At 36.8% G+C, this 72,089-nt stretch overlaps 2 protein-coding genes across 2 annotated transcripts; one reads left to right on the top strand and one right to left on the bottom strand.

The window, feature by feature from the left end:
• Window positions 1-35,499: 35,499 nt before the first annotated feature.
• On the top strand, window positions 35,500-62,003 carry SLC6A14 (solute carrier family 6 member 14). The gene is made up of 14 exons (XM_065915667.1): window positions 35,500-35,737; window positions 36,678-36,843; window positions 39,815-39,946; window positions 41,351-41,515; window positions 42,336-42,474; window positions 43,896-44,028; window positions 46,963-47,103; window positions 52,365-52,593; window positions 54,341-54,466; window positions 56,058-56,176; window positions 56,705-56,804; window positions 57,065-57,174; window positions 59,388-59,555; window positions 60,670-62,003. Exons 1-14 carry the CDS (start codon window positions 35,690-35,692, stop codon window positions 60,814-60,816), a joined length of 1,923 nt encoding a protein of 640 aa, XP_065771739.1. The 5' UTR covers window positions 35,500-35,689; the 3' UTR covers window positions 60,817-62,003.
• Window positions 62,004-63,312: 1,309 nt separating this feature from the next.
• Window positions 63,313-64,444, bottom strand: CT83 (cancer/testis antigen 83). Its single transcript, XM_065916883.1, is given in 3 exon segments — window positions 63,313-63,479; window positions 63,482-63,605; window positions 64,370-64,444. Coding segments are annotated over 3 exon segments (366 nt in total).
• Window positions 64,445-72,089: the final 7,645 nt, after the last annotated feature.

Raw genomic sequence — 72,089 nt, 5'->3', positions numbered from 1 at the left:
TAAAATACGTCTTTATCACAAACTAGTTGATTTTAAGTAACTTAGTATATTTGTTTTCTGTTCCTGCAGTAACAAATTTCCACTACTTTAATGGCTTAATGGGTTTTCCTTGTGGCTCAACTGTTAAAGAATCCTCCTGCAATGTAGGAGACGTGGGTTCGATCCCTGGGTTGGGGTGATCCCCTGGAGAAACGAATGGCTACCCACTCCTGTATTCTGGCCTGGAGAATTCTAGTCCATGGGGTTGCAAACAGTTGGATACGACTGAGCAACTTTCACTTACTTTCACTTTCACTTTAGTGGTATAATAAAATACAAAGATATTGTTATACAGTTCTGGGACACAGAAGTATGATATCAGCGTCCCTGAGCTAAGATTAAGATGTGAGTGGGGCTTTGTTCCTTTCTGTAGGCTGCGGTGTAGGATCTGTGCCATTTCCCTTCCAGCTGCCCATATTTCTTAGTTTATGCCCCCTTCCTCCATCTGCAAAACCAACAATGGCAAGTTGAGTCCTTCTCACATATCACTTTGACCTTTTATTCTGCTTCTCTCTTCCACTTTTAAGGACCCTCTTGATTACATTGGAGCCACCCAGATATCTCCCTATTTTAAGGCAAAATTAGTTTCCTTAACAACCTGATTCCATCTGTACTCCTTAATACCTCCTTGCCATGTAACATAATACATTCACAGATAGCAGAGCTTAGGATATGAACATCTTCAGAAGGGAGACATTATTTTGCCTACCACACTCAGTTAATCCTTGAGTTTCAGTTTCTTCATCTAAAAAAGAGAATACTACCTACATCATAGGATTGTAGTGAAGATTAAATTAAATGAGTTCATATGTCTAGATTGCCTAGCATAGTTCCTAGAAAAAAACTGACAGTATCAACTCAATGGGTAAAGAATCCGCCTGCAATGCAGGAGATACAGGAGATGCGGGTTACACCCCTGGGTCAGGAATATCCATCCCCTGGAGAAGGAAATGGCAACCCACTCCAGTATTCTTGTGTGGAAAATCCCATGGACAGAAGAGCCTGTGGGCTACAATCCATGGGGCTGCTGAGAGTCAGATATGACTGAGAGACTAAGCATGCCCATGCATGACCATTCATTAAACAAACATTGATCTCCTACTATGTGCTAGGCACAGGTGCTTATGCTGGTGATACAGTAATAAACAAAACAGACCAAGCATCTATTTTATATTTACATTCTCTATTGGAGGAGATACATAATAAACAATTAAACAAGCATCTGAATAAAATTTCATAAAATGTTAAATGTGGTGAAGAAAAAGCAGAGTATGGATAATATGAGTGATGGATATTACTTTCTATCAGTTGACTATAGATAGCCTCTTGGGTAAGGTAATATTTGAGGAAAGTTATAAAAAAGGTGAGGGAATGAACCACAGAGATATCTGAGGGATGAAAATTGTAGGCATAAGAAACAACAAAGACCCAGAAGTTGAGCAGGCCATCCCAGTGGGCTGGGTTGAAATGATAAAAGAGAAGAAAGGTAGGAGACAAGGTCAAAGAGACAGTGGAAACTACTAGGATTTTTCTACTGTTTTCTGCTTTACAATTCTTTAGGGCTTGAGGGCAATGGACATGAACTTGGGCATACTTTGGGAGATGGTCAGGGATAGGGAGGTCTAGCATGCTGCAGTACATGGAGTCACAAAGAGTTGGACACAACTGGGTGACTGAACAACAACAGGGTTTGAGGGCCTGGACCTTTGTCTTATTCAGTGTTGTATGCCTCTCAGTTTAGCACAATGGTCAATGCATAGTAACTGCTCAAGGCAACTTTGTTACATCAACTGATCTTTGTACTACTTAATACCACTTGGTGCCCATGTATGTGCATGCTCAGTTGTGTCTGATTCTTTGTGACCCCATGAACTGTAGCCAACCAGGCTCCTCTATCCTTGGGATTTCCAGGCAAGAATACTGGAGTCGGTTGCCATTTCTTTCTCCAGGGGATCTTCCCAACCCAGAGATCAAACCTGAAACTCCTGCATTGGGCAGGTGGATTCTTTACCATTGCATCATCTGGAAAGCCCCTCTACCTTGTACCAAGTACACTCTACCTTGATGTTATAACCAATCCTGCTTCTTTGATTAATGTTTGTAAGATATCTTTTTCTATCCTTCTCATTTAAACCCACATATGACGTTGCCCTTGAAGTGAGTTTCTCATAAACAGCATAAAATTTGGTTCTTTTTTTAAATCCACTTTACCAATCTTTGTCTTCTAATTGGTGTCATTAGTCTTTACATTGTATGCAATTATTGATTTGATAAGATTTCAATATGCCATTTTATTTTCTGTTATCTGTTTTTTCTCTTTGTTTTCATTTCTCTGTTTTTTTCCCATCTTCCTATGGGTTGCATCAACACTTTTAGAATTCCATTTTGTTGTATCTATTGTTTTATCTTTGTATAAGTATATCTTTTTAATAGTATTTTCTCAAGGTATCCCTGGTGGCTCAGATAGTAAAGAATCTGCCTGCAGTGTGGGAGACCTGGATTTGAGCCCTGGGTTGAGAAGAAACCCTGGAGAAGAAAATGGCAACCCACTCCAGTATTCCTGCCTAGAGAATCTCATGGACAGAAGAGCCTGGCGGGCTCCAGTCCATGGGACTGCAAAAAGTTGGACACGACTGAGCGACTAAGCACAGCAAGGTATTATATGTTGTTGTTGTTGTTGTTCAGTCCTAAGTTATGTCTAAGTTATGTCTGACTCTTTGTGACCCCATGGACTGCAGAATGCCAGGCTCCTCTGTTCTCTACTATCTCCCGGAGTTTGTTCAAACTCATGTTCATTGAGTTGGTGATGCTACCCAACCATCTCCTCCTCTGCCACCCCCTTCACCTTTTGCCTTCAATCTTTCCCAACATCAGGGTCTTTTCCAATGAGTCAGTTCCAGTCTTGGAAAGAGTTGACAATATTCATTATTTCCATTTCTTCTGATCTCATCCTCTTATAAACCAACTCTAATCAAATTTTTGTTGCCACCATGAACTGAAATTATTCTCATTAGAAATCAATGACCTCCACAGTTAAAAAGCAATAGTCATTTTTTATCTGTCATCTCACTTGGCTATCAGCAGCATTGATCAGTTGATCACTACCTTTCCTTGGAATACTCTTTACATTGGCTTCCAGAACACCACCCTTTTCTGGTATTATTTCCCTGTAAAAGTTGCTTCTACTTCATTTTTCTTATTGGTTCTTTCCCATCTATCCTGTCTTTCAACATTGAAGTGATACTCTACTTTTCAGTGGCTCCATCCTCATAACTTTTATCTCCTCTGTTCTCACTTTCTTGGTGGTCTAATCCCTTATCATAACTTTAAACTTCATTTATCTGTTGCTAGCTTCTAAGTTTATCTCAGTCCCAGATCTTTCCACAAAACTCCAACCCCAAATATATCCAATGGCCTACTCAAGACCTCCATTTAGATATACAATAGGCATCTCAGAGTCAACATATCAAAAACCAAATTCATGATCTTCCATTCCTACCTCTGCTAGTCTTGTTCCTCCCACAATTTTTCTCATCTCAATTAATAGCAGCTCCATTTTTCTAGTCATGAAGCTTTGACCTATTTCTTTCACTAAACATTTCACAACCAATCTGTTAGAAATCATATCAATTCTTCCCTTAAAATGCATCCAGAATCTAACTACTTCTCACTGCTTCTACTGCTGCCTCCCTGCTCCACTGTCTCTTGGCTGAGTTATTATAATAATCTTTTAATTAATATAGTACAATATAGCTTGTTCTCCACACAACTTCCTGAGTGATCTTTTTAAAACATTAAATCAGACCATGTCACTTCTCACAACCCTCTAGTAGCTTCCTATCTCATTTAGAGTGAAAGTCAAAGTCCTTACAATGGTCTACAATGCCTTATATGTCTTCCAACTTCACTACTTCTTTAATTGTATCTCTCCTACTCCCTTCCCTTGTTCACTTTGCCCAGCCACACTGGACTCTGTGCCAGAGATCCCCAACCTCCAGGATCTATCTCTGATGATCTGAGGTGGAGCTGATATAACAATAATAGAATGTACTTGAGTCATCCTGAAACCATTCCCCCACACCCCCAGGTTCATGGAAAAACTATCTTCCACAAAACTGGGCCCTGGTGCCAAAAACTTTGGGGACCACTGCTCTATGCTTTTCTTTGGATTCCCCAGGAATAACTTTGCTTTAGAATCTTTGCAACTACTATTCTCTTTACTTAGAACACCGAGATACCTACCAGGTTCATTCTGTCTTGTAATTTTATTTCCTCTTGGCTTTCCCTCTGACTCTCCCCTGCTGTATGTATCTTTCCAGCACTCATCACATTCTAATAACTGATATAGCTTATTCATTTTGTTTTATGCCAGTCGTCCCCCACCTAGAATATAAGTTCCGTGAGGGCAAGGATTGTTGTCTGTGTTATTAACTGTGCTGTGTCTTCAATGCCTAGAACATTGCCTTATATATAAAATATTGAATATAAATATTTGTTCAATGAATGAAGGTATTAATTCCCTGGCATTTGAATATACTCAGGAATGTATCTGTAGTTTTAGTTCAGGCTGACCCTGTATTGAAGGAGTTTTTGCCTTTTGGTTTTTTGAACTCAAGAAAGTGACTTTATGGGTTAAGAAACTGTTACAGTGCTTTGGAAGAAAGCACATGAGGAAGATTTGAAGCAATTACAAGGTGTTGAGGGTGTCAGGAGTGATTTGTGGAGGGTATCTATGAATTGATTAGAGGACTGGTCTCCACAGTATCCAAATCAGAAAGTCCATGATTGTGTGACAAGGGCTTTTGTTGAGACATGTCACTAAAAAAAAAAAAAAAAAGTTTCCAAGTGGAGAAGAAGTGTGTAGAAGATCCTTAATAGAACTTGATGAATGTGTGTGTTTGTATGCATGTGTGTAATTGTTGCCTTAGCTCTCGTGGCAAAATAGCTATATTAAGTTCCTTATTTCCAGAAAAAGCAAATTATTCTTTGGCCTTGATTAACTTTGGGTTCATACTCAGGTCTCTCCCTATCTCTCCATGAGACTAAAGCGTGTGGGAGGTAGATACTCCAAAGTTCCTAGAGAAGCAGGAGCACTTTGGAGAATATTATGGCTATTTTTCATTAAAAAAAAAAAAAACATTTTGCCGGTTACTGTCTAAAAATTGTTCTTGATGGAAGTAGCAACACAGATGCATTGTACTGCAATGAGTTTTGATGAGCCATTTAAATTGTTACATTATATTCAAACCCTCTTAAAATGGAAGCCTGTTGTTAAAATGTGCAGAACTGGTGCTGTCTGTTGTTTACAGATTTTTTTATTAATATCTATATAAAGTTAATATTAATGTTTATTTTCTGCCACTAGCAAATAGGAATAGCTAGTGATTTATACAAAAGGATTCTTGAGAGGCCAACTCTCTGTGTGGGTCACAGTGTGCCTGTTTTTATCTTCCTAAGGGATGCAACCTAAAACCTCACTACAATTTGAGGTATTTTATGGAAAAGAGGTAGAGAGGTTTGTGTATCAGTTGGGATTCCAGCAAGAAATGTAACATATATTCAGTCTGAATTCTGAATAAAATGTAATGAAAGGTCTATATCAGAGGTGTAGACAGGGTTAAGGGAACCAAGAAGAGATGGTGAGGTACCCAGTGACAGTAACAACAGTGGGAAACTCTCACCCCTCAGGCCAGGGAGGGCTGGGATCTGCAGAGGGGGGTTGAGGAGCACCAGGCACAAGCTGGAGTCACAAGGGAACACAGTTACTGCTGGTACAATCACGTGGGGCAGAGAAAGGAGTTTAAGGAATTTGCAAAGGTGGTGCAAAAGGAGAATAACAAATACCTCTGTAAGTGGTTTTTTAATACCCCAGGGAGCCTTGCAAAGGGCAGCATGCATGAGTTAACATTGTAGTCAAGCTTGACTAGTGATGTGAAAGAAACTCTGTTCTTCCCTACAGTTCTTAACCCAGGAATCTTGAAGTCCAAGTTACTTATAGGATGATCTCCTTGATTAAGTTTGTCGCCAAAAGCCAGACCATACAAGTCAAGTCTGGCTAAGTGTTTCTTTACTGAAATATAAAAACCTTCAGATTCATAGGGATTTCATAACAGCAGTTTTCTCATCAAAAGAAAGCCGCAAAGAATGGTAGAAATAGCACTAAATTCAGATTGGAAAGTCAGTCCCACCTCTGACTGGTTGAATAACCTTAAATCCATTTTCTTTCCCTGTGGCTAGGCTTCCTCATCAGTAAAATAAGAGAGAGGGCTGAACCAGTGATTTTAAAGGTCTATTTTTAGCTCTAAGGTCATGGCATCCGGTCCCATCACTTCATGGCAACAATGAAGTGGAAACAAGGGAAATAGTGACAGACTTTATTTTGGGGAGCTCCAAAATCACTGCAGATGGTCACTGCAGCCATGAAATCAAAAGATGCTTGCTCCTGGGAAGAAAAGTTATGACCAACCTAGACAGCATATTAAAAAGTAGAGACATTACTTTGCCAACAAAGGTACCTCTAGTCAAAGCTATGGTTTTTCCAGTAGTCATGTAGGGGTGTGAGAGTTGGACTACAAAGAAAGCTGAGTGCTGAAGAATTGATGGTTTGAACTGTGGTGTCAGAGAAGACTCTTGAGAGTCTCTTGGACAGCAAGGAGATCCAATCAGTCCATCCTAAAGGAGATCAATCCTGAGTATTCATTGGAAGGACTGATACTGAAACTCCAATACTTTGGCCACCTGATGCGAAGAATTGACTCATTTGAAAAGACTCTCATGCTGGGAAAGATTGAAGGCGGGAGGAGAAGGGATGACAGAGGATGAGATGGTTGGACAGCATCACCGACTCAATGGACATGAGTTTGAGTAAACTGGCAGTGGGTGATGAACAGGAAGCCTGGCGTGCTATGGTCCATGGGGTCGCGAAGAGTCAGGCATGACTGAGCCACTGAACTGAAATAAATTTGAGCTCTAACATTTTCACCTTGTGCGACTCTTTGTGACCCTATGGACCATAACCCACCCGGCTCCTCTGTCCATGGGATTCTCTAGGCAAGAATACTGGAGTGGGTTGCTGTGCCCTCCTCCAGGGGATCTTCCTGATCCACGGATCGAACCTGCATCTCTCACGTCTCCTGCATTTTCAGGCGGGTTCCTTACCACTAGCGAATGGCGCCTAGGGAGTACCAACATTTTTGGCTTAATGAAGAGTAATTTCCAGCATCAATGGTACTTCAGCAGTTTTCTTACAGCCTGGACTGTTCTTTCAGCTGTCAGCAGTCAAGTTTCTCAGTTGTGTCCGACTCTTTGCAACTCCATGGACTGTAACCTGCCAGGCTCCTCTGTCCATGGGATTTTCCAGGCAAGAATACTGGAGTGGGTTGCCATTTCCTTCTCCAGGGGATCTTCCTGACCCAGGGATCGAACTTGGGTCTCCCACATTGCAGGCAGACTCTTTACCATCTGAGCCACCAGGGAATCATTCTTTACTCTGTAACAAAAATAACTTAGACAGGAAAAAGGACATTTATAGCCTCTCCTTTTCTGTCCCTGAAATGTCAGTTCAACATTTTGAAAAGTCAGCATTTATTAAGAAGTTTTAAAGTTGTACAGATATTCAAATGCTGATACTATATAAAAAGATATAAACAAAAGTTCAACTTTATCATGATTTTTTAAAGCTAGTTACTTATTTTACAGGAGTATTGATTTGGATTATTTAGTAAATGTTGGAAATGTCCCATCATGTAGGACCAGATATCATGAATTATTTCTTGAAAATTGATTCTACTTGTACTTTTATAAATTTATTCTTCTATAAACTGTTTTATATAATAATCCTTATTGAAAAGTGCACTGAGAAATGAACATTGACTTTATATTTTTTACATTATTGTTAGTTAAAGTAATACTTTATTCAGAGTTTCATAGGTTTCTTTTTATCTCTTGTATTGAAATATAGTTGATTTACAATACTGTGTTAATTTCAGGTATATAGCAAATTGATTCAGCTCTATATGCATGTGTGCTCAGTTGCCTTAGTCTTGTCTGACCCAGTTCTTTGTGGCCCTATGGGCTGTAGCCTGCCAGGCTCCTCTGCCCATGGGGCTCTCCAGGCAAGAATACTGGAGTGGGCTGCCATGCTGTCCTCCAAGGGATCTTCCTGACTTTACCACTAACACCACCTGGGAAGCTCTCAGCTATATATATATATGTGTGTGTGTGTGTGTGTGTGTGTGTGTGTGTGTGTGTGATTCTTTTCCATTATAGGTTGTGACAAGGTAGTGAATATATTTCCCTGTAATATAAATTCCTTGTTGCTTATCTATTTTTTGTATAGTAGTTTGTATCTGTTAATCCAATATTGCTAATTTATCCCTCCCCCAAGCACTGACTTTAAATAGTTGAAGGACTGTCACATAAATAAGATTTCCACTAACTCTTGTAGTAGCTCCAGAGGATAAAACTAGAACCAAGAGTGGAAACACAATCTGGTCATTGCCTTACAGACTTAAGGATCAGGTATCTCTGGCATAAGTATCAGTAAGTTTAAGTAATTAACCAGTGCATCATACCCCAAGTGCTTTCTGCAAATTTTATGTCACCACCCTCAGATCAAAAGATGTAAACTGGGAGTGTGACTCAACTATTTCATAACTAAGAAGTACCTAATCTGATCCTAATTAGTCATCTCTGAACTAGGACTTCACCCTGGTTTGCATGACAAATTAAAAAGTCATATAGAGAAGACATTTACATGGGCATTTTGATGATGATATAAAATAAATTATACCATTAATAGTATAGTTTTTTCACCAAGCAGTTTTCAAGCATAAGAAGTGTTCTATTTATTTACATGTATTAAAGTTTAAGGGGAGATCCTGTTGGAAAAGAGATTTTTTTTCCCTGAGCCTTTTCAAAGAAAAATTAGCAAATCCTTTCTAGAGTATTTCTTTTCTTTTTTAAAACATTCTCTTAACTAAAGAGAAACTAAAAGAACTGATATTTACCGAATGCCAACTCTGTAAAATAATGCTATAGTATGAGCTTCTTATAAATAAGTAAATATCTTAACAATCCTCTACTATTAATATATTTCTCTTTTATTGGTGAAGAAACTCCTGGTTACAGCAAGCACTAATTTGCCTAAGATTACATAGCTGGTAATTGGTATGTGAATCCAGTGTCTCTAAGGTCATTAGCCTTGGTCTTGTCATTACTTACTTGAGTTTCTCTGAGACCATATTCAATTGTGTCATAAAGTATATTCCCATGTGTTTAGATTTTTCACTTCCCAGGTCTTCTGTCCTTTGAATAGATATCAATCTTTAGCCAGGGCCAAGAAAGCTCAAGATTATACTTTAGGGAGCTTCTGCTATCCAGGAAACCTATAGAAAGCAAGCAGGAAATCTGGGTTCTAACTCTTGATGATTGATACTTATAAAGCTACCGCTGAGTTCAAATAACACCAAGAAGGCACTGCTACTTAGTACTTTGGAAAACTTTGAGTAACATATATATGATCAAGGGTGTTCAGCACAGTGCTGTTTATGATGGCAAAATTTTGTAAACAACTTTCATTATGGTACATCAATATGGGAACAAATTCAGTCATTAAAATTGATAAAAATAGACCCATATTTATTGACATGGTCATATACTCACAACATATAAAATTCTTTATAATGAAAAATCCTAATATTACTAAATAAAATGCAGTGTTATATTTAAAAAGATAGAATATCCCAAATTGTTGTGTTCAGTTGCTAAGTCATGTCCAACTCTTTGAGACCCCATGGACTGTGGCCCACCAGGCTCCTCTGTCCATGGGATTTCCCAGGCAAGAAGACTGCCATTTCCTTCTCCAGGGGATATTTTAGACCCAGGGATTACATCCACTGCAGGTGGATCCTTTACCCCTAAGCCACCAGGGTAGCCCATATCATAAATAAGTTAATTTTATTTCAAAAATGCAAAAGTGGTTTAACACTTTTAAATCAATGGATGTAATTAGCAGCAACAGAATTAAGGCAAAATTAATATTTTATCTCACTCAACATTTGATAAAATCCATTCAAGACTAAAAAAATAATAAAACTTATGGGAAACTAGAAAGAGAGGAGAAATTGTTTAATCTGATAAGGAGGATATATCAAAAGCCTACAGGAAACATGTTTAACAATCAGATACTGAAAGGCTCTTGCCCTAGTACACACTAAGATTGTGGATGAGACACAGATGCACATTTAACATTGTACCAAAAGTCTTAGCCAATGCAACAAAATAGGGAAAAAATGGTGTAAGGACTGGAAAGAAAGAAATAAAACTGTCATTATTCACAAATGAGATTGTGTATGTAGAGAATCCAAAAGACTCTGTAAGCAAGCTATTGCAATTAATAAGTGAATTATTAATGTCATACCACAGGATCAAATATACAACTGTATTTATATGTCAGAAATAATCATAGAAAATTAACATTTAAAATACCATAAAATAGCACATATCTAGGAAAAATCAAACAAAATCTATGTCAGATCAATGCATAGTAAACTACAAAGAGTCACCAAGAGATATTAAAAAGACCTAAATAGATGGAGGTATATGCCACGCACATAGTTTGTAAGACACTATTGTAACGATTTTTCCAAACTGATCTATAAATTCTGTAACAGTCTCAATAAAAACTGCAGCAGGTGTTTTTGTGGGAATTGAAATGCTTATTCTAAAGTTTTTATGAAAATGGAAATGACCAAGAATAATCAAGACAAAGATAGAGGACATGGACTGCCTGATAACAAGATATTATAAAGTTACAAGAGTTAAGATAGTATGATATTGGCACAAAATTAGATAGAAGAATGGAGCAGAATAGAGAGCTTAGAAACCGATTTGCATATATATATAGTTACTTGATGTATGACAAAAGTGGTACTGCAGTGTAACAGGGAAAGATGACCTCAAAAAATGGTGCTAGATGCATAGCTTATTTCGTTACACACAGAAAAAAAAAGGAACTCTCACCTCCATATATCACCATATACAAATCAATTCCAGATGGACTGCAGATCTAAATGAGAAAGATAAAGCGGTAAACTTTCTAGCAAAAATAGGACAATATCTTTCTGACTTTGGGCAAAGATTTCTTAAACAGGACAAAAAAACTACAAAAGATACAGTAAAATTGGACACTAAATTAAGAATGGTGTTAATCAAAATCATCATTAAAAGAATGAAAAAACAAGCTACAGATTGAGAGATGTAATCAGAATATCTAAAGAATTGGTGTAACCAGAATATCTAAAGAATTCTACACATTAATAATGACAGATAACACAATAGACAAAAGGGTAAAATACTTGATCAGACACCTCACAAAAAAAGGATAACCAGTGAATTTATGAAAAGCTACTCAGCATCATCAGTTATCAAAGAATTGCAAGTTGAAAACAGGGTGAGACACAAATATGCATCTGTTTGCATGGCTAAAATGGAAAAGAGAGATAATAAGTTTTGGTGAGGATGCGAAATGACTAGGATGCCATGAACTGCTGATGGGAGTGTAAACTTACAAAACAACTTTGGAAAATGGCTAATATAGCCTATGACTCAGCAATTGCATTTTTAATTATGTTAAGAGAAACATGAATGTAAATACACCAAATATATGTACAAGAATACTCGGAAGCAGCATTATTCATAAGAACCAAGAATTGGAAGCATTCCAAATGTTCACCAGTATGGAATGAATAAATAACGTTGTATACTCACACAATGGACTTCTGTACAGTAATAAGGGTGATTATTGCCACATGCAACCATTTGGATGAATCTTCTAATAAAGCCTGAAGAAAGCTAGATACGAAAACAAGTGCATAGTCTATAATTCCACTTATAAAAATTTCAGAAACTTAAAAGTAGTGAATCATGAAAGAAGACAGGATAGTGTTTTACTTTTGGCATGTGTGGTGTGGCACTGGGAAGCCAGTAATATTTTATTTTTTTATTTGGGTGATGATTACATGGGGCATGTTCACTTTGTGAAAAATCAGGCAACTGTATACTTACAGTTTGTGTATTTGTCTATAAATATGTTTTTCCTAAGGATCAGAGTTGGACACAACTGAAGCAACTTAGCATATATACATGCATGTTGTTCTTCAAAATATATAATATATATGTATATATTAATAATATATAAGGAAAAACACTTGTTAAAGGAAAACATCAAATGATCCTTTGTTTTTTTAAAATACATTATCTCCATAGAAAAAGTTTTAAATTATTTATTACCAAAATGTTACATTTTGATGAATGGGATTATTGATGGTTTTGATTTTCTGCTTACTTTTCTTTATTGGGTGTGGGAGTGATGTAGAAAGAAACACAGGGACATTGTGAAGGTATAGTCCAAACCTTGAGTTTCTATACTGTCTATACTATGTCTTGAAGTTGAGCAGATTTGAATCAGGCTGACAAGAGGCAAATGCTAGAGAAATAACTCAGGTTCTCTTTAGTTACAATCATGACATCAACAGAAGAAACCTCTTGTCTCAAGGTCTGTGCAAGAGGCAGTTGTCAAAGGCTCAGTATAGATCTCCTCTCTGCCAGTAAACACTTCTCTTTCTTGAAGCACTCACGTAGTTGGTTAATATTGATGCTAAAACTTAAAGGAGATTTAGGGAGGGTGACAAGAACAGAACATTTTTCACATTATTTTCATGACTCTTAAGGGATCTTAGACTTGATATCTAAAGGAGGTACTGAAAAATATAGGAGATATTTATAAGACAACTTTTGACTAGTAAATCTCTATGCATATTGAAATCAATTTTCTTTTCAAATGCATAGTTGCCTACTTTGTAGTTGGACTTGAGATATTAAATTTGTTATGATTTAAGGAGGGTACATGAACTTGAACTTCAATGTTTTCAGTAACTGCTGCATTTTTCTTAGTCATCTAGAAGAGGTCAAAGTTTTAGCCTCATAGTTAAATGTTTTGTCACAAGCCAAGTCAATCACAGATGAACCAAACAGGTCTAACATGATTTTACTAGGCAAAATCCAGCCAGCCTCTGCTACACTGTCTCTTACTTCACAAGTTTTTAATAATCCTTGTGGTGGTTCCAGAGTGGCTGGGTCTCTCTAGTTCTGGGTGCATGGGTGCATAAGTACAGGTCCTTTGGGCAGCTTTGGTAGTTCCACCATTATTCTAGCCTATTCTTTAATTATCAGGTTTGGATTAAAAATTTAAGAAGTCATTTTCCTGTTAAAAATAGAAAGCTAAAATTCCATTTAAGCAGGAAGGTTATTAGAGAAATTATTCAGGAAATTTTCTATATGTTAGCTCCAAAAATATAGTACTTTTTTTAAATTTCCAAAGTAAAAAAAATCAAGGTAGAAAAAGAACTTGTCAAACAACTTTCTTTCTTTTTGTTGAGGGAAGGGCCTTGGAATGTGGGATCTTATTTCCCTGACCAAGGATCAAACCCTTGCTGCCTGTAGTGGAAGCACAGAGTCTTAGCCACTGGACCCCCAAGGAATTTCCCTAAACTTTCCAAGAATCTTTTTATGTTGCTTACATAAAAGGAGTTACCTTTTGGGGAGCTTTCTTGTTTTTCCCTAATAGCAGTTTATTTGCATTCTATTATTGAATCATAACTGTCTGGTTAAAAAAGTACTATATTATTATCCCCATTTTACAAATGAAGAAACTGAGACATAGGATGCTTAAGAAACTTGTCCAAAGTCATTCAACTTGGAAGTGGCAGAGCTAGGATTTTCACAAAGATTCATACTATTATAGCGATCACATTCTTAACCATTCCAGTATAGTTCCCAAATATATGTGCTATTTAATAGTGCAAATATATCTTTCTTGATTCTTCTTTAAAACAAGAAAAAGGGAAGTATGGGAAGTAGGGAAGGGAAGAGGTTAATATTTTACGTCATTATGGATATACCCTACCCTCTTGACCATCTTTGCCCAACTCAAGCATTTTCCTCTCTGTAGCCATTCCTTTCTTCTTTACTTAATCTCAAGCTTTGAGTGGAAATCAGAAATAACACCTTGTTACAAAGAAGTTGGGGACACTGTAGTGAGAGCAGTGGTTTCCAACTGGCAAGATTTTGTCTACTATCTTCCACCCTCAGGCACACTAATCAGTGTCTGGAGACATTTTTGATGATCACAACTTGGTGTTGCTTCTGGCACCTACTTAATAAAGGCCAGTGCAAAGAGTCAGACACGACTGAAGTGACTTAGCACGCACGCATGCCGCTGAACCTCCTATGAACACAGAAATCCCTCCAAACAAAAGAGAACCATCTGACCCAAAATATCAGTAGTGTTGAGTCTGAGAAACACTGACTGGGAGGATAATCATCAATTGCCTTACAAGGCTTGTTGGATGAGTTTATCTAGAACAATACCAGTGCTGTAACTAGGTGCTATCTTGTAAATTCCAACAGTTTTAATGTACTCAAGATGGCTCCTGTGGACAAAAAGAATTGTCTCAGAGATTGTTTCCCAAATGTTTATAGGATTCTCATACAAGTGGTTAATAACTTATTGAAAGGAACAAGAAATAGACACTTGAAAAGCAAACCACTCCTTTTAAGGGAAGAGGAGGGAGCAAGATGCTCCGAAAGAAGTTGATTCATACATTAGATTAGTCCTGACCTCATATTTAGTAACTTATACCTTGATGTAAATATAGTCAAATTCTGCCCCCAGATATTTGTGTGGCATTTTGTAGATGTCAGCAAGAGTTTCAGTGAAGGTCATTTCAGTTCAGTTGAACAGTCATGTCCAACTCTTTGTGACCCCAGGTACTGCAGCTTGCCAGGCCCCCAACTCCATCACCAACTCCCAGAGCATGCTCATACTCACGTCCACTGAGTCAGTAATGCAATCCAACCATCTCATCCTCTGTTGTCCCCTTCTCCTCCTGCCTTGAATCTTTCCCAGCATCAGGGTCTTTTCCAATGACTCAGTTCTTCGCATCAGGTGGCCAAAGTATTGGACTTTCAGCTTCAGCATCAGTCCTTCTAATGAATATTCAGGGCTGATTTCTTTTAAGATTGGCTGGTTTGATCTCCTTGTAGTCCAAGGGACTTTCAAAAGTTTTGTCCAACACCACAGTTCAAAAGCATCAATTCTTTGGTGCTCAGCTTTCTTTATGGTCCAACTCTCATATCCATACATGACTACTGGAAAAACCATAGCTTTGACTAGATGGACCTTTGTCAACAAAGTAATGTCTCTGCTTCTTAATATGCTGTCTAGGTTGGCCATAACTTTTCTTCCAAGGAACAAACATTTTTTTTAATTTCATGGCTGTAATCACCATCTGCAGTGATTTTGGAGCCCAAGAAAATAAAGTCTGTCACTGTTTCCATTGTTTCCCCATCTAATTCCCATGAAGTGATGAGACCAGATGCCATGATCTTAGTTTTCTGAATGTTGAGTTTTAAGCCAAGTTTTGCACTCTCCTCTTGCACTTTAATCAAGGCGCTCTTTAGTTCTTCTTTGCTTTCTGCTATAAGGGTGGTGTCATCTGCATATCTAAGGTTATTGGTATTTGTCCCAGCAATCTTGATTCCAGCTTGTGCTTCATCCAGCTTGGCATTTCACATGATGTACTCTGCATATAAGTTAAATAAGCAGGGTGACAATATACAGCCTTGACATACTCCTTTCCCAATTTGGAATCAGTCTGTTGTTGCATGTCTGGTTCTAACTGTTGCTTCCTGACCTGGATGCAGATTTCTCAGGAGGCATGTCGGGTGGTCTGGTATTCCCATCTCTTTCAGAATTTTCCACAGTTTGTTGTGATCCACACAGTCAAAAGCTTTGGCATAGTCAATAAAGCAGAAATAGATGTTTTTCTGGAACTCTCTTGCTTTTTATATGATCCAACAGATGTTGGCAACTTGATTTCTGGTTCCTCTGTCTTTTCTAAATCCAGCTTGAACATCTGGAAGTTCACAGTTTATGTACTGTTGAAGCCTCACTTGGAGAATTTTGAACATTCCTTTGCTAGCGTGTGAGATGAGTGCCATTGTGCAGTAGTTTGAGCATTCTTTGGCATTGTCTTTCTTTGGGATGGGAATGAAAATTGACCTTTTCCAGTCCTGTGGCCACTGCTGAGTTTTCCAAATTTGCTGGCATATTGTGTCAGCCGTTTAACAGCATCATCTTTTGAAATAGCTAACCTGGAATTCAGTCACCTCCACTAGTTTTGTTTGTAGTGATGCTCCCTAAGGCCCACTTGACTTTGGACTTCAGGATGTCTGGCTCTAGGTGAGTGATCACACCATCATGGTTATCTGGGTCATGAAGATATTTTTTGTATAGTTCTTCTGTGTATTATTGCCACCTCTTCTTAATATCTTCTGTTAGGTCCATACTGTTTCTATCCTTTATGGTGCCCATCTTTGCATGAAATGTTCCCTTGGTATCCCTAATTTTCTTGAAGAGATCTCTAGTCTTTCCCATTCTAATGATTTCCTCTATTTCTTTGCACTGATCACTGAGGAAGGCTTTCTTATCTCTCCTTGCTATTCTTTGGAACTCTGCATTCAGATGGGTATATCTTTCCTTTTCTCCTTTGTCTTTTGATTCTCTTCTTTTCTCAACTATTTGTAAGGCCTCCTCAGACAACCATTTTGCCTTTTTGCTTTTCTTTTTCTTGGGGATGGTCTTGATCACTGCCTCCTGTACAGTGTCACGAATCTCCATTCATAGTTCTTCAGGCACTCTGTCTATCAGATCTAGTCCCTTAAATCTATTTCTCACTTCCACTATAGTCATACGTGATTTGATTTAGGTCATACCTGCATGGTCTAGTGATTTTCCATACTTTCTTCAATTTAAGTCTGAATTTGGCAATTAGAAGTTCATGATCTGAGCCACAGTCAGCTCCCAGTCTTGTTTTTGCTGACTGTATAGAGGTTCTCCATCTTCAGCTGCAGAGAATATAATCAGTCTGATTTCAGATTGGCCATCTGGTGATGTCCATACGAAGAGTCTCTGGTGTTGTTGGAAGAGGGTGTTTGCTATGACCAGTGCATTCTCTTGGCAAAACTGTTAGCTTTTGCCCTGCTTCATTTTGTACTCCAAGGCCAAACTTACCTGTTACTCCAGGTATCTGACTTCCTACTTCTGCATTCCAGTCCCCTATGATGAAAAGCGCATCTTTTTTTGGTGTTAGTTCCAGAAGGCCTTGTAGATCTTTATAGAACCATTCAACTTCAGCTTCTTCAGCATTACTGGTCAGGGCATAGACTTGGATTACTGTGATGTTGAATGGTTTTCATTGGAAATGGACAGAGATCATTCTTTAATTTTTGAGATTGCACCCATGTATTGCATTTTGGACTTTTTTTTTTTTTTTTTTTTTTTTTTTTTTTTTACTATGAGGGCTTCATTTCTTCTAAGGGATTCTTGCCCACAGTAGTAGATATAACAGTCATCTGAGTTAAATTCACCCATTCCAGTCCATTTTACTTCACTGATTACTAAAATGTTAATGTCCACTCTTGCCATCTCCTGTTTGACCTCTTCCAGTTTACCTTGATTCATAGACCTAACATTCCAGGTTCCTATGCAGTGTTGCTCTTGACAGCATCAGATTTTACTTCCATCACCAGTCACATCCACAACTGGGTGTCATTTTCACTTTGGCTCCATCTCTTCATTCTTTCTGGAGTTATTTCTCCACTCTTCTCCAGTAATATATTGGGCACCTATTGACCTGAGGAGTTCATCTTTCAGTGTCATACCATTTTGCCTTTTCATACTCTTCTTGGGGTTCTCAAGGCAAGAATACTGAAGTGGTTTTCCTTTTCCTTCTCCAGCAAACCACGTTTTGTTAGAACTCTCCAGCATGATCTGTCCATCTTGGGTGGCCCTACACGGCATGGCTTATAGTTTCATTGCGTTAGACAAGGCTGTGGTCCATGTGATCAGGTTGGTTAGTTTTCTGCGATTGTTGTTTTCATTCTGTCTATCTCTGATGAACACAATGAAGGTATCTGAGGATAAATAGTCTCTCCCAATATTGTTAAATAAGAAAGTGCACATCTACACATAAGCTAATAGACAACATTAAAATTGGAGCCACTGGCTTTAAGTCATTTTTACAGCAGCTTCAATGTCACATACTTGATATAGATGTGTTTTTAAATTGAGTGACTGTATTTAGACTTCTAGTGGGCTCTGCAGTCACTTATTGATTCATTTTCAGAATATTCCTGGGGTAGTACTAGTTTATGGTAGAAGGTTTTTAGATGGAAATAGAATCAAACATAGTAAAAGACATGTAAAAGTAGCAAAAAGATAAAAATTATTGATCTTCAGAGATGATATTTCTGTTTCAGTTTGCCTTTCAGAATGTCAAGTGGGGAAGTGGAAAGCACTCTAGCCATACTATCAAGTATACCAGGGCCTCATATGTGGTTCTACCATTTTCTAGTGGTTGGAGTAAAGTTACTTACACTCTCTAAGCCTATGTTTCCTCATCAGAACTTCACCTAAGAGTTTTGTGAAAATTAACTGAGATTATTCATGTAAGGTAAGAAGTACACACTTCTGGCACATGTTAATGTTCATAAAATGTTAGGCTTCTCTCATATAATTTTCACAGAAATTGACTGAAATTAATTAAAAGTACCCAAAACATTAGGGAATTACATTTTACATTTATTTGGTGGCTTGTTCAGTCATCTGAAATCAGTCAGTGAAATATTCACATAGACATTTGTCCTATAATTTTTATTACATTTTGGTGAGATTTACGATGTAAGTGAAATTCACAGAGAAATGTGACTAAGAGGTATAAGATAGCAAACCCACTAATTTGACTTCATGGTCATTTTAAACAGTGATTTTTCATAAAGGTCAATGGAGAGTCTTTCTGTTTATAGGTAGGAAATTGTAGTAAATCTGAGATGCAAATAATTAGATTAGATAAGACCTTTGCATATCTGGGACTGGGTCAGGATTCTCAAACTGTACTGAAAATATTTCCAAGAATTGCCAAGGTTTCTGAAGTTAATGTGAATTGGTACAATTTTGGATGGTAACTTAAAAATATGTCTTAAATCTTTAAACAGTCATTCCTTCTGATTTCAAATCACACTTCTATCCTGAGGAAATAATCCTTAATGGTTTATAGACAAAGATTAATATCTAAACATTATTTATAGCAATGAAAACTTGAAAAATTATAAATTACCAATAGGTCAAATAAATTGTCATACCCATTGTAAAGAGATGCTATGAAGTCATTTTTTCGAATGTTGACCTAAGAAGATGCTCAAAATCTTCTTTGGGGGCAAAAAAAAAGGTATGCAAAACTTTTTTTAGCAACATGAAACTGATTTTATTTTGTTTATATATACATATAAACACATTTACATAGATATAAAATATATGTCTGAACAACAGTGATTGCATCTGGATGGAGGTATTATGAATGATTTTTGTTTTTACTTTATACTTTTCTTGTTTTGTGATTTTTTTAAAAAATATTTATTTATTTATTTAACTATAAACTTTTTGATTTGTATTGGGGTATACCTGATTAACAATGTTGTGGTAGTTTCAAGTGAACAGCAAAGGGACTCAGCCATACACACATGTATCCATTCTCCCCCAAATCCCACTCCCATCCAGGCTGGCATGTAACATTGACTAGAGTTCCATGTGCTGTACAATAGGCATTTGTTATCCATTTTAAATATAGAAATGTGTACATGACTTTCCCCAAAATATTGCTTTTATGCTCAACGTATATTTTCTGAAATGTACACTTATATTTTATCCCAGTGATTTTTCACTTATTATAATATATGCTATGCCATTTTGGAGTACTTAAAGAAGGCACTGTTTTACCTCAGCCTTGGGGGTGGGACTGCTGGTCTGTGAGGAAAGAAGAAGGCCAAGTAAGCAAGTTGTTCCACTTCGGAGAAAAATCTAGAGCAACAGCGTCTTTAAGTGCCTAATTAACAAGCAAGTTGTGTTGAGCTAATTTAAATAATAAACCTGTGTACCTGCAATTTACCTAGTCTGCGAATAGTTTATAACTTGAAACTGCCATGGTCTGTCAGTAGTGTTTTCACTCCAACTGGCTGATTGAGCACATGTGAGTAGTGGACATGGGGCAGAGGAAAGAGATGACAGAAGGAAAGAGGAAAGTTGATGGGCCATAGGGCACAGAGTTTAAAAAAAAAAAAGAACCACCCTCCCCTCATATCTGCTACCCAGGCATTGCCTTGGATGATGTCATCAGAAAGTTAGCTAGCAGGGAATGTCTGTTTGAGGTTATTAGTCATATTTTTTAATACTCCCAATTACTGCAAAGTTGGGAGGAAGTAGAGTAAACACTGTCAAGGCTGCTAGAGTCCATTTCCTTCATTTTCTGTTTAAATTTTATACCAACTTTAAGGGCAAGAAGCAGAAGAATAGACATTTATACTAGAATTCAAAGAGAGTCCCAGGGTTAGAACTATATATATTACTTTTTCCTCCTTGGGACACCAGAAAGCAGAGAACCATCAAAAACTCCATTTTTGTTGTTGTTCTGTTGTCATTTTCATGGACAGTCATACTGGGGCAAGAATGTTAAGATAAGAGGTAATTTGCAGGCTTACTCCAAGAATGGGCTTAGGGTACCTCGGCATAGTTCATAAATACCTATGATATGTTCCTCAATTACATTAAATTTATTGTCACTTCTATTTCTCTGTCCCCTTTCTTTTCTTTTTCTTTTTTTTTTTGCCTCTGCAGAAAGGATGAGAAGATAGATTTTAAGAAACAAATTCAGAAAGTATAGCTTTTCTTTGATTATAAAAAATACATATGGTAATTGGAAATATAAACTATTATCTCATCACCTGGAGAGCCCCCATCCCTAATATTTTAGCATAATTTCTTCCAGACTTTCCAGTCTATTTGGGTACATGCTTATTTTTGTATGTAATTATTCTACAACAGAAATTTTCTTGGTTGAATAATATAAAATTAACTGAAACATTCACAAAATGTTTATTCAGTGTGTTAGTTTTTCTTGATTATGCTAAATTTTTGTTCATATCTTTGTTTTCTTAGACTACATTCCTAGTAGTAAGAAGTACCAGGTCAAAGGGTATGAACATTTTTCAAATTTTTGATACATGTTGCCAAACTCAATTTACAGTCTTATTAAATGTGCAAATAAATGTAAATCTAGATTTTCAAACCACAAGAAATTATACAAATATTACCATAAATTTGATTCTAACGTCAGCCAAATAAAGAAAAGTGAATGCTACTTTGACCATTCCTCAGCCTCATTTCACAGACTGGGACTGCTGTTTTTGCCCTTATCTACTTTGAGATTTCCTTAGATAGGATAAGGATGTAGGATGAAGCCTGGATACAAAATACAATTTGAAATACTTCTAGAGGCACTTTGTGAAATGCTCAAGTGATTCTATTCTTGATGATAACTCCAAAGGCTCCCTCTTACCTACAAGGTGGAATCCAGATGCAAGCGTCTCTATTCTTAGGCTCAGCAAGCAACAAATATTTATTGAGCCTGCTATTCTCCAAGCCTTCTTCAAGGCACCAGGGATCCAGTGGTGAACAAGACAAGGTCCCTTCTTCTTGAACCTTGCGGTATGGTAATCCCACTGCTTTGAGCCAAACATTTCGTCTACTCCCCCTCCCCCACACAAAATTGTTTGCTTTAGTCAGACCTGTATCATGCTGCTTTATGCTCATTGCTGCCTGATTAGTTATCTTGTCCCATAAACCCTAAGCCTTTCAGTCAAGACTTATCCTACACCTCCTGTGACACTCCCCCCTGGCTAACCCAATTATCCAAGCACTTAGATCCATACTCATTTAGCACATGATTGTTCATTGTCTTCTTGAACTCTAACATCTTCCTGAGAAAGACTTACCACAGCTCCCAAAGCACCTAGTGATGTGTATATACAAAATGACCCTTTCTTTACCAGAACATTGCTTTAATACATTATGATGAAACTGTGAATAAGGCTTCTCACTCTTGGAACAACCTGCCCAAGGAGATGTCATTACTTAAGTCCCAAAGATTTTCATGTCAGTTTAGTTGCAAAGATAAAGCACAGTGGCTGAAGTGAGGCTTAGAGTGGGGCTCCAGCAAAGAGCACAGGCCTGGGAAGCAGGGAACCAGAGTTCATTACTGGCTCTGCCACTCACACAGGGGGCCTTTGAAAACACAGCATTTTGGGTGTTTTCGATTCTTTTGTAAAATGGGTCAATGATACATTTGCTACCCATTTCATAGTGTTATTGGGAAGATGATAAGTGAAGTTATATGTAAAAAGTTATACACGTGGGGGGGCTTCCCTTGTGGCTCAGCTGGTAAAGAATCTGCCTGCAATGTGGGAAACCTGGGTTTGATCCTTGGGTTGGGAAGATCCCCTTGAGAAGGGAATGGCTACCCACTCCAATATTCTGGCTTGGAGAATTCCATGAACTCTATAGTCCATGCGGTTGCAAAAAGTCGGACATGACTGAACGACTTTCACTTCACTTCATACATATGGAGTGTTTATTTTCCTCTTTTTAAATTTTATTTTTGAGATATAATTGACATATAACATTATGCTAGTTTCAAGTATGCAACACAAACACTGAATATTTGTATATATTGCAAAATTATTATCACAATAAGTGCTCTTTCTTCTTAAAGGGGAAGCGGATGGGTACTCCAATGCCAAGTGAAGGTGGAAAGGACTCCAAGATAACTGCTTGCCAGAAACTGCAAGACTTGATAAAAGGAGGGTGCTGGCATGTCATTTTTTGTTTTCACCTCTGCTTATCTAGTAGACCATCTGGTCTATCCCTTATGACTCTGAGCAACAGGAGAAAATAATAGAAGAGAGATGGCAGGGCAAAGAGATTTGTCAGTGGAACAGCCTGAACTTCCAGTGTGGCATAGAAATTATGTATGGGTCTCCCATTGGTCAAATGGATGCCACCAAAGATAGCCAGTGTTGAGTGTTCTTGCTAGGATGCTACCCAAGAAGACAGCCTGTTGATGAAGGTATTCCCAACAGCCAGAGGCTCTGGAGTGTACTACCAAGGCCAGCTTGGCAGGGTTTGCAACTGGATGTCACAGACTAGGGCAAAGATCAGTCACACGTCCACATGGTTCTGGACGACTTCACATGCACCCATAATTTGAATATGTGCCTTGCACAGGTCACTGATGACTGGTCATTCATAGTCAGGGAAGCAGTGACAACTGAACATGTATTTTCCCGGGAGTACTTCCCATCTGAGAGAGGGAATCTAAAAAGAGAAGAAAAAAATAAAACAGTCAGTAGTCTTTCCTCACCACTCCAAGTCTCTTCAGCTGAAGTCTGGCTATTACTAGAGGAAGAAAGAAAACGAAAAGTAAATAGATAATGAATTGAAATTTTAAAATGGGTTGGACTAGGTTGGACTTTTAATACCTAAAAGTGACCCCAGAACTATGGGATATACCTGAGGCACTGGTTTTTCTTTTTCTTCATGTGTCCTTTACTTTTTTAAAATTGAAGTATAATTAACAAACATTATATTAGTTTCAGGTGTACAACATAATGATCCATATTTGTATTTTTTGCAAAATGATCACCACAATAAGTGTAGCTAACATCTGTCACCTGGCATAGTTAAATTTTTTTTTCTTGTGATGAGTACTTCTAAGATCTACTCTCTTGGCAACTTTCAAATGTACAATACAGCATTATTAACTATAGCCACCATGTTGTACATCACATCCCCAGAACTTAATCATGTTATAGCTGAACGTTTATAACCTTTGACCACCTATTTTGCCCACCTTTCCCAACTCATGCCCCTGGCAAGCATCAACAATTTCTTCTCTGTATTCATGAGCTTGTTTTGTTTGTTTTTGTTTTAAATTCCCCATATAAGTGATATTATGTTGTATTTGTCTTTCTTTGCTTGATTTATTTCAGTTAGACACAAAAGATCTAAACAAATGAGTCAGTCTATAACCCACACTGAGTCATTAGCTGGTGTTGTGTAATTACAAGACAGGTGTATCATCACTCCTAAGCCTGAAAACAACAGTATCCCAATAACACAGGATCATGGGCAGCCTGAAATCCTGACCACCAGTGACTGGTTGCTGCACCCCACTGATGTTAATAACTGTAAGAGCACCGATTATGGAGCTGGACTGCATAAAAACACAAACAAATCAGTTATCATGAGATTCAGCAATAAACAAAAGTGCATAGATGAAGGAGGCCTCAGATAGCCCTCCAGATGTCAGTTTTAGCAAACAAAGCTAGAGCATTGCTATGCCTGGTGAAGGAAGAATGAATTGCATTATGTTGTTTACATATTAGACATTCTACTGCACATCACTCTTACATTAAAGGACTTCAGCCAAGCAAGAAAAAAATAAATCCTACACTTTATACACATGATCAGTTTTGTTCATAGTCCTTCCTTTTCCAGTTCTCTGGAATATGTAGTAATAGCAACTCCCAATTTGATTTTTCTTAATTAGAATAAGAGATTGAGAATTCCCGCACATCAACATAGATAGTATTAATGTAACTATTCTTTAGTTGATTTCATCTTCTTAAAGGCCTCTAGTAGGTGAATTTCAGTTAGGTTTCATACTGAAACAATTTTTTTTAATGCTTGTTTTTATTTAAGAAGTTCACAAGATCAATTATTCTGTGGTTCATGGGAAGTGAATGATTTCCTTAGGTAGGAAAGCAAAAGATTAGACACCTGGATTTCTAAACGACTCAATATTTAAGTGCTGCAGCATATAGTTTTGATGCAGTTTATTACTGTAAATGCAAACTAGCAGTAAGCATGCTTTACAGCAATGTTTTTGAAAGGAGAGGTACCAGTGTATCAAGAGTGAAGATTAAATATTTCTCTCCTTTAAAGCATCATTATAATAGTATCAAATAACTAGGTCAAATTAATATGTTTATTATTAGTAACAATTTAAAGAGTACCTCTGGTGGGTACCTAACCAAAATTTCAGGGTGATAGAAAAAATGAATATTGGCATACTGAAGAATGGAACAGACTGGTTCCAAATAGGAAAAGGAGTACGTCAAGGCTGTATATTGTCACCCTGCTTATTTAACTTATATACAGAATACATCATGAGAAACACTGGGCTGGAAGCAGCACAAACTGGAATCAAGACTGCCGGGAGCAATATCAATAACCTCAGATATGCAGATGACACCACCCTTATGGCAGAAAGTGAAGAAGAACTAAAGAGCCTCTTGATGAAAGTGAAAGAGGAGAATGAAAAAGTTGGCTTAAAGCTCAACATTCAGGAAACTAAGATCATGGCATCTGGTCCCATCACTTCATGGCAAATAGATGGGGAAACAGTAGAAACAATTGCTGACTTTATTTTTCTGGGATCCAAAATCACTGCAGATGATGATTGCAGCCATGAAATTAAAAAATGCTTACTCCTTGGAAGGAAAGTCATGACCAACCTAGACAGAATATTAAAAAGCAGAGATATTACTTTGCCAAAAAAAGTCCGTCTAGTCAAGGCTATGGTTTTTCCAGTGGTCATGTATGGATGTGAGAGTTGGACTATAAAGAAAGCTGAGCACCGAAGAACTGATGCTTTTGAACTGTGGTGTTGGAGAAGACTCTTGAGAGTCCCTTGGACTGCAAGGAGATCCAACCAGTCCATCCTAAAGGAGATCAGTCCTGGGTGTTCATTGGAAGGACTGATGGTGAAGCTGAAACTCCAATACTTTGGCCACCTGATGCGAAGAATTGACTCATTTACAAAGACCCTGATGCTGGGAAAGATTGAGGGCAGGAGGAGAAGAGGACGACAGAGGATGAGATGGTTGGATGGCATCACCGACTCGATGGACATGGGTTTGGGTGGACTCCGGGAGTTGGTGATGGACAGGGAGGCCTGGCGTGCTGCGATTCATGGGGTCGAAAAGAGTCGGACACGACTGAGGGGCTGAACTGAACTGATACTGAAGAAAGATACTCTCTGTCCTGGGAGAGAACATTCTCATTTTATTTTTTTAAATCCATGTTAGATCTATTGTCTAGTATGGTTCAAGTGCTTTGGTAAATTACAAAGAAAAATTGCATTGTATAGGAAGGTTAGTGAGCACCTAAGTGCTGCGATTCATGGGGTCGCAAAGAGTCGGATATGCCTGAGCGAGTGAACTGAAGTGTTTCATAGGCTTTAAATCCTATGTGTTTGTTGCACCTTAGAGAAAAATGTGTGTCTCTCTTGTTTCAAAGTTCTCACAACTGAAATCCAGCCCTCACCCTGAACCCAGTATCAATCATCCTCACTGTGAGTCAGTTGAATCTGAATCCCCCAATGATGACTCTTGCAAATTGACAATGTGAGACTCACTAGGGAGGAAGCACAGATGTTGTCTCAGTTGTGGCTTCTCCTTCAAGGAGGGAATAAAGATGAGCTTATTCTATCTCACTGAAGATGAAATTATACAAAGTTTCACCTATGTGTACTATTCTACTGGATATGGGGGATCAAATAATGCCTAATTATTCCATATCACCATTAATGCTAGTGGAGTACCAAGCCCTATGCAGCAGGAATTCCACAAACAAAACATTTTCTAACATCTTATCTTCATGTTCTCATGGTAAGTTGGTTGGAGAACATAGTATTGGGTTGGCCAAAAAGTTCGTTCTGTTTTTTGACAACATTTTATGGCGAATCCCAAATGAAAACTTTGGCCAACCTAATATTTAGCATCACATAGTTTGGGTTCAAATATCTTGTCATTCACTAGTTGTGTAACTCTGAGCCAGTCACATAACTTCTTTTTTTTTTTTTTAACTAATTATCGCAACTCACTGTGCAGTTTATTAGCTTCCTTCCCTGATTGTACCCAGCACATCTGACTCTTCACATTGATAGAAAATGTGTTGTGCCCCAGAACATAACTAGAACTTGATTGCTCTCAGGTATGATTTTTCTTCTTCCCTCTAATGTATAAGTTACACATCTTATATATAGATGTGTTAGTGTTAGTCGCTCAGTTCAGTTCAGTTCATTTTAGTCGCTCAGTCGTGTCCGACTCTTTGCAACACCATGAATCACAGCATGCCTTGTAGCTCAGTGGGTAAAGAATCTGCCTGCAATGCAGGGGACCCGGGTTCAATTCCTGGGTTGGGAAGATCCCCTGGAGAAGGAAATAGTCACATAACTTCTTAAGCTTCTGTTTCTTCATTTGTAAAATGGGGCTTATACTAGTTTCTACCTCAAAGGAGTTCTATAAGAATTAAATGGGACATAAGTGTAGATCACTTAACACAGTGTCTCGCTCAGTAAATAATTATTTCTTCTCTTCCACCAGGCATCCTCTTCCTTCCATCTTCCTTCTGTTCCTTCCACAGGCCATTCTATTCAATGTGGCATTTAAAAATCTATGAGTAGTGCTGATGGGAATGTAAATCAAAAAATTACTTTGGAAAACTGGAAACAGCCACTGTAGCTGAACAGGGTATACCTTGTGATCCAGAAGGTATCTGGATCTATACCTAATAGAAACACATATAGAAGACATGTTGCAGGAAAGTTCATAGCTGCACTCTTCAAAACAGCCCCAATCTGGAAACAGCCCAAAACGTCCATCAATAAAATAGATAAATTATAGTATATACATACATTGGAATGCTATACAGAATGACAATAGAGGAGCTACAGATCTGTGTTACGGTACAGCTGAGTCTCCAAAACATTTAAATGCTGAGCCAAAAGAAGTCACACATAGACTGTACATGCCATAATACTCCACTTATGAAAAGTTCAAAAACTGGTAAAACCAATTTATGGTGTTAAAATTCAAGATAGCAGTTAAACTGGAGGACAGTAAGGAGGGATCTTCTGGGGTTCTGGCACGGTTGTTTCTTGAACTTGGTGCATGGGATTGTTATACTTGTGAAAACTCAAGTTGTACACCTATGATTTGTACACATAATATTTAAGAAAAGCTGTATAGTATGCTACAGCAAATGTTTAAAAAATCATGAAAATTAGCAGATTTACTTTCCCTGTTTAGAAAGCACCAGTATGACATTATGCATCAGGTGCTTTCATTTTCTTTCCAGTGTCTCTGGCATGCTATCCTTTAGTATTCTGTAGGAAACTAGTATGTGTTTTCTTTGTCCATTCACTAGTTGACATAGCTAAGGAGTCATTATCTCTTTGCCTGGCAGCAAGGAAATCTATGTGATTGTCTTTCCTAAGTATATTTTACTTCCTAGGATTGAAGGAAACTTTTAGAAATGATTTTTTAATATTTTGACTATGGATGGAGTCAGATTCTTTTAATAAACTGTTTGTCTGAAACTATAAACTTTAAGGAGATAATTCATATACACACATGTACTATGACTTTTTCCAAAAATATATTAATTTCTTTTTCCTGTAGGTAGACTAGTAGCATTCCTTCTCTTACACTTTCATCTGGTGAAGTTTAAGAGGCTTCTTTCAGAAGAGGTCTAGAAAACAGTGGGGTTACTCAGTAAGAATTGAGTTTGTGAGATTGTTCAACTGCCTTCTGATCTGTGCAAAATTTTCACATCCAAATAGCTAGAAGAAAGCTTTAGATAATGATTCTCTTTTATATTTAGTGATTCAAAGTAAGATGGAAGGGACTTCCATGAATAGTGACGTAAATTTAATCTCAGTAAGAAGCAGAAAGAATGTGGGCCATAACTATTGGATCAGTTTTTATTTTAATGTTTCTTTCCCTTGACAAAATCAAATTAAGAGTTGGTTTTTAAGTTGCCGATGACTTATTTCTAAATAAATCTCTAAAATGATGTCTTTTTTTTTAAGCTAAGCAGATTCATGCCTGAGGTGTGTATACCCTGGAGGAGAAGGCGCATAAAGTCCAGCATTGTACAATTTGATGCTTGAAGGTCCTTTGTCATAATTTTGAGCTGTTTTCGCACAGCAAAAATAGAATGCACTATGTGTGATTCCCAAGTTTACAATCACTTTACTACTGCTTACCAGACCATGGTTTAGGCCTGGATTTCAAGGCACATGCATGGCCATGCTTTCTCTCTCCAGCTTTATTTCTTGCCCCCACAAACAGAGTTGTCTCATGTTCTCCCATACTCTGCTCATCCCTACTGTATGACTCAGTTTATATAGCTCCCTCTCTCTTGTGCCTGTAACCAAGCAGGACCCTATGGGCTCTTCCCAGGACAGCCCTTCTCCCATGTCCTCAGTTTTAACTCCTCTCTGAAGTACCTAGATGATAGTATTTGATGCACATTTCCTGAGTTATGTTACAAATGTGAACTCTACCCCTCCACTCAAATGGAAGATGCTAACTACTTGACAAATGTCAGCACATGGGACTTCCCAGGTGGCACAGTGGTAAAGAATCTGCCACTGACAGTGCAGAAACTGCAGGAGACACAGGTTCGATCCCTGGGTCAGTAAGATGCCCTGGAGGAGGAAATGGCAACTCCAGTATTCTTGCCTGGAGAATCCCATGGACAGAGGAGTCTGGCTGGCTATAGTCCATGGGGTCACAAAGAGTTGGACATGGCTAGAGCAACTTAGCAGCAACATGAGCATATAGCCTAAGGAGTGATAATGTTAACCCCTGTGACACCACCCTGTTTCCTTGTCATCAGTCAATCAGAGAATTGTGTATGAGTGGATCTCCCTGCGATGCCCCCCACAACCCAACCTGGCTTTTAAAAAGGTTTTGCCAAAAACCTTTGGGGAGCTCAGGACTTTTTAGGGCATGAGTCACCCGCCTCCTTGCTTGGCCTTGAAATAAATCTTTCTCTGCTCCAATCTCTGACATTTCAGTTTGTTTGAACTCACTGTGCATTGGACACACGAACTTGCACTAACGACTAGGAATCTGTTCCCAGGGAAGGTCAACCCTGGCCTGGGTCAGCCCCTTCCCTGAACCCCCAGCAGCTGGCAGAGCCCATTTTGCTTCAGAGATCTCAGAGGGACTGTCATCCATGGCACAAGACTGTTTGGAGCTGAGAAACATCCAGAGCTACAGTCCACATTCAGTGTTGTTGAGTGAGTCACTCCAGTTTGCTCTGACTCGGAATTGTCTCCACTCCATCTGGGCTGCTTCCCTTGTGGAAAGAGAACCACTGTGTCTACTCTCTTTCAAAAGCTGGACCCATCTGTTTGGAGACCTCCATCTGAGAGTGGAAGTGGAATTTTAGACTTGATTTTCTGTGTGAACGTAGCTTAGTTGTTGTTTGTGTTTTTGTGTGTATCATTTTGGGGAGAGTCACTCATGATCCATTCTCTTCCAGGAGCCAGGCAGCTTTGCAGCCTCTGTTTGGGAATGGAAGTGGAATTTCTGGAATATGGCTCATCTGATCTCTTGTTTGTGGGACCATATGTTTATTGTTTGTTAGAGTTTGCATTGACCAGTTGAGACATCTTTGGTGATTAATGGGGCTTTGGTGATTAATGGTTACCAGGATATCCTTCTCTATGGCATTGGTTTCACCTGTGGTAGAATGTTGGCTGGGATTTTCCCTTTTGAACTAGCCTTGGTCGTTCATACAAGGCTTCCCAGGTGGTGAAGTGGTAAAGAATCTGCCTGCCAATGCAGGAGACATGAGAGATGCGGGTTCAATCCCTGGGTCAGGAAGATCCCCTGGAGTAGGAAATGGCAATCTGTTCCAGTAATTTTGCCTGGAAAATCCCATGGACAGAGGAGCCTGGAGGGCTATAGTCCATGGGGTCGTAAAGAGTTGGACATGACTTAATGACTAAGCACACATGCACACAGTCATTCATTCAACTTCGTCTCTGATGATGCATTGGTTAGAGTTCTCTTTTGGACTGATCAGGCATTGGATAGGAATCTTCTTTTGGGGGGCTAGGGAACTGTGACCCTGAGAAACTGGTTTGAATTGTTTGCCTGATATTTGATAACACTGCTGCTGCTAAGTCGCTTCAGTCGTGTCCGACTCTATGACCGCATAGACGGCAGCGCACCAGGCTCCCCCATTCCTGGGATTTTACTGGAGTGGGCTGCCATTGCCTTCTCCTGGCCATGGATAATTAAGTATGGATGATCAGAGCTCTGTTCCATCTTATAGTTCTCTGGGGTATTTTTTTAAAATGAGGAGATCTTTAACTATGCTCCCTAAATGAAAGAAAATGCCTGAGTACTCTCTAAGATCTGGAGAACAAAGGCCCCTTATGGCTCGGTTATTATATCAAAGTGGGTCTTTTGGTATTGCTGTCGGTGCTATTGGGTGTGTGTGTTTATATGTGAATCAGTATCTCAGTACTGAGTCCAAATCCACCTTTTTCATCCTGATTTTGCTGAAAATGAGGCATGAGAATGTGAGCAGGTGATATGTGTTACTGTCTATTACTGTTATTTGTTTGTTTAAACTAAAGTGGATATTTAGGAACTGGAAAAAAAGAAAGTTCCCTGAAAATAGCCCAAAATGGCTGGGTTTTGTACACGTAGTTAGAGGAATTTACATTTCTCTTTCTGTGCCTGTGAGATATAAATGACCTATCTGGTGTCTCTGGAACTTATCTAATCATCTGTGTTGCTTGGAACTAAAGGAAAAAGGGATGTGGTAATAACATTTAAAAAACCTCAAAACTTTTTAAGACTTTTATCATTTATAAGCAGCTAAGTTGATGCTTTGCAAAACTGCCACATCTTCAAGAAAAGTCATAAAAAGGATGTTTTAACAAAAAACGACTTTCTGATAACTTTGAAATCATAGTGCTAAGCTAGATAAGATATTTTAAAAATCTAATGGAAACTGATTTCATAAAACTGTTAGTAAAAAAAGATTAATTATATACAACTGAGTAAACTGATGAATATGGTTATAATTTTTTGGTTTTGCCTGAAACATTACTGGCTTTTAGTCTATGTTTTTCCAGATGTAAGGAAATCCTCCCCCCTAGGTATAGTTATGACACAGAAAGTTAAAATTAATAAATAGGTATGGGAACTGGACTCCCAGGTGACACAGTGGTAAAGAATTCGCCTGCCAATGCAGGAGACTCAAGAGACACACGTTCGATCTCTAAGGCAAGAAAATTCCCTGGAGGAGGCAGTGGCAACTCACTCCAGTATTCATGCCTGGGAAATCCCATAGACAGAGCAACCTGGTGGGCTACAGTCTATAGGGTCGCAAAGAGTTGGACACGACTGAGCACGCACTCGCAAGCACACCATGGGAACTGGAAGCAAAAATGTATAAGTTCAATTACAAATTAGGTAGCAGTTAAGTCTAGGAGGTTTCATCCAGTTCAAATAATTTTAGATAAAGAAGGAAAGAGAATTGTGCTATTTACTAAAGATTCTAAGGAATATTCGCTGCCCAAGGCTGATCAATTCCTTTCTGCAATCACCTTTTATCACCCTGTTCAGCAGAAAGTAACCAGAGCTATCCCTTTCCCACAAGACTGTAGAATGGATGTTGACAGTGGGGAATTGTAATAGGCAATAACAAATCTAACTCCATATTGGATCCGTTTCTTTTACTTTATCCTTTGTATTCTTTTGCTTTTGCTACCAGTTGATCACTTAAGGAACATTGTCTATCTTTTAAAGTATACATGATGAGCCATCTCAGAGAACTCTCCCCCATGCTTAAATGTTAAACAAAAGTATCTCTGTTCAGTTCACAAGGAACATTCTGACCTAACCCACCTGTGAATAGCTGTTTTACAAAATTGTTTCTTGCATTAACAAATGTGTGACTGAACCTCTGATAAAATGATGACATATAGTCCCATATGAGATAAATGATTGTAATAGTGTAACTCTAGATATGGGAATAAGCAACAAGAGGGAATACTTACTTTCCTGGACCATAAGAAACTAGTAAGACAAGGGGTCCAGAGATTTTTGGCACTGTTAATAAATCCTAGTCCAGTGGTAGCACATTGAGTAGCCTATCAATGTAATATTCGCCAGACCTGGGAATGAGCATTCCTAGCACATTGGACGAAATACCCTCAAAGCCATGGTCACACAGCTGGACACGACTGAGTAACTAACACTTTCACTTTCAAACTTTCCAAGTTGTTAGGAGCTTCTCTACTGTATAACAGGCAGGGAAAATTGCTGATTGTTTCCTCTGCTTACCACTTATCCCTGGAATAGATAGATTCCTAGTCTCTTTAAAAAAACTTTTTTTAAAATTTTATTATTGGAGTATAGTTGCTTTACAATAGTGTGTTAGTTTCTGCTGTATAACAAAGTGAATCAGCTATATGTATACATACATCCCCTCCCTCTTGAGCCTCCTTCCCACCCTCCCATCCCACCCCTCTGTTGCTGCTGTTTAGTCACTAAGTCATGTCTGACTCTTTGCGACCCCATGAACTGTAGCCCTCCAGTCTCCTCTGTCCATAGGATTCTTCAGGCAAGAATACTGGAGTGGGTTGCTATTTCCTTCTCCAAAGGATCTTCTCAACCCAGGGATCGAACCTGCATTCATCTCCTCTGAATCCTGCATTGCAAGCAGATTCTTTACCCACTGAACCATCAGGGAGACTCACCCATCCTTCTACTCCCATCAGTTCAGTTCAATCACTCAGTCTTGTCTGATTTTTGCGACCCCATGGACTGCAGCACGCCAGGCTTCCCTGTCCATCACCAACTACCAGAGCTTGCTCAAACTCATGTCCATCAAGTCCGTGGTGTCATCCAACCAGCTCATCCTCTGTCATCCCCTTCTCCTCCCACCTTTACTCTTCCCAGCATCAGGGTCTTTTCTAATGAGTCAGTTCTTCACATCAGGTGGCCAAAGTATTGCAGTTTCAGCTTCAGCAACAGTCCTTCCAATGAATATTCACGACTGATTTCCTTTAGGATGGACTGGTTGGATCTCACTGCAGTCCAAGGGACTGTCAAGAGTCTTCTCCAACACCACAGTTCGAAAGCATCAATTCTTCGGTGCTCAGCTTTCTTTATAGTCCAATTCTCACATCCACACATGACTACTGGAAAAACCATAGCTTTGACTGGATGGACCTTTGTCAGCAAAGTGATGTCTCTGCTTTTTAATATGCTGTCTAGGTTGATCATAGCTTTTCTTCTCTTAATTTCATGGCTGCAGACACCATCTGCAGTGATTTTGGTTACTATCTATTTTCAGTGCTCCATGTAAACAGAACTTTGATATGTGACTTTGATAGTTTGGTAAACGTTATTGGGTTTGCTTTTCAGCTCATTCTTTCATAAAGAGGCTTATAAGTCTTCCTTCCCCTCCTCTCTTCTATATCTGCAACGGGCTAATATAATTCCTTCATTTTAGCCTTTAGGTCACACCAGTAGCATATAACACTAATAGGCCCACATACACGTGCATGTGCATGTGCACACAGACACAAACACACACAGACATACACACCAACCTGTGCCATATTCAAGACAAAATTAGATGAAACTTATATTTTCTCCTAGCTACCTTCCCACTTCCCTCATGGACTTTCTTCTGCCTTACCTGCTCAGATTCACCAGGGCATATTTCTATTGCAAATGGAAGATTCTTGTCAGTCAGTGGAGAGCAGAGGAGCTGGACATAGGATACCCAGGACTTGGCTCATGGCTTGTTCATCCGTGTGCAGCAATCTGTACTGCGCCTCATATAACTGACACCATCTTTTGCATGGTATGACCGAGTTTAAATCCTTTGAGTTTTCTGAACAAAAGATGCTACCTTGGTAACAGCATTATAATAGTACTTTCCTCCCTGGCCCAACCAGGATGCTTCCTCATAGTTTACTTTCCAGGCCTGCCTTTCTTGCAGAGTGGAGTCCTTTGTTAGGGTTAGAATTTCCCATAAACCTGCTCAATAATTTGTTTTTGTTTGGCCTTTTTGAAATTTGCACAAAGCATTCCCTGTAAAGGCAACACTGTCCTGAAGGTTAAGAAAGGCGCTTGAGACACAGGCTCAAAGTTGCTCTTTTCAGGCAGAGCCAGCTGAGTAATCTTATCTCAACTGGCTGCTTTTCAAGGTGCCCAATTCACGAGCTTTCTCCTCTGGGAGCAGTGTTTGCCTCAGGGGATCAAGTACTTTCTAGTGAAGGGCAAAACTTTGGGAAATCCCAGAGCCCGGGACAGTACAGTCTGTTCAAGAGAATCTTGGGGAACAGAATGAACCCCACAGACCATGTCCTTCTTTGCCTCAGGCACTGGGAGAGATCAGCACTTGGCCCCAGGACAGAGACCAGACTGAGAGGTTACGAGGAAGCAGGGAACCCGGGACAGGAGGAGAGACTGCAAAGGCAGCTGCCAGGCTCTGAGTCAAAGGCTGTCAGTCATCTCGGCTCCGACTGCTCCGCTGTCTCACAGCCCAGCCCTTTCCCGGGGCCGGGGCAGGGGATTGCTACATGCCAGCTTACCTGGGGAAAAACCGGAGCCTCACTTTAGTCCCTTCCGGTAATTGACATGACAGGGCAACCAGGCGGGGGAGGAGGGAGCTTCCCTCCATAAATGGTCCCACCCCTGGGCAAGGTGGCTCACTCTGGCAGCTAGTGACCGGGGAGTGTGTATCCGTCACCAGTCAAGCTCGGCCAGACTGAGAGACAGGCGGAGCAGCCCAGGGAGCCAGTGAACCATGGACAAGTTGAAGTGTCTGAGCTTCTTCAAGTGCAGAAGGAAGGAGGTAGGAGTCTGTGAGCTGCGGACCTGTGGAGGGCTTGGGAAGGGAAAACTTAAAGAGAGGCAAATCTCAGTTTTTGCTCTCTTTGGCTATTCTGTTTACCACATTTCTGTTCAAATGCTTTCAAGTGTGACTGAGATGTCCCCATATAGGAGAGGAAACAGGACAGCTCTTACTCTGGTAGCTAGACGACCTAGGGTCGCCTCATCATCTGCCTTGGGTGTGCCCACCACCTTCTGTGTTCTGTCCCTATCTGGACTGTGTCCATAGGTTGAAGGGAAATAAGAAAATGACCTGACCTGAGGGAACCCTTCCCTCTTCTCTAAAGTGGAGAGAGTGCTGTTCCACCTGATGGGACATGAGAATTTGTCTGAATATTATTTTGTGGCTTTCAGAAAAGCACTGATTTTACTCTCCAAGATATGGAGAGGAACTCAAACTTCCCTGACAGTTCCAAACATCAAAACTATCAGCCAGTATGAAAAAGAGTCTATGATTTTTTTTTAAAGTGGAATCTATATTTGAAACTTTTTTTCAAAGAGCTCCTCCAATTTCAAGAGTGTTGATTTTATCTAATTCATCTTTAAGACTTTTGTACTTGAAATTTTATTTGCCCATCTTCATTTGCCTTTTATACTGGGTGCCACATGTAACCTTTTCACTAAAATTTGGATGATATAACCCAAAGAACTAGTGAAAATATCCATCTACAGAGTTTTTTTTTTTTTTTTTTTTTTTCATTTTAAAAGCAGCCATGCACAGAGGTGTCACTAGCTTTGGAAAACATTCTCTTTGGCTAGGTTTTTCAGGGTTCATTGCTCTCTATCTCTGCCTGTCTGTGTATGTCTTTCTCTCTTTCACTGTCACTCTATGAATTTTTGAAATTATGCTTCTGTTTAATTTTTAATAGAAAAATAAGCTGTTGATATTGTTCTTTTTCTAGAATGCTGAGGTTGCCCCCGAGAATCTTCATGTTAATGAAAATGATGAGAACCAGGAGCGTGGTAACTGGTCCAAAAAATCAGATTATCTTTTATCTATGGTTGGATATGCAGTGGGACTGGGGAACGTGTGGCGATTCCCCTATTTGACCTACAACAATGGCGGAGGTACTACCCACCCCCCAATTTATTTCCCCTTCAGTTTTAAGGGAGGTGCTCTATGGCCTCTGATGATATTTTAAGACCTAAGGAAAGGTATATGATAATATGGGTTAGCGGGAGGATGGGAAACGAGCATACTGCATTTTATTATTAGACCATGGTTTTCTAGCTCAAGTTAGAAAGCTGGTTTCATAAGATCTTCAGATATAAACTTGATAAAAGTTGCATATTTAGCACTTCTGATTTCTCATTTGAAATCCCATGCAATCTTTTTTTTTTTTCTTTCTTTTTTTTTTTTTCTTACTCTTCTTAATTTATACATGTTCCTATGATAATGTGTTCGGACTCAAGTTGTGTTTTGCCTAATTTATTGCTGAATCTAAGCAAAAGGCAGGGAATTCCCATTCTAATAAGAAATTCAAATAAACCATTTGCTTAAATAAAATAAGGCATTACATTTTGGAAACTTAAGTGTGGAAAGAACTGATTAAAAATTAATTAAAGGTTTTGTACTTTAAGCTGCAATATAAGTTACATATACTCCAAATTGGATTGACCAGGTAGAAGATCCTTCTAAAATGCAATAGAATTTAATTCAAGGCTAGGTGTTTAATTTCTATAAAACAGTATGGTTTATACCTCATAGATCACTAAAGAAGACTCAATTAGAACAAGGAGAAAAAAATAACTCTGAAGTGACACCCAAAAGGAAACAGAATGAATTGCACAATCCTCTAGTAATGTTGAAACAACTTTTCACTTACACCATATTTATTTACTTGTAATTACAAGTCCTATTAGAAGTGTAGAGGTGACATTCCCTTATATTTCAAAATTGGATACCAGTGAAACTATGCCACTGTAATTATTTTTCTTGGTACAATAGGATTTTGTGTGGTGATATTTCAATCTTACATTCCTTATTAATTGGTTATATTAAAACATTCATGTTGTCCTTCAGAGATTTAAGAAAGGAGCTCTGTTTATCAAACACTTGAAGTTTTGGTGCCATAAATTACCCTATCTAGAGCCAACATTGTTTAATCAAAAGTTTAGTATACATTTGAGCTGGAAGATGAGTCAGGAATCATATGTCCTAAGGTCAGTGTAGTAGAGAAAAGCATTCAGGTTCCTTTTCAGCCCCTTATGTTCAGGTTTAAATTAAGAAATACCCTGGGAGTTGATGTCATAAAGGGCCAGTACTTACTATAGATTTCTAGGAATTATATCAAACTAGGTTTAATATAGAATTTTTAAACTTAGCTGAAACAAAATGGCATTATTTTATTGTATGCTATTACCTCTCTCACTGTTTCCTCTAAAAATTAGCATATCATATTGGCTCTCATTTTTTAAAGATCACATCATTTGAGTAGTGAATGATCTAGTCTCTCTCAATTGCTTCTTTCTCTTTTTTGCCCAAGGGTAGAACAGGAACATGAAATTCAAATTTGTCAAATGTTAATAGATTATATTTAAACTTATGGTCAGGCTTAAAAGACTGTTGCTAAAATCTGGAATCATTTTTATCTTTAGGTGCTTTTTAACACTATAAGAAAGAGAAGTATCAGACTACCTTAGGGTCTAGGTCAGTAGTGTTAACAATTTGACCATTGATGATAACTTGACCAATTGATAATCTACCAGTTATGGTTGTTATTAATAATAATAATATAATGGGTGAAAAGCCATCTGTAAGAGTGAGGAAAATTGTTTTTTGTATGTGTCTAAAAACCTGTTTACACTGGGCTAGCAAAACATTGCATATTGTTTTTCAAACAGATATTTTGTATTACTTTTTCTTCATATTTACCATTGGTAGGAATTAAACTTCTATTAGTCATAGTAATGATGGTATGTACATTGCAACATCTGTAAAAACATATTTGTCCCTATGTTCTGGTGACTAGTGACTTGGATGTAACAAGTACTTTATTGTCTTATTTTTAGTAAAAAATATTTTTAGGGTTAGAAAAAAATGTAATCCCCAGGTATGATGTTACAGTATCATAATGGGAAAACTATATGAAGAAAAAATGTACATAATCCAACCCAAAGTCTATTTTACTCACTTATCTCCACATTTTCTTATTAAACAGTGTTAATTTAAGACTTCTAGAATACTTAAACAATAAATTTAATATTCTTCTACCAAAAATCTGGTCAAAGTTTTAATAAATTGTATGCCCTAAAAGTAGACAGAATAAACGTAAAATAATAAAAGGTTTAACAAAAAAACAAAAATGGGACTGAATAATCTAAATGTAGAATTGGTCCTTATGAAATTGAATGTTAATTCTGAATGCATCTTTAGGGTTCAAGATTCTTCTACCAAAAATAATGTTTCCTTTTAACACATGACTATGTGGAGAATAATGAACTTAACTGAAATAGCTTCTACTTTGAACCACATTTAACATTTAAACCCTAAGTCTTAAAAGCAGATTGTTTTTTTTTTTTCAAGGAGAGAGGAGGGAAACTAGCTTTGAACATATACTATGTGCCTGCCCATTTTGTGAAGTGTTTTCACATAGGCTCTGTGATTAAACCGTTACCACAAACTGATGAGTTGGCATCACTCTTCCCATTTATGAGGAACCCAAGATTGAGAGGTTAGATAAACTGCCCCAGGTCACATAACTAGTACATGATGAAGCCAGGATATAAACCTCGGTCTATCTGTCTCCAAAGCCTATGATCATTCAACTTCTTTGAATTGCTTTTTATAGGTTATTGTTTTTAATAATCACAACAACCTCATTAGGTAATACCAACATCCCCATTTCACGGATGAGGAATCCAAGGTTTAGAGAATCAACTACTTTCTCACAGATTTGAAGCCCAGACTCAGTTCTCTCTGACTCTACTATATCAGAGTGCTTTCAAAATGTTGTGTTGGCTGTCAAAGTGCCATCAAGATTTGGGCATATAATAGTACTTTGGTTCTTTTTTTTTTTTTTTTTTTTTCCTTTTCTAGGTGCCTTCTTGATACCATATGTGATTATGTTAGCCCTGGCTGGTTTACCTTTGTTCTTCTTAGAGTGCTCCTTGGGACAATTTTCTAGCTTAGGTCCAGTTTCAGTTTGGAGGATTCTTCCATTGTTTCAAGGTTAGTATTAAAATGTTTTCCTTATTGTGGTTATTGGTTTGTTCCTGCATATAGCTGTCCTCACTGTGTGGATGAAAGCATTTAACATTTGGACATGATGGCCCAGGTGGTAAAGAATCTGCCTGCAATGCAGGAAATGCAGGTTTGATCCCTGGGTCAGGAAAATCCCCAGGAGGAGGAAATGACACCCACTCCAGTATTCTTGCCTGGGAAATCCATGGACAGAGGAACCTCCGGGGTTATACAGTCCATAGGGCAGCAAAGAATTGGACACAATTGAGCAACTAACTTTCAAAGGCAGAGACATACATTGTTTTTTTATTTGTCACCATCAAATTTAGAAATCAAATGTTAATATGTATTTCTCTTTATCTTGGGCTGCAGATATGGTCAGGGTTAAGAAGGATATGAGGAAATTGTTATTATTTTCCTATTTTCACCTTTTGAATTCTCTTGGCAAACAGTCTTGTGCGTTAACTTTATGGCTCTGGCTTTTCTTCTACTTCGTGTGCGGATCTGTCTTCCTGCTTTTGCATATCTTTTACAATGCCTCATTCAGAAAAGTTGAAGGGCAGGTCACTATTTTTTTCTTGGATGATCCTAATGGAATAGGACACTGGGAACGTTTTTTTCTTTGAAAATGCTTTGATTGTTATTAAACATCAAACAACCTTTCTGTTTGAAGATTATATATCATTTTTGTTACATGCTAGCTGCTGAAAGCTACTTGTAAAAGTTTCAATGTAACATCAAAAATACATTTATAGTGAGGTGAAGAGACTATCATGCTGGAATACTAAGGAAGCTACCTCAAAAGTTAGTTTTAACACAGGAGTTATATTCAGTATGCTAAGCTGCATTTTGAAACTAGAGAGTTAAAGAAATTTCAGAAGTTTAAATTCAGATAATTACCAATTTACTGAATTTTCTTTAAATATACTTGTAGAAATGCTATACATTTTCCCCTTAGGACATTCATTCAGAGGCTTTATCTTCTATCTGTCAAAATGTTGGTTTATAGATGAAGATGGGAGTATTGGTCAGTGAATAGGATATGAGCTTGAATAGTTTTTTTTTTTTTTTAATAGTACCCACTCTGACAAGAATTTACAAACTTAATGAGTAACGAACATGGTTTTTCTTTCTGTGAATTCAGTGGCTTAATATAGATCTTTAATCTTAGCACCTTTTCCTGATCAACTCAAAATCTGTCTCAAAAAATCAATCATCAAAATAATTTTGAGAAGCTATTCAGACAGCAGTACTGTCTTCCACCCCTCCAATAAACAGAAAACATTGAAACAGTTTTCTCAGTTTAAAAGAGATTTTGTGGAAATTGAGAATGCAGCTGTATGAATTAGCAAAAGAAATTTCACTTATTTTTTTAATTGTTCTCTTTTCCAGGTGTGGGGATTACAATGGTCCTGATATCCCTTTTTGTGACAATCTATTATAATGTCATAATTGCCTATAGTCTTTACTACCTGTTTGCTTCTTTTCAACGTGAACTACCATGGTCAAAATGTTCTGTCAGTTGGGCTGATGGAAACTGTAGCAGATCACCTTTTGGTAAAATTCATTTATTTATTGTTAACTCTGAATCATTCATTCTTTTATATTTTCTAACAAGATTAAAGGCCTAAATCATTTCCTAACAAATTGAGGTTCAACTTTAAGTGAGCCACAGGTTACTGATGAAATCAGAATAAATCATGTATAACTTGAAAGTTGATTAATGCAATATGTTAATTTCTGAGGGCAGTCAGTAAAGCTAAACCACTACTTGGAGTACTTCTTGCAGACCTAGGTTTCGGGTGGCACAAGGAAGAAAATGGGAAAGTGGTAAGAGAGAAAATCACTGTTTATGATACATAGTAGTGTTCAGGAGATGGTGAGTATTGCTAGTCTTTGGAATAATGTAGCATCGATATTGTAGACTGTTACCACTGGGATTGGCTGTGTATGTTGGAGAATAAATTGATACAGATTTAACACTTCTTAGGAATTTAAAGGTGTCATTTATCTATATAGGTTAAATAAGTTCACATATGAAACTTTCCCTAGAGTACTGAATCCCAATTGAAATGACTATTACTCTACAGTTGTTGTTACTGTAAATATACTGTAAATATAATATACTGTAAATATAAAAACACATACTGTTTAAAAGGGCAGATATTTTCATACTCACTCTCAGCTTAGTAGTAGAGAAAATTTAAGTTGCTGAGTGTGCATGGCTTATTCCATTTGTGAGATTTCTACTCCACATTCAATAAATAACAATTTAGACAGTACCTTAAGTATTTCACCATTTAAACTTTATTTCCAGGAAAGCACTCTTCTAAAACTAAGTACATGTCTGTGTGTATTCTTTTTTTCTAATTTTTAGTGACACATTGTAATGTGAATACAAGCATAAATGAAATCTTCCAAGCGAATAAAAGCTGGGTAGACGCCAACAATCTTACCTGCATCAATGGAAGTGAAGTTTATCAGACAGGGCAGCTTCCCAGTGAACAGTATTGGAAGTGAGTACAGTACATTATCTACATCCTAAGCAGATGTTAGTAAAATTTTTTTATAAATAACAATAAAATATTGATCAGCTCTTTTCTTAACTCATATGAGCAAATTATACTTCATTTGACTCAAATGTTTATCCTGTGTGAATAGTAGTAGCCTGCAAAATTAGCCCATAGCTAATAGACTGTCATTCATAAGTTAGTTATTAAATGGGCACAAGGTCGTCAGTGATGATTTATATAGTGCTTATTATTGCTTTGAAGAAAAATATGCAATTTTTAGACTATAATGAGCAAGTTCTAATGATAAACAGTTGGGTGATGAATAATACTAGGGACAGAATTGTTATTTAAGGCTGAAATTCTTCATTGTTCATTTTGTTTATAGTTGTCGTTATATGACAAAATAGATGTTTGGGGTTATATTTGCTTTTATTAATTTTAAATGATGTCTTTAATCTCTTTACTGTATACCTGCTCTTTACTCTTATATAACTTCTTTGACTATTGCTGTAATGAAGTTTTCCTCATCTCCATGTTACTGCTCTGTGTGACCCTTTTAAAATTTGGCCCCTGAAATGTTCTAAACATCAAGCTAAGAAGTAAAATCCTATATCTATATATATCCCTAGTGGAAATCATGGAGTTTTACAGAAAGCCTTTGAAAAAGGTATAAAAATGGGACCATTTAGCCTTGATAATAACAGCAAGTATAATGAATTAGAGCTTCCCTGGCTCAGGTGGTAAAGAATCTGCCTGCAATGCAGGAGACTTGGGTTTGATCCCTGGGTCTATATTCAATCCCTGGGTCAGGAAGATACCCTGGAGAAAGGAATGGCAACCCACTCCAGTATTCTTGCCTGGAAAATCGCATGAAGAGAGGAACCTAGTGGGCTACAGTCCATGGGGTCGCAAAGAGTCAGACACGACTGAGTGACTAACACTATGATGAATACGAAAATATTTAATACAATTTAAAATGTCTTCTCTGTCATTTTAACTTGAGGGAAAAAATACCATAATGAGTAAAATAATCTGATGTAAGTTTAATTTTTTCCATAGAGGAGTTTTGAAATATTAGGGGAAAATCAGAGCTAAAGGAATGACTGGATCTTGTATTCTATGATTTGAAATTTTGGATTGGCTGCAGTTGACCAGAATGTTCTGAGTCTGACTTTTTACTGAATTATTTTTGCCTCTCCATACAACTGTATCAGTAAAAGCCTCATATGACATTGATGCCATATTAACATTAATAAATACTAATTAATAGTAGTATGAATATGTTGTATTAATATTAATAAATACAAATTAGTATGAGTATTAGTAAAATACTCATGAAGCTTCCCCTGTATGAAAGATATTATAAAATTCAATGTATTAAGATGAATGATTGTGTGTTAATCAAAGGACATATGTGTTTTCAGTAAAGTGGCACTCCAACGGTCAAGTGGACTGGATGAGACTGGAGTCATTGTTTGGTATTTAGCACTTTGTCTTCTTCTGGCTTGGCTCATAGTTGGAGCAGCACTATGTAAAGGAATAAAGTCTTCTGGAAAGGTAATTTAGAAAACACCTTAGACAGTGATGTTACTGTTTTCCAATTTCATTGTAGTTCATTGCCAAGTGGTATCAAATACATGTTTTTTTCTATCATGAGATCTTTCGAATGTGTGAAAAGTTTTCTAAGTAGGCAGCCTCACTCTAAGAAAATACATAACACTGCTATTATTAAAAATAAAACTAGCAAAAATTAGTACTAGATGTGTAATTTCTCTAAACTTGGACCCTTCTAGCTGATACAGCATTCTGAGGCTTGGGAGTATATTTTTAAAATTTCCATCCTATTATAATAAAGAAGCATCTTGAGTGAAATTATATGTTACAAGTTTTGGTTTGGAAAGTCTAGATCCCTGTTATATATGTTATATAGGGTAATAGTGTCAGTATTCCCATTATTCCATTGTTGGAGAGAGAAGGAAAAAAATAAAGCTATACAAGTGTTCTCTTAAAGCTTGCCAAAATTGACTCAGAACCCTCTTTCAGCAGAAAGTCCTCTTCTGAAAAACATTTCCCATGTCATTGTTTTATTTTTAAACTTTCAGAGAGCACTGAGGCAATATCAGAGGACAACATGAAATTTTCTCTGTGAGCAGCTGTACAATACCCAGAAAAATAAACATGTGTGTGTTTGTAACAACCAGACTGAAATTTCCATAAGGACAGAGAACAAGAATAACTGTGGATACGATCCTTGTGTTCCTGATACAATATCTAGCACAGTTACTGCTACATTGTAATAAGACACTGTTAAGATCACAAAAATACTGGGAACATCACAAAGTCAGTGGAAATTTTCCAAAACAATGTTGCGATTGTACATTTTTGAAACCCTTGGTTCCTTTTTGATGTTAATATTGAAAAATCCATGAAAATCCATTTACCCTGGCAATTAATTTTTACTGGTCTTGGGATTGTTTAAATCGTCTCCTTAGGCATATTACCAAACATAAGACATATATAGAGAAAAGAAACTATCCACATTAATGAAAAGCTAGCCTCAAAGGCAGTTTGCTCATCTGGAACCATGTGTTATCTAGGATACAAGCAGTTCACATGTATATACGTGTGCTCTCAAACACTCTTAATGGTAGCTTTAAGGATAATAATGTCAAGTGTCCAGTACTCACTTTAAAAACTTTCACAAGAGTTGGGCAACTACTAGATTTTCTTTCTTCTCTGGGATTGAGCATAGACTAACTACTTCAGTTAAAAGTTTACTTTTTAAACTACTTTAAAATCATTTTCTTTCCCACCTTAATGCACTAATTTACCAAGAGGTGATTTTCACTCCTATCAGACATTTGTTGTTTAGTCACCAAGTTGCATCTGACTTTTTGCAACCCCATGGACTTCAGCATGCCAGGTTTCCCTATTTTTCACTATCTTCCAGAGTTTGCTCAAACTCATGTCCATTGAGTCAGTGATGCCATCCACCATCTTATCCTTTGCCGCCCGCTTCACCTCCTCCCCTCAGTCTTTCCCAGCATCAGGGTCTTTTCCAATGAGTTGGCTTTTTGCATCAGGTGACCAAAGTATTGGAGCTTCAGTTTCAGTATCAGTCCTTCCAACGAATATTCAGGGTTGATTTCCTTTAGGATTGACTGGTTTGATCTCCTTGCTGTCCAAGGGACTCTCAAGAGTCTTCTCTAGCACCACAATTCAAAATCATCAATTCTTCATGCTCAGCTTTCTTTATGGTTGAACTCTCACATCCATACATGGCTACTGAAAAAACCATAGCTTTATCTATACAGACCTTTGTCGGTAAAGTGACATCTCTGCTTTTGAATACGCTGTCTAGGTTTGTCATAGCTTTTCTTCCTACGAGCAAACATCTTTTAATTTCATGGCTGCAGGCACCATCCACAGTGATTTTGGAGCCCAAGATGATAAAATCTGCCACTGTTTTCACTTTTCGTCCATCTGTTTGCCATGAAGTGATGGGACCGGATGCCATGATCTTCATTTTTTGAATGTTGAGTTTTAAGCCAGCTTTTTCACACTTCTCTTTCACTTTCATCAAGAGGTTCTTCAGTTCCTCTTCACTTTCTGCCATTAGAGTGGTATCATCTGCATATCTGAGGTTGTTGATATTTCTTCAGGCAATCTTTATTCCAGCTTGTACTTCATCCAACCTCGCATTTTGCATGATGTACTCTGAACAGAAGCTAAATAAGCAGAGCAACAATACACAGCCTTGACGTACACCTTTTCCAATTTTGAACCAGTCCATTGTTCCATGTCTGGTTCTGTTGCTTCTTGAGCTGCATACAGGTTTATCCGGAGGCAGGTAATGTGGTCTAGTATTCCATCTCTTTAAGAGTTTTCCACAATTTATTGTGATCCACACAGTCAGAGGCTTTAGTGTAGCCAGTGAAGCAGATATTTTTTTCTTGAAATCCTTTGCTTTTACTATTATGTAATAGATGTTGGCAATTTTTTTCTGGTTCCTCTGCCTTTTCTAAATCCAGCTTGTACATCTGAAAATTCTTGGATCATGTACTGTTGAAAGATAGCTTGAAGGATTTTTAACTTTACCTTGTTAGTATGTGAAATGAACACAATTGTATAGTAGTTTGAACTTCTGGATGTACAAGTTGGATTTGGAAAAGGTAGAGGAACCAGAGATGAAATTACCAACATTTACTAGGATACATTTAGGAAAGCACTCCATCTGGATTTCAAATAACCACTGCTGATATATTGTTTATTTACAACATAAACCTGGGAAACATTGCCACATATATCAGAGTGTTTTGAAAGTGGATCATTGGAAGAGTGGTGAAAACAGAAAGAGGAAATTATGCCAACTTTGGTATTATTATTATCAGACATTAATAAGCTAAACATTTCAACTGTCTAGTAACTTTGTTTGTATACAGTTATATACCATGAGTTTTAAAAATAATAACTTTTGGTTGTTCTTGGTAGGTGGTGTATTTTACAGCTCTTTTCCCCTATGTTGTCCTACTCATCCTGGTGATTCGAGGGGCAACTCTGGAAGGTGCAGCAAAAGGCATTTCATACTATATTGGAGCACAGTCAAATTTTGCAAAACTTAAGGATGCCGAGGTAAGACAATTCAGATTTCACATTATCTAAGGAGGTAAACCTTAAAAGTCAATACTGAAGATCTTTGATTACCTAGAGTGTTGTAATGTAATAGCTTGTAAAAGAATATGGAGTTAAAGTTATTAATGTTTCTGTCCACTAGGATGCCTGATTTTAAGTGTTTAACATGACACTAATGCTGTCTTATTGGAAGTGAGACAGTCATCTTTAGCAACAGGATTTTTAAAGTTATTTTATTCAAACTGATCCTATTTGACCAAAAGGATTTGGGGCTTATTAATTTGAAAAAGCATATTTCATGCATGAAATACCCACAAATTGATGACCCAGGTGGCACTAGTGGTAAAGAACCTGCCCGCTAATACAGGAAACATAAGGGACGTGAGTTCAATCCCTGGGTTGGGATGATCCCCTGGAGAAGGGCATGGCAACCCACTCCAGTATTCTTGCCTGAAGAATCCCATGGACAGAAGAGCCTGGTGGGCTACAGTCCATGAGGTTGCAAAGAGTCAGATACGACTGAAGTGACTTAGCATGCATGTAACTTACCAGATAAACGCGTAGTAGATTTAAAGATTACAGTTCATGGTTTAATGGTCTAATATAAACTTTGTCTTCAAAAGTTAATATTCTGAAGTTAAAACATAAAGTTTAAATGAAGAATTCCGTAAACAAAACTGTTACTTGTATACAAGACACATAAATATGTGCCATGAATATGAATTGGTAACCCTTTTTAATATTAGTCTGTCTTCAGATAATGGCTATGTGTATCATATGTACATAAAATCTTTTACAATTTTAACTGCAGAGGGAATTGCCAGTAAGTGTACTCCATCGACTTTCCTTCTATTGATACAGCATAATAACACTTTCACTTTTTTAGTAGTCATGTCACATTCTTAGAACACATTAAGCTTCTGGTCAGGCAAAATCCCACATTATATTAAAATCAAGAAACACTATAATATCATATTAGCAGTATTAGCCAAAATAGATATTAGCTTTAGCTTGCTATGGTACTCTTTGTGGAACTCATGCTACCTTTCAGCAGTTGCTATGTTCTAAATACTTACAATATGGATATTTAATTATTTTTTGTAGAATGTTTCTGATAACCAAGTCAAATTTATCAATTTTTAGTCATGGAAATCCATCCTTTACCTTTTTGAAAATTGAGAGGTCAGTCTCCAGCCTTTGGTTACCTTCTGTGTGTCCAAATCATTTTCACTCAGTAGTAATCACAAAAAAATCACTCTAAATCATTGATCTAAATTGATCACTCTAAATCATTTTAGAACTATTAACTTTTATTGTTTATATGTTGGAGATTAACATACTTTGATGTACCAAAGGCCACTGCTTGTTCTTCATTTTTCTTGGGCCTCACGTTTTTTAACCTTGTTTGTTAATCTCTTCCCAAGTAGAAGACCATTTTTGACGATGGATAAGAAATAAATAAAATGGAAGTTGGGATTCATCATCTTCTCTCTGTTAGGTTATTAAATAAGATATAATATGTTAATATACTTTGAAATGGTAAACTGTTATATAAATGAGCATACAAGTATTTTAATTATTGCTGTTATATAACACTAAATAATTGTAAAATGCAGCATTTTTCCTAAGAAATGGATCCTTCATTTTCTTTAAACCTCATAACTTTGAGCACAGTGGAAAAGCTCCTTTGATATTCTTCTAAGTGGCTTTTAAAGCCTCAGAAACCTAGACTTTATAGCTCTGTGCGACTATTCTGAAATTTTTATGTGACTAGTTTATACTGGTCTGTATTTTGGTGTCTCTATTATCTTTAGAACATCAGAGCTAAACCTAAAGTTCTATATGAAACATACAATTTAATTCTCCTACCTCCCCACCCCAACACAAACACTACCCTCACCCCTTCTTTGGGTTTGCTGGCAATGAACATTTTTTCTTAGATGTTTTTTATTCCTCTCCAATCTATATTCTAAGCATGCAATCACAAGTATGTATTTTTCCTTTTCTTTAAATATTTGAACTCTATTGATATCTCTAGGAGAGTAGAGAACCATACAAATTGATAGCTAGAGGGGTCTCCAGTGATTGTTTTACTAACTCCCTCATTCTACAGTGATAAAAGTTGAGACCCAGGAAGATTCACATTTAGTTAAATTTACATCACCTGTTTGTGCATCTTGAATTAAGATTTCCTAATCCCTAAACTTGGAGAAGGAAATGGCAACCCACTCCAGTATTCTTGCCTGGAGAAACCCAGGGACAGAGAAGCCTGGTGGGCTGCTGTCTATGGGGTTGCACAGAGTCGGACACGACTGAAGTGACTTAGCAGCAGCAGCAATCCCTAAACTAATAGTCTTCTATATAGCCATGAGATGGGTAGGTATAGAGATGATAAGTATGTTTGGAACTAGGCAGCCTAGTTATATCATTCATGGTAAGCATAGCATTCTTACACAACTGAGACCTGCCACACCACCTCCAGACCCCTTCACCCCACTTACATATGCATGCATAATGTATCAAGTCAAAGCAGCTGAGAGACTAACATAAAAGCATGTTCATCTCTTAATATTGGGTTGGCCAAAATGTTCATTTGGGTTGGCCAACCTGATATGTACAACTGCCTAAGAAATGAGTGCATCTTATTTTTCACATGATTTTCTTATCTTGTTGTTGTTGTTTAGTCACTAATCATGTCTGACTCTGTGTGACCCCATAGACTGTAGACTTCCAGGCTCTTCTGTCCATGGGATTTCTCAGGCAAGAATACTGGAGTGGGTTGCCATTTCCTTCTCCAGGGGATCTTCCCGACCCAGGGATCGAACCTGAGTCTCTTGCATATCCTGCACTGGCAGGCAGATTCTTTACTGCTGAGTCACCACTTAAATATAACCAATTGTTAAATGTATAAATGAAATAACCATGATCTAGCTGTCTATCTATGCATCTATCTACCCACCCATCTATTTATCCATCCATTTTACTTTCTACTGGCTTCCTGCCATTATAAAAGCAATTATAGTATAATAATCATCTAATATCAAGCTGAAGACCTAGTAAATATTTATTTACTCCTAACAACTTTATTTCTATTGATTTTGGAAATAGATTACATAACTTTCAAGGAGAAAATTATTGTTTTTAACTTCCACAAATGAAACTGAGTATCAGTTTATATTTCTTTTCCATAAAAACATAATAGCTATCATTGACTATCCTATTAATTACTTTGTAAATGTTATCTCATTTAATTCTCACATCATTCTTAGGACACATAGTTATTACTACTATTTTTATCATCATCATCTCCATTTTACACATGATGAAACAGGCTTGAAGATTTTAAATGAATCAAATTTAATGAAAGTGAGAGGTATTGGATTTAGACTTCATTCTTTTCGATTCCAGAGCTAGAACTGTTAAGTCACCATGTTAACATGGCCTGCCTTCCACTGACCAATCATATTTTCAGATGGACTAAAAACACACTTTTGCCTACATATATGCCAGTCCTATTATTTGAAGTCTCCATAATTAGATTTTTCTTCAGAGTAATGGTATATCTATAGAATTTCACTATTAAGATGGATTTACCTAGATTAGTTTCTAAGACTAATTATTGCCCTTTAGCAAAGACACAGGAGGGGTAAATTGTGAAAGGGGGAAAGATAAAGGGATTGAATTAGATGAAGAGTGTGAGCACTGCTTAAAGAGATGAGGCCAGCTACATGGGGCTCTAATCAAAACATGGAATGAGAGAACTGGATGATTGAAGGGATATCTAAATGTATCATCATCCTTTAAAAACTCCCTAGTATTATCCTTGTTAAGAATATGTTTTTGTTGTCCCCAAGTTGATATGTGGAGTAAACAGAATTCCAATCAAATTCCCAGCACAGTTTCCATAGAACCTGAAAATTTATTCTAAAATTTATGCAAAAAAGCAAGGCATTTCTTAAGAAATGAGGAAGACTTGTCCTACCAGGTGTGAAATGGTATTATAATGCTAATGCTAAAATAATAATGCTAAAATAATGCTTTTGCATAGGTATAGACATACAGACTCATGGAACAGAACAGTAATCTCAAAAACAGATTTGTGAACATATGGAACTTGATATGTGGCAGAGGTGGGGATACAGATCAATGGAAAAGGGATGAACTATCCAATTGATACAATTGATATCCAAACAATACAATGGATAATATCAATTATCTTCAATTGATATTTCATTTAGAAAACAATGTATTTGGATTTCTAATTTAATATCCATTAAATTCAATTTCAGGTGAATTAAACTTAAGGATAATAAGCAAAACTAAGTCTTTTAGAAGAAAATATAGGATAGTAGCTTTATGACCTTGGGCTAAGGATTCTTTTTTTCAGTCAGAGAAATCAAGGACAATTCGTAAAAATCAAAGATAGATACCTTCAGCTACATTAAAACAAAATCTTTGGTTCATCAAAGGACACAGTGTTAAGAGGGGGGAAAAAGCCACAAATTGGGAGAAAAAATTAAGATGTATAACAGATAAAGGATTAGAATCTGACTACATAAAGAATTCCTACAGATCAAATAAGACAAATAACCCAAACAAAACATTGGCAAAATATGTGAACAGGAATTCCACAGGAAAAAAAAAACTATAGAATATAAACAAATAAAAACATGTTAAGCCTTATAAATTATTTAAGGTTATCAACACTCTCATTTCACAGCCATTAGTTTGGACAGTATTCAAAATTCTGATTGATGTTGGCAAGGATGTGGGGGAGTGAGAACTCTCATACCATCTGGTGGGAGTGCAAACTGATACAACCACTTTGGAGAATAATTTGGCAATATTTAGTTGAATTGAAATTTCATATGGTTCAAATTGATAATGGATAAATCTCATATACTACTGAATGGAAAAAGCAGGTTGTATTAGTTTACATGCATTAAGATAACTTTTCTATAAACTCAAAAACATGCAAGGCTAAATGCCATATTGTTTAGGATAGTAAAAATATGAAGAAAACCAGAGAAATGATAAACACAGAAGTCAGGATAGCAGTTACCACTGAAGTTGGAAGTGTGATATAATCAGGAAGGAGCACAGGGAGGCTTTAATAGCCTAGCAACAGTTTATTTCTTAAGCTCAGTAGTGGGTATTTAGGTGTTTGTTTTGTTTTTATAAGTTATTCACCTATATATATGAAATATTTTATACAAATGAAAAATTAAGACTGTGTTTTTAAATATTATTTTCTTTTATAGGTTTGGAAAGATGCTGCCACACAGATATTTTATTCTCTGTCAGTTGCCTGGGGTGGTTTGGTTGCCTTATCATCTTACAATAAGTTCAAGAACAACTGCTACTCAGATGCCATTGTAGTTTGTGTGACAAATTGCCTTACTAGTGTGTTCGCTGGATTTGCTATTTTTTCTATATTGGGACACATGGCTCATATATCTGGAAAGGAAGTCACACAAGTTGTAAAATCAGGTATGTAGTGCTATATATAGCTTCTATATAGCTCATCTAAGAAACACTGATATACTTTATAGCAATTAAAGCACTCAAGATTTAGGGTATTGAGTTTTCTTTCTCATTTCATCTTAAATAACTTGGTTGTTTCAATCATATAATAATTCTTAGATGATCTGAGAAACAAGGCTACATTATAGAACAATTGTTTAAAGCTTTTTCCAAATTTTGTTTCGTGCTTAATATGGACTACTTACTGTTAATGTGAACTACTTACTGCACAATTGCAAGTATTAGGCATCACACTATGCATTTTACATTCATTATCTTCATGTGCGTGTATGTATATAATGACACATATATATACATGTGTATTAATATATATATGAATATGTGAAACTATATATGAAAATTAATCCATGTACAATTACACTATTAGATCTGATTTTTTTTAATTTTTAAAATGCACAAATGTCATATAGATTAAAACCCAACTGACTGAGTATACAGCTGTGTTCAGCTTTAAAGGAATCTGATTAATGAACGTCTTAACTTTAAAGACATTAACTAGAGATGCTTTAATTATCTGGCTTGGTGGCTCAGACGGTAAAGAATCCGCCTGCAATGCAAGAGACCCAGGTTCAATCCCTGGGTGGGGAAGATCCTCTCGAGAAGGGACAAGCTACCCAGTATTCTTGCCCAGAGAATTCCATGGATAGAGGATCCTGGCAGGCTACAGTCCATGCGGTCGCAAAGACACAACTAAGCGACTATCACTTTCACTTTTGAAGACTCTTAAGAACAGAAGTCTAGGGTTCTTTTAAGTTGGTTTTTCTTATTAAATTTCTATTTATTGTTAGTATCATTTGGTGAAGAGATTGATGAATGAGAATAGAATGTTGGAACTAGAAAGGACTTTGAAGATCACATAGTGTCCAGCTCCTCATTTACAGAGGATGGGACTGAGCATAGAAATGTTATGTCTTGCAGAAGATCAAATAATTAGGAAGTGATAGAGCCTAGGCTAGAAGTGAATTCTCCTGAAGTCTAGGCCAGTCCCCTGGGAGGTTGGAGACACTTAAAATACTTAAACTAAGTATCATATAATATGATTTAAAAAATGTTAACAAGTGTCTTTAAAGGCAACATACATCAAATAGAAAATAAGATTCAATTTATAGTTTTATTACATACAATCTTTCAGGTGTCCATATAATAATTTAAATGGCACTAAAACTATACCTGTTATCTTGTATTAACCTATAATGGAGTATAATGTGCAAAAATACAGAATCACTATGTTGTATACCAAAACTAACAGTATATTGTTGTAAATCAATTATACTTCAATAAAAAATAAGTTGGCACTACACAGCTGTGAAATGTACAGTGAAAAAAATAAATGACACTACATATTGTGACATTGGGTAAACATTGGAAAGAGAGTTGACTGGAGTTTAAGACAGCTGCTCTTCATTAATTAAAAAAATAAAATCAGCTAAACATCAGTGATATAGTTAAGATTTCTTATGTGGGAAAAGTACTATTTACAAAATTTATCTCACTAGCTTAATTTATAACACGTTTACATTATCATATTATAGAACAACCTACATAAACACTTTTAAAAAGTGATAGTGAAACAGTTGCTAAAGAATGTATATTATCCATTGGCTTGCCAAATTGAGATTTTTCTAGTATCTTACATTGAAAAATGTTCAAATATGTGAATTTCTTTAATTTGCATTCCATTAATTTTTCCTAGGTTTTGATTTGGCATTCATTGCCTATCCAGAAGCTTTAGCTCAACTCCCAGGTGGGCCATTTTGGTCCGTATTATTTTTTTTCATGCTTTTGACTTTGGGTCTTGACTCTCAGTTCGCTTCCATTGGTAAGTAATACTCCCAATGTTAACATATCCCTCTCATATTTTACTCTACTTCAAAACATTATTTTCTTACCCTTGTTGCCCCCGTCTAGTTTTTACTCTCAGAATGATTTTTCTGAAAATTCTTTTTAACTTAAATTTTAAATATGGAAAAATACAACATATTCATGTATCAGATACTCAAAAAGAACAGACATTAATATTTTATGTTTGCTTCAGACATTTTTTTTAGAAAAATAAACTGTTACAGATAAATTTGAAGTCCTTTATGTTTCTCTGCCTAATACAATTCACATTTCTTCCTTCCTAGAAAGCAACTGTCACCATGGATTATATAAATTATTTGTGTACATTTTATATGTATCCATAAATAAGATAGAATTTTTAAATTTCACATAAATGGGAAGTTTCATAGCATACATACCATTCTGACAGTTGCTCTTTATATGTATTATGAATCCATGTTGATACACAGACATGTGTTAATTGCTCAGTCATGTCTGACTCTTTGCTACACTTTGTGCATGGACTTAGCCTGCCAGGCTACTCTGTACATAGAATTCTCCAGGCAAGAATACTGGAGTGGGTAGCCATTCACTTCTCCAGGGGCTCTTCCCAACCCAGGGATTGAACCTGAGTCTCCTGCATTGCAGGCAAATTCTTTACCATCTGAGTCACCAAGTTAATTCACAATCTGTTACCATAATTATGGGCATTTGGATTATTTACAATTTTTTAAAATTATTTTAATTGGAGGCTAATTACAATATTGTAGTGGTTACACGCACTGCTGCAGTAATTATTCTTACATATGGTTCTCTTTACACATAGGAATTTTCCCTAGGGTTCAGTTCAGTTCAGTTCAGTCACTCAGTCGTGTCCGACTCTTTGTGACCCCAAGAACTGCATCACACCAGGCCTCCCTATCTATCACCAATATTCGGAGTCCACCCAAACACATGTTCATTGAGTCAGTGATGCCATCCAACCATCTCATCCTCTGTCATCCCCTTCTCCTCCTGCCCTAGGGTACACAACTAAAAATTCTGAAACAGTGTTTGTCATATCACACTGTAACATTTTAATAATTTATAGGATAAAATCCAGCCTCCTCCAGTTGACTTTCAAAGCCCTCCAAAAATTTCAAACATGTTTCTTAATCTTTTACTCATATATCCTTGTACTTTTAGCCAGTACCTTGTTTCATGAACATATTTACTTCTTAAAAACCTAGAAGGCCTTTCTGTCTCCATGTGAATTCACCTTATTTAAAAGTTCTACTAAAATTCTTCCTTTCCTATAACCCTCTTTCAACATCTTCAGCCCTCAGGGAACTATTACCTTATAATTGCTACCAATGAAAAACCTTACAAAACAGACCAAAAACAACAAATAGAGTTGTATTTGATTTCTTTTTATCAGAACTGATAAGTGGTGACTGCCAAGAGAAAGGACCCTATGGATTTTTAAAAGCAAGAAGTTGGGCCCAGAGTATATTCTCAACATATATTTGTAAATTTTATTAATAGAAGTTGATTTCTATGATTAAAATTATTGGCAAATGAGTTTACATGTCATTTTTTTCCTTCTGAAGAAACAATTACCACGACAATTCAAGATTTATTTCCCAAAGTGATGAAGAAAATGAGGGCTCCCATAACTTTGGGTTGCTGCTTGGTTTTGTTTTTCCTTGGCCTCATCTGTGTGACTCAGGTATACTACAGTATTTTTTCATAGACAAAATATTAGTTGGAATGTACTTTATAATCTAAATGAGGAAGCCATGGTTTAAGAGTATGTTTAGTACAGACTTCAAGATTTTCTGAGTTTTAACCCAGATTCTTTTCCCATCATAACACAATTTCAATAGCATGTATAATTTGGCAGGGGGAACCCAATAGTGGACAATTTCCCCAATTACAATAGTTACAGACTTTGAACATAGGCTGTATTTCTTGGCAGCTACAAAAGAGCACACTACCTTTCAATTTCATAATTAACTATTCTAAATGCTTATTTTTTTTATAGGGACTCAGTATAGAATAAAAGGTACAGCCTGTTTGAGATATTTAAAGCCCAATTTGTGTTTACATTTGAAACATTCCCCTTTTATATTTTGGCAGAGGTGAAACCAAGGAGCATATGTTAAAATCAAATTAGTAGATTCAATCTGAGTACCTCATCAATCATAAAAGTAATTAAAACTATATTTAAAAGTAACTGACTTTTTTTTTTTGGTAGGCTGGAATATACTGGGTTAATCTGATTGACCACTTCTGTGCTGGATGGGGCATTTTGATTGCAGCTATACTGGAAATAATAGGAGTCATCTGGATTTATGGTAAATAGTGACTACAGAATTATCTACACATTTTATTAAAATGACTTAGTTTTATTCCTTTTCATTATGTCTACTATAATAACTAAGTATAATATACTGGGCAAAAATTTCTTATGAATAAAATGTAGTTAAAGGCATTATATGCTTCATTGCTATAGTACAGGAAAATGTTTAGACATAGAAAGATAACTTAGAGCCAGAATGATTAATGAATGAAAGTGTGAGTAAGGGCTGAATGCACTCTTTATTGCTGTTTTTAGGAGGGAACAGGTTTATTGACGATATAGAAATGATGATTGGAGCAAAAAGGTGGATATTCTGGCTATGGTGGAGAACTTGCTGGTTTGTCATTACGCCTATCCTTTTAATGGTAAGTATTAACATGCCATGAATCTGGTATCAATAATATATATATTTAAACATTTATAAGATAAACTTGACTTATTTACATTAAATACAATAAAGCAAATTAATATCATTTTAAAATAAATGATTTTCAACTTTTCATGACTGGTGTCTCCAAGTGACTGAAATTACAGTGCCTTTCTTTGTCGCATTATTTCTGAGGCCATAGGCTTAAACATTTATCATTTGAGACTTAAAGGTATCCTAAAAAGTATCTAGGACAAGATACTTAAAATTTTTCAATACAATAAATTTTTAAAAATGAGTCATTTGCTCATTCCTTAAAAAATATGCTGAGCCACGTAAAATGTTCTTAACCTCTCTGTTTAAGACCCAGTCTCCACCTTCAAGGAATCCAATCTAAATATACTAATTGCTAAAAAACAATACTCAGTTATTAATTCATATTTTTTATGGAAAGTAGTATCTGAAATTATGAAAACTCACGTGTGTCAACAAAGGCAATAGTTTATGTTAAAAATTAGTGCGATTTAGGAGCTGAAGGAAGAAGGACATGGCAACCCACTCCAGTATTCTTGCCTAGAGAATCCCGTGGACAGAGAAGCCTGGTGGGCTGCTGTCCATGGGGTCACACAGAGTCGGACACGACTGAAGCGACTTAGCATGCATGCATGTATTGAAGAAGGAAATGGCAACCCACTCCAGTATTCTTGCCTGGAAAATCCAGGGAAAGAGGAGCCTCGTGGGCTGCCGTCTATGGGGTCGCTCAGAGTCGAAAACGACTGGAGCGACTTAGGAGCAGCAGGAGCAGCAGGAGCTGAAGGAAAGCAAAAAATAATTTTAAATAACAGTTCAGGACAGTAGAAGGCTGAATGCCAAGTAAATACTTTATGGGATAGAAAATTACTATGCACTAGAGATAATAGTGGGGGTGGGGCAGGGGGAAACTTTATTGAGGATGAGTTTTGGTTCTCATTGCCTCCATGCTTCAATGATTTTCCTAGGAAAGGGTATTATGTAATTTGATCTACACTTTATTTTAGAGGGTGTTTTTACTATTTGGCTTTGACAGTGCTACTAAATATTGTTTTCCTCATTTGACAAGTTTCCATAATAAAATAAGCCCTTTATCAACTTAGAAGATCTAACTAGACATTTTAGCCAGCTAATTTCATTGATTTCTAGGTTTGACAACTCGATTTACTTTAAAATGCAAAGGTATTAGATGTTAAATGATATACATTATCATCTATTTTGTATAAAATCATACATATTAGACTCCACTATCCCTCATCCATTCTCTTGCAATTATATGAAATTATGGTAATTGTGAAATAAACTTAGTGTAATGAAATTAAAGGAATTTTGGGGTTTTGTTCATTTTGTTTGCTTTACAGATTTCTATATAATTAGTTTTAATGCTGCAACAGTCTAGTAGGGTTTTTTAAAAATACTTTTTAAAAAACTTGGCCTTAAAATGTTTTTATCTTTAAGATTCACTGTGTTACCCAAACATTTTTTTTTTTTCAATAAGAAAGTGCTTTGGTAACTATGTACCCATGTGTGAATGCCTGTACGTTTTGGGTGTGGAGTAAGGGGTACTCTGTGTAGTGGGAAATAAATAGAAACTACTGATAAGCAAGGCACAAAGCATGTTCACTAAAATGTATTTTATATTCTCATTGAACTAACTGATATGCTGGCTAGCTTACAGGACAGAACGCTAAGTCACTTCAGTCATGTCCAACTCTTTGCAACCCCATGGACTATAGCCCACCAGGCTCCTCTGCCCATGGAATTCTCCAAGCAAGAATACTGGAGTGGGTTGCCATATTTCTTCCTCCAGATAGCACAGAATAAAATCATGCTATTATAAGTGAAAGTTAAAAGTTCAATAATATAAATCTCAGATACTATTTTACTTTCAACAGATATATTTTATGGTAAAGTATTTTACTGAAATGTGTGTTGTACAAGTATCTGTATCAATGCTAATTTTTGTAAGACAAATACAAGTTATTTAGATTGGTTCATTTAGAATTTGATTTTCTGGCTATTTACCAGATTATCTCACCTTGAATGTATTTTCATCTTAATTGTTTTTGATAAATTATTTCTAAGAAATGGAATACAACTGCTAATAATTAGTACAACTGAAACCATTAATGCAATAAAGTCTAATCTTTACCATTTTCTTTTCATATTTTACTTTCACAGTCAATCTTGATCTGGTCAGTGATACAGTTTCGTAGACCTAAGTATGGTCAAATTCCATACCCTAACTGGGGAGTTGCTCTAGGCTGGTGTATGATTACTTTCTGTATTATCTGGATTCCAATCATGGCTATCATAAACATAATTCAAGCTAAAGGAAACATCTTTCAAGTAAGCATGTTAATATTATTTATACTTTATAATATAAAGTACTTATGATCAAAATGAAGGTTATGAGATTCTGAACATGAGATTTTGAACATGAGATCAAATTAATCACTATTCCCCTCAGGTAACTTTTATACCTGATACAATTTACCTATTACTATGTGCATAACATTGTGTTATACTGGATGTATATTTTTGTGTCTCCATGTACTAGACTATAAGCTTAAGAAGGGGTCTTGTCTTGATTGATATCATATTCTCAAGCCCTATTAAAATGCTTAGCACATAAAAGTTATGGTATCTTGGTGCTAGGGGTAAAGAACCTGCCTGCCAATGCAGGAGACATGAAGCATGGGTTTTATCCCTGGAGAAGGAAGCGGCAACCCACTCCAGTATTCTTGCCTGGAGAATCCTATGGATAGAAGAGCCTGGCGGACTACAGTGCATAGGGTTGCAAAAGAGTTGGGACACGACTGAGCAACTGGATTGAACTGAGATGACACAAAGCAACTGACCTTTTTCCTTTATAATTTTCACCTTTAAAATTTCATCTGGTTGTAATACATACTATAATAGCATGTTAGAAATGGAAAAAAGTCTGGTAAATGACCTTGAACCCAATCTAGACCCTGAGTTATCCCTCTTTCATGGAGGCCTGAGGGAATGGAGTTGATTATGATATCTCAGTAGGACAATGTCTAGGTAGGCTCAGAAGTCAGACTGGATTCAAGATTTAGGTCATTGTTTAGTGGATCTAGATGAATGGCTTTACCCTTTGATTCTTGAAACTTCCCAGTCATACACTGGTTTAGATCCTAACCTAACCCTTACTCTAAAGCCAGGATAGAAATTCAATCAAAGTATGTGAAGTGATACTGTTGCTTGAATGGGTTCACACACTTCCTTTTGAGCTCATTTACATACTCAGTTATTTTGACTTTGTAGTTAATACAGTTCTATTAACAATTGGTTAAATTTGAGTATCTTTTTTTTCTGTAGACAATTAAGAATTTAGATGATCACTTTTTTACTTTTCTATATTCTTATTTCATTTTGGTTAGCAAGAAGACATAACACTCTATAATAATTTTTTTTTTTTTTTTTTTTTGCTTCTCAGCGCATTGCAACCTGCTGCAGACCAGCTGCTAACTGGGGGCCATATCTGGAAAAACATCGTGGGGAAAGATATGAGAACATGGTAGATTCTAAAAAAGAGACTAACCATGAAATACCTAATATTAGTGACAGTAGAAAACCAGAATGAGATCTATGAGCTTTCCAATTTCAACAGGAATGTAATACAAAAATGTGAATCTACTAATGCTTAGCAATGTAATTTATCTGTTAACACATACATAGCTGCCTCTACTTCACAATAAAAATTTTGTATCACTACAATATTTTTCTAATATACTGAAGGCTTTATTTTGAGCTGGTTATTTAGAAAATAGTTATATTTTCTATTATAAAAGTTTTTAAATACTATTTGCTTATATTTCTTAGTACACAATGTTTCTTTTCCATAAAGCTGGGGAAAATAAATATATTTAAAAGAAAGTTGTAAAATTGAAAATTAGAAATGCCATACATATATGTATATATGGAAAAAATGAACTATTTATATGAAGACTATTGCTTAATATCTTTGATTCGTGTCTAAAAACTTCATGCCTTCATAGTTCACTATTTTAAGGTGAACTTGGTAGTTATATTCTTTATTTACAAATAGAGAAATAAGACAGAAAACTATGGCCAGTAAGTGATAAATCTAGAAAATGGAATCTAGAAGCTTTGATTATTTCTTTCCTCATAAAATGTGTTCTGTAGGTTATGGGTGGAAGAAAAACATGACTCATCTAATTTCTACTGTGTTTCACAAAATTTAAAGTAGTTCATTATACACCCTGAAGTCTAATTTCAAATAGAACATGGAACAAAATACTAATGAGGAAATGACTTCTATCAAATCTAAGATCTTATGATTATAATATATAGTTAATAGATAAGTAGAATGATTGTTTTACTTGAATAAGTTACTATTTACAGGTGATAACTTATTTACATACTTATGGGAGATAAACTTGTGAAACTTGTCAAGAATGAGGGCGGCCAAGCTAGAAAGTCCTATGTGCCAATTTCTTTTCAAAAGATAATGAAAACATCATATCACTAATAGATTTATACACTGATTATATATCATTTACAGCTGGTTTAACATCACAATCTAGGATTACCTAACTATGCAAGAAGCTTTTCAGTTATTCTTAAGGTTCTTAACATGGGCTTCAGAGACTGTATGAGGTTGAAATTACATGTAATATTTTTCTACATGTTATGTGTATATGCATTTTTTCTACTGCGAGAGTCCCTATTTTTCATCGGAATATCAAAAGAAATCTGTGACTCTGAAATATGTTTAAGAACCACATACACTACCGCTGGCTTTTTGTTCTTGTCAAATGATGAATAAAAGAATAAATTTAAGCATTAATTTCTTATATATTTTAAATTCCTTTTCCTTTTGATTGAAGATTAAATGAGTAAGGGATTAAGGTTTTCCTTTAATTTATACTGGTAACTTATTTGGGGGCAGGGGGTATGAAGTTAGGTAGATAGGTAGGCCTGTAATTCAACAATCTCAGTGAATTATGTGCATATATATGATCAACTTGTGTTAGATATTTTGAGGATTTTCTTTGAGGCTTCCCTGGTAGTTCAGATGGTAAAGCATTTGCCTGCAATGCAGGAGACCTGGGTTCAATCCCTGGGTCAAGAAGATCCCCTGGAGAGGGGAATGGCTACACACTCCAGTATTCTTGCCTGAAGAATTCCATGGACAGAGGAGCCTGGTGGGCTACAGTCCACGGGGTTGCAAAGAGTTGGACATGACTGAGCAACTAACATACACATAAGATGAGCTTGTGTTAGATATTCTGAGGGTTTTCTTTGAGGGTAGGTCAAATGCTGTTAGTGACTGTCAACAGATTACTAGATTTTATAAAATATTTAAAATAGATTGCTAAATACAGCATATAAATACTTTAATTTTAAGCCACATTACATACATTCTACCATTATTATATTTTGGTGCTATTTGAGGTGTGGATTTTTCACCAAATAAAAAAATACATATAATTTTCTACAGGTGACTTGCAATTCAGGGAAGGTTTAGGCACACTTCTAATGAAATATCTAATTATTAGCAGAGGTGGTGCTGGAAAAGTAGTCTACTTCAATAGCTGACTATGAAGAGTAGTTAAGAGTTTCTGTGACTATCTTTACAAGTATGTAAAGCACAGATCTTAACAGAGTCCCTGGCACATTTTAGGGTGCTCAATGATAGCTCTTAGTATTATTACACAGATTCAATAGTGTTAGACTATTCTGCATAATGGAAAAAAGTTCCATCAAATCTCATTAACTTTAATGCAAACTTGGAGACATTTACAGCATTGTAAACCATTAGAAAAAAAACTTTCACAATTGAAGTTAAAATCACTGTATCTCAACTATATTCTCTTTACTGTAGCTAATTAAAAAGAAAACAACTCAAACTGTTTCTTTCTCTATTGTGCTTTCATTCCTTCTCCATGCTAACATGAATATGTTAGCAACATAATCAACTCTCTAAATGTAAGCAAACTGACAAATGTCTGGATTTTGTATCTGACTTGGCACCCCTCCACTTTTAAATAATAATTCATTTGTTATAAACACATATAATCAAATGAGTCCACTCAAAGTCCCTTTAATGATTGCCTCAATTGTTATTACATTCTGTAGGCTTGTCAGTGGATTTCCGGTTAACTAATGCACCATTTAAACCCTTAGTAACTAGAAATTGTTCCAGTTCAGCCAGCTTGTATTCTACTATCCTGAGGTTTACCAATATTCGCTTCTGCATAGCTATTGAGTGTGGGAAATTAAGATATCCCGAGAGAGACTGTTGACCGAAAGACTCTTATCAGTAATGCTCTTAGTTGACTGAGTAGAAAAGGATGATCTTACTAGCGCAAGAGAAGTTGAATTTGATGACATTTCACCAGTGTTTCTCTGTAAGGGAAGGAAATTAAACATATGTAGTTTATTGACTTTAGCAATGTCCAAATACCACCAAATAATAACATTCTTAGTCTTGATTTACCAAAATGAACTGATTGACCTCCCCCAAGATTAAAAATCTGTTGAATGAATACATTAATTTGGAAATATGCCCTTCCCAAAGAGTGAGAAAAAAATGAAAGTAGCCTTCTGATGCCAAAATACCATAGCCTTGGCTTACATTTCTTGGGCATTCCAGTAGGTCTATACTTGAACCCTGTTTGATACTTATCTAAAAGCACTTCACTTGGAACTTTAAACATCACCAGGAAACCCACATTTTGACCTTAATTATCTGTGATGTCCCCTCCCCCACCCAAAGCTGTCATAAAGATGACTGAAAACGAAAATACAAGGGAGGAAGAGGCAAACAGAATCACATGGGGGTAGTAAAAGCCAGAGAGGAAAAGAGTAGGTACAGTGTCTTAAAATGGGAGGGGGCAGATGGACACTTTCTGCTGTACATTTCGAGTGGATGAAAAACTGATCCCATCACCTAGTGACTTGGGGCTTTTCACAACACAGTACAGCTGTGGAACATGGGAGAAGTGTGAGGTAAAGAGTCAAAATCTGAGCGCTTTCAAAGGAAAAAGGAATGGGGTGACCCCCGCCTTACTCTTACTTTACTATCTATCTACTCTCTTAAACACACCTCCCTCCCCAAGCCATGTATTTGTCGAGCTTCATCTAATTCCAACCGCTCTTACACACTTTACCTGAAACCAGGTTTTCCAGAAGACAAACATGAAGGTGAACAGAATGCTGCTCACTAGTAGGAACAGGAAACTCATGGCGCCTCTTCAAACCTCTTCCCTCTTCTCGGGCACTGAGGCACTCAGCTGGCAGTTGGGAAGCAGGGGGCCGCTAGCCGCCGGGGAAGCCGAGGGCCACGATGCTCAGCGTCCCTCGCTGCCTGGTGTAAGTGGGACGGTAGGCAGCGTCCAGCTTTATATACCCGAGAGAGCGTGTGACCTCACAATTGAGCACGCTCAGGGGGCGGTACGTCATAATCTGATGATGTAACACCGGCTTGAGGGGAAACCAGGCGGCACATACCGCACACCTGATCAGTTAGGATAGTTAGAGATGGCGGGAGAGTTTGGGATTTTCGGGAAGCTGAAACGTGGTAGAAGTAAAGACGCCAAATTGACTGGCTAAATGCTAGATTTTAGAAGTGCTTCCCCTCCCCCACCTTTTATCTGTTAAGATTTTTTTCTCTGCTGCAACCACTTCATTATTCATTTCAAAAATAAGTTCAATACACTGTAAAAGTAGTTACCTACATAATGTGAGTCGTGGCCAAATACCTTCCTACCATCCCCTCTGCTATTTTAGGATTCACTCCAACCATATTCACATCGGGATAATGTACATTTGTGCCACTGTACAGTTTAAAAAGTAATTCCAGGTCCATTTCTCCATATAGTTCTCACAATAATTTTGTGCTATAGGTATCTTTAATGGTATTGTCTACTTCGGGAAATGCAGAAACAGATTCAGATGTTAAGTAAACTCATTTGAAACTAGTAGCAAAAGCACAGCTTGAATCCACAGAGTTTGAGTTCTGAGATAAACTCCCATTCCCTCATCCTCATCCCCATCCTCAGGACCTCTACCTACAGTTGTGAGCCTCAAATATTTACTCTTCTCCACCCAAGGAACGGAACAGTATATTTGGATTAGTTCATGAGAAGGGACAGATACAGGAATCATTGTACAAGTTAGAAGTGTTCAAGAAACTCAGGTAAATGTACAAGATGACACTGAACTAAAAGTCAGTACTAAAGCAAAAGCCAGGATAATCTCAAGATAAGTGTCAAACTGTAACCCACTCACTCTGCTTGGGGAATAACTCACATCTTCATAAAGATAGGAAGGAGAGGAATTACATTTATACATTTTTATATCAAACTTTTTTCCCAATTATGAGTTCAAACCTTAAAGATTTATTTAACATGTATTTATTAAACACCCAATGTAAAGGGCAGGCACTGTGCTGTATTCTGGGAATACGATTATGAGTAAAACTAAAGTCTCTGCTCACCCAGAATGTGCACTCTAGTGTGAGAGATAAATAGTATTCAAATACAGAAATAATGTAAAAGTATTAATGAAATAACTGATAACAGGAGGTACATGATGGCACAGAAGCCTATGATAGGATGGGAGATGTAAAGGAGGGTAAAGGTCCTGGCTTTATGGCTTACTCAATCAGATGGATGGCAAATAACCAAGTATGGGGATGGTGATCATGAATTTGGTGTTGGACATGTTGAGTTTGACATGGTTTTTGTCAGGTTGGTTTATTTCTCTTCCCTGGTTCTTGTTTTGTCACAACAAAAGAGTTTGACATGGTTTTTGTCAGTTTGGTTTATTTCTCTTCCCTGGTTCTTGTTTTGTCACAACAAAAAATTGGAGTGATGGACCAAAAAATGTAGAACATCCAACTCAAGCAGACAGAGCTTTTCTTAGTCCAACACTCCCAAGAGAGTTGCCCTCATCCTTCCTGTCAAACCCTCTTGGCTTCCCCCTTTTATGCTTCCAGTCTCCTCCCTTTGGTTAAGCCTGATGCAAAGTAGGGCTTGCGCCCACCACCAATCAATGAAAGGGAAGGCAAATGGGCATATGCTCAAGGCCAATTGACAATTATAAGTTATATAACAGCAAGTTGTATTATTTATGTCTTCCCATAATTCTGTTATAATTAGATGCAGAATATTCACGAGCCCTTAATGAGCTCCTAACTGCCTAAAGTTACTTGGAGAAGCCCCTGTGATCATTTTGTATCCACTTGTGCCTAGGGTGCATCTGCAGGAGTTGAAAAGTGTGGTTATTTTGTAGCATGTCTGTGAGCTCTCCTGGGTGTTTCTTGGATGGAGTTCAGAGATAGGCTTCCATCCCTTACAGCCAGGCCTCCTCTGGTTGCTCATGTCTAACTTCCAACCTAACACTTTGAAACATGGAATAATTGACCTCAGGGAAATAATTGAAGATATACATTCATGAAGCATCTGCATGAAGATGGCAATTGAAGCTCTAGATGTGTAAGAAATTCCCTCATGTCAGTGTAGGCATGTAATTGTGGTTAACACTTAATTTCTTATTTCATCAAATAAAATTGAGTGAAGCCCAGTACATTGTCTCCAACAATAGAATTTTGAATTTTGATCCTACTGGTATCCAAGGGAGCACTTCAGAGATTTTGGAAAATAGTCTCATCACACACATTGTTGCTAACCATTGACGTTTTTGCATTTTTTATTGTGGTAAAGTATATAAAATATAGAATTTATCATTTTAACCAATTTTAAGTGTACACTTCTGTGGCAGTAAGTAAATTTGCATTGTTGTGCAACCATCCATCTCCAGAACTTTTTCATCTTTTCCACCTGAAAATCTGTCCTCATTAAACATAAGTTCCTATTCACCCCTCCACTCATCCTCTGGAAACTACCATTCTACTGTCTGTCTCTATGAATTTGAATATACTAGGTATCTCATATAAGTGAAATTACACAATATTTGTTGTGTTGTGACTTGCTTACAGAATATAAGTATAATGTCATCAAGCTTCATCCATGTTGTAGCCCTTGTCAGAATTTCTTTTCTTTTTAAAGCTGAAGGATATTTCATTGAAACAATAACTTAAACAAATAAATAGACTTAATTAAAAGAGAAGCAATTCAGTGTGGGCAGGGGAGATTCATAAATGTATTGGGAGCCCTGGTTTGTTAGACTCTTTTGCTTTGTTATCTTCAGTATACATCTTCCACCTCATGGTCCAAGATAGTTACTGAATTGTTCTGTTACCAGGCTAGTGGAAAATGTGAAGAAGGATGAGCCTCCTCTCTTTTAAGGAATTTCCCCAAAGTTGCACATGATACTACCACTTTCATTACTGGCCAGAATGTAGATAAGTGGTCAAATCTAGCTACAAAGGAGGCCAAGAAATATAGTTCTTGTTCTGTGTACTGAGCCAAATCAAAATTTATGGTTATGCTACTGAGAAGGAAAAGGTAAGGAGTTATTGAAGGATGTCTGTCAATCTCTCTGATACCTTCTAGAGAAGGAGATTTAGATTTTGTCTCAGGATAACAACCCATCCTTGCACCCATAAGATGCACATGAACTTCATCATTTATAAGGACTTGACTGATATTTGAAGATTAGGGAAAAGGAGAGGGAGGACAGCAATCTGGCTTGTTCAGAATTCCATCCTTCTACCTTTTCCACCTTGCTTTAATTGAAATTGTCTAAAAATGGTTCTTCCCTTCCAGTTGTTGTTCTTCCAGAATGAGTTCCAAGTAGATCACACCTATTCAAGGCCATATGACTGGGCTTACTGCATTAACAATTTATACATGGATACTTTTTCCTTTTAACTGACATAATTTTGTGTTGAATGCTATAAAAACAGAAGAATATAAAATGCTTATTTTATGAAATTCAATTAGAACATAATTTAGAGAAACTTAAAAAAAAAAAGAACGAAGAAACATATGTTGAATTTTTTCTTTCCAATCATATATTCTCTAGTCACACATTTCATCAACAGAGGGCATGGTAGGTTTGTTTCATTTCAATTTTTTTCTGGTTGCTCTGTACTTTTCAATTATAGCTTCCTTTCATTTGGAATCACATCATACAATCCACGGTCAAATAAGTGAGTGGCATGTTGTATTTGTTAAATATACCACAGATCATTGATCACTGACAGCGTAATCCAGACTTCACTACATATAAATTGCCATAGAATTTTGCTGAGAACATGCCCTTTACAATTAATCAGATTGAGTCAAAATTTCTACACCATATTTCTTTTCATTAAAAAGAGAAAGAACAAAGATAATATAGTTATGATCAACACTAACCTGAGATTTTTTCTTCCTCTATCACCATATCACCCCTGATGTTGTAATAGAGGCAAAATAAAAAGAGTATATAAGCTGAATGATGATGCTTAAATCTGGTATTTTATTTTCAGTGACATTGTTTTCCTTTAAGTGACATTTAGAGCTTATTTTATGTCACCTTTAGATCTGTAATCTGTTCTGGAAAGTATTAAGTGACTTGGAATAGAATTGCTTTTAGCTTTTTTACTAAGAGAATGAGCTACAATGTCCATCTCAAATTGAGACTTTAACAATTCGTTATGTTTGTCATTGAAACTTTGAAATGCCAACCTGAAAATTGCATTAAAATATAATTTTCAGCCTTTTCATAACTTGTAATAATGGAAAATGTTGATAATTGCTATTAATGTCAGTGGGAAATTTAACTACAATACAGATTTTTTCTAGTGGTATTTATATTTGAGTTGTTTAAAATAAACCAGTTTTTTTTTTGAGGAGTGGTGTGTGTGTGTTTGTGTGTGTGTGTGAGCACACACATAAGTGATGCCCTGAAAGAGCTTGATAGAGCAAAACACAGGATAAATCAGGAAGAAAAAAACCTTCCAAACAACTCTATTAAATGTCCAGGGAGACTACTCATTACTTTCCATTTATTCAACAAACATTTATTGAATACTAGGCACTGTTCTAGAACAGTAGGGATACAGTAGTGAACAAAACAGACAGAAATCCTCCTTGCAGCTTATATTCTATGGGGAAGCTGTATTCAAATTCCCACACTGATTATTTGTTGGTTTTTCTTTTCAGATTTTCATGGAGTATTTAAACAGTCAGTGATTTAAAAAGTCAGATCATGGCAAATGCATTTTTTGAAGCTAATGTAACCATGACATAAAATCTTTCCAAGTGTGACACAGAGGATTGAAAGAATGATACTCTTAAAATGAAAAAAAAAATAACACAAAGCACTAAGCAAATAAAATATGGACAATATTTTAAAACTAATATCAAATATAGTTTGTTTCAGAATATTAGGAGGACAACATCAGGAATCTCTAGTATATCATTTCCATAGGTCAAAAGAAAATTATATAAGACTCTCAACAGGTGTCCAAAAGATGCATTGGTTAAATTTCAACATCCATTTTTGGATTAATTAAACTAAGTGTTAATTTTTTAAAAACCTGGGCATGAAAGAATAGGCCCTTAATATTATGATATCGAGAAGAAAACAATAACCAACATCTGTAACAACAACATATTGGGGACATAGTCAAAATCAAGAACAAGACATGTGTGTTGCATCACTATAATTATTTAATAGTGGTATAGAAATTCTAGTGAATGCAGTAAGAAATATCTGCATAGAAAATCTAAAAGATTCTAAATAAAAAATCCTAGAACTAATGACTTTAGTAAAGTGCCAGGAAGCAAAGTCAGTGAACAGATTAAAGAGCTTTCTTATATACCTATAATAAGTGGGGGGAAAGTGAAAGTGTTAGTCGCTCAGTCGTGTCTGACTCTTTGTGACCCTATGGACTGTAGCCCTCTAGGCTCCTCTGTCCATAGAATTTTCTAGGCAAGAATATTGGAGTGGGTAGCATTCTTTTCCTCCAGGGTCTCTTCCCGACCCAGGGATCGAACCTGGGTCTCCCACATTGCAGGCAGATCCTTTACAGTCTGAAGCACCAGGTAAGTCCTGTACTGATAATAGCTAGTTAGAAAGCATAGCTGGAAAATGAGACCACTTACAATGACAACATAATATACAAAATACCCAGAAACAAAAAACTAAAAATTGACTGAAGAAAATTACAAAACTTCACTAGGAGAGATACAAGATTTATGTAAATGTAGAAGAACATGTTCCTGGATAGGAATACTAAACAATATAAACATGTCAAGTTTTCAAAAATTCAGATGTAATTTACCTGTAATTCAGATCAAAATCCCAAGAGGATTTTTGAAACTTAAGAAAGTGATTTTAACATTCATCTGGAAATTTTAAAATATGAAACAGCCTAGAAATTTTTGAAGAAAAAAATAAAGAGAAGATACTTGCTTATATAAAAATGCATTAAAGAAACACTTTTTAAAACAATGTGTGTTAGAACAGGAATATGTGGATGTAGGAAGAGATTGGAAAACAGAACAAAGATGAATGCTCTAGTAGAAAATTGGTAAAAACATTCAAAATGAAGCAAAACAATTGACAAAAATTATGATAATAATAATGCTGTGGGCTGTGCTTAGTCACTCAGTCATGTCTGATTCTTTGTGACTCCATGGACTGTAGCCCACCGGCTCCTCTGTCCATGGAAAGTTTTCCAGGCAAGAATACAGGAATGGGTTGTCATTTCTTTCTCCTAAAGATTATACTGAAATGAGAAAGAGGCTGGATCTTGAAGTCATGGAAAGGCAAAAGATGATGGTGAGCAAAGAAGTTGACATACGCGTGACCAAAGTTTATTAGGCATTGCTATTAAAACTCATACTATGATGAATACTTTGGAGGAGTTTAAAAACAAGGTGGGACTTCCACTTCCAAGAAGCAACAATTTAAATCTTTCCATATGACAAAAGACAAGGTAAAATTAGGAGATATGACTGGGAGAAGACAATGCCAACAGGTATAACCAAAACCAGTTGAGGGGTCAAGAATCCATAAAGAACTCCTTTATATTTGGTGTTTTTTTTTTCATTGTTATCAATAAAAGATAGTCAAAGAATATGGACAAGAAACTCACAGAGGAAGAATATGAATAGTCAAAAAATATCCAAAAGGATCATATAGTACACCAATTCTTAATTTTTTTGAGGACCCATCACACTTTTCCATACTGTCTGCATGAATTTACATTCTTATTAACAGTGCTTGAGGGTTCCCTTTTCTCTACATTCTCACCAGTATTTATTATTTGTTGTCTTTTTTATAATAGACATTTTGACAACTGTGAGGAGATAGCTCATTGTACTTTTGATTTGCAATATGGTGGCACTACAGGTAAAGAGCCCGCCTGCCAATGCAGGAGACATAAGTGACATACGTTCGATCCCTGGGTCAGGAAGACCCCCTGGAGGAGGGCATGGCAACCCACTCCAATACTGTTGCCTGGAGAATCCCCATGGACAGAGGAGTCTGTTAGGCTATGGTTCGTGGAGTTGCAAAAAGTTGAGCATTACTGAAGCAACTTATCCCAGCATAGTTCAGTTCAGTTCAGTCGCTCAGTCCTGTCCGACGCTTTATGACCCCATGAATCACAGCACTCCAGGGCTACCTGTCCATCACCAACTCCCAAAGTTTACTCAAACTCATGTCCATCGAGTCAGTGATGCCACCCAGCCATCTCATCCTCTGGCGCCCCCTTCTCCTCCTGCCCCCAATCCCTCCCAGCATCAGGGTCTTTTCCAATGAATCAACTCTTCGCATGAGGTGGTCAAAGTATTGGAGTTTCAGCTTCAGCATCAGTCCTTCCAATGAACACACAGGACTGATCTCCTTTAGGATGGACTGGTTGGATCTCCTTGCAGTCCAAGGGACTCTCAAGAATCTTCGCCAAAACCACAGTTCAAAAGCATCAAT

The sequence above is a fragment of the Muntiacus reevesi genome, chromosome X (genome assembly GCF_963930625.1).
Source record: "Muntiacus reevesi chromosome X, mMunRee1.1, whole genome shotgun sequence".
Classification (NCBI taxonomy): domain Eukaryota; kingdom Metazoa; phylum Chordata; class Mammalia; order Artiodactyla; family Cervidae; genus Muntiacus; species Muntiacus reevesi.
This window is presented reverse-complemented; position numbering and strand designations above follow the sequence as displayed.

Bases quoted from the DNA above. Each gene is read 5' to 3' on its own strand.
- SLC6A14 (XM_065915667.1), top strand. From the start codon at position 35,690: ATGGACAAGTTGAAGTGTCTGAGCTTCTTCAAGTGCAGAAGGAAGGAG. The intron at 42,475-43,895 runs GTGAGTACAGTA...ATGTGTTTTCAG, and splicing joins CCCAGTGAACAGTATTGGAA to TAAAGTGGCACTCCAACGGT. The intron at 54,467-56,057 runs GTAAGTAATACT...TTCCTTCTGAAG, and splicing joins CTCTCAGTTCGCTTCCATTG to AAACAATTACCACGACAATT.